We start from the raw sequence: 68,543 nt of genomic DNA on the forward strand, positions 1-68,543 counted from the left end.
AGGGCAAGCGCAGACCCCCATGGGGTTGGCATTAGTGCTCGCTCAGCTCCCTAAACCTACTGCCAAGTAGGCAGCTGGAAGCTGTGAAGTTTAGTCAGAAATTTTGATGGAAAATGCCAAAAAGATAACTAAAAGCTGCCGAGGCTTTTCTTACATCAAGGACTCAGAAGTTCCACTTACAGAAAGCTTAGAAGTGAGATCAGCAATTCAGGGAGCTGGAGAATTTGATTATATGATAGCTCAGTTATTGTGATTGTAATGGCAACTCCACCTGAGGCTACAACCACTTCCCAGGTCAACTCAGCTGTTCAGGATGTATCTGGTCTGGAGGATCTTGTTTAGAAATAGCTGTTAACTCTTTTGGGGAAGATTTCCACGGCAAGCCAGCAAAATCAGTGATACAACAATATTAACAAATCTCACTCACACAAAAATCCAGTTAAATGGAGAAATAAATGCACACTCATTTCCCAAAGTACAGCACACGTGAAGTCCTCCCCTAATGGATGAGCACCAAAGTGGGTGCCTGAATCATTCCAATGACTTTCTAGCAGAAAGTATCATTGTATGCAGGACTTGGTCACCATTTTCAGTTCAGCACTTGGAAAAAAGCAGTAACCTGCTTTGAAGGGGAGTCAATCCATTAATTAATAATGGGAGACAAATTAAAATACGGTAGCATTAAAACAGTATGAGAAGGAAGGTGTGACTGAGGTACTGTTCACCTAGACACAGGCAGCTCCCACACAAGCACAGAATTACAAACAGGCTAAGGTGACAGCCACACAAGTACACCCTTACCCCACTGCCCAGGGCACTGCACCTCTGGGGGTGTCCCCACAACACTGTGCCTCCAGTGGTGCTCACAAGCTATTTCAGATTCAGCAAACCCCATACACTCCTCCTGCAGCAATTCAGCATTTTTTTGGACCCCAAAACGACTTGACATTACTCTTGAAGCTATCCAGCTCTCCAGAAGCTCTTAAAAAACAGACACTCCACAAGCACAAAAACCCCTCCAGATTTCCTCAGTCAGCCACAACTTTTCCAGTTTGTGACACAGCCTTACTCATCGTCTAGCTACAGCACGTTTTTACAGCTACAATCCATTTAGCTACAAAATATGGGTCCAAGCCACTTCCAGATTTTTCCCCCCAGAGGAAAACCTTCTCATTTAACCCACTTCTCAGCTTATCCTTCCGACAACATAGCCACACTGCTTATCAGAAGGAGCAGAAAAGACAGGAATGAAGAAAACAGACAGAAATAACTCTTTTTCTTCCAGAAATTTCAAATGCTATCATTCTCTTATTGCTAGGCATCCTGCTCACCTCCTCCTCCATGCAAGTGTGAGCACCAGCAAGGGTACAGGTCTCAGAGGTATTGCACATAGTGCTGCTTTATAGCTGTCGTTTCTGATTAAAAGCTGCAGGTGTACTCCACTCGAGCGAGGCTGGATCTCTCTCCGGGACTGCCGTCAGTCCGCATAAGGCCCCTACATAAAACAAAAAGAAAAAAAAAAATGAAACGCTGCAGCTCTTTGTGTTCATCTGGCTCAGCAATGAACATCTAAATATAAAATGTTTATTGTCACTTAAGGTGAGCTCTGTGTCCCAAGCCAACGAGTTGGCATCCTGCAAAGCCAGGCATATATTTGCAATTGTTGCCATCCAATAGTTTGCATTGTTATGAACTAGATTTAATGGTTACACTCTGTATCTATTACCCATTTAAATTACTCTTCCAGCATGTGAATATTAAACACTGGAAAAGGCAGATGAATGCCTGTACAAAACTACAGTAAGAAAAGAAAGATTCTAACAAAATGTTTAATAGAAACAAGTGGCACCCTGACTCCAGTGATGTTTCACTCCTCTCTGCTGAGCCCAGAACTGGATGACATTGTTCCAAACTTGTTAGCGTAGAACCATAGAATAGTTTGGCTTAGAAGGGGCCTTCAAATGTCATCTAGTCCAACCCGCCCCCCCCCCCCCCCCCCCCGCAATGAGCACAGGCATCTTCAACTAGGTCAGGTTGCTCAGAGCCCTGTCCAACCTGACCTTGAAGTTTCCAGGGATGGGGCATCTACCACCTCTCTGGGCAACCTGTGCCAGTGTTTCACTACTCTCACTGTAAAAAATTTCTTCCTTATATCTAGTCTGAATCTACCCTTTTTTAGTGTAAAACCATTACCCCTTGTCCTATTGCAACACTCTCTACTATAAAGTCTGTCCCCAGTATGCCAGTAAAGAAAACATTTCCATCCTTACTATTGTCCTGTTTGAGTCTTGATTTATGAGATCTAAATTTTACACATGAAAGCATTCTTAAGAAAATCATACAAATTAGTCCCTCTGACCTAAATGGCAATAGGAAAAAAAAAAAAAAAATAAATAAAAAATCACATCACCAAGCTGCTTTTGATAACTTTTTTCCCCACAAAAACTTTCCTGCAGACCAGGTGTTCTTCCATGTTTATTTTCAAATTTTTCTTCCATCTTTCAAACTTAAGGGGAAGAGATTCAACATTTTTGAGCATGATTCCAAGTGCCATGAAGAATTATTGCACTGGGGAGAAAGGAGGACTTTCCGCTCAAATTTTATTTTCTTAATTTGGGTTTGTTTTTTTTTTTTTTTAAATCTCATGCCCAGGACATGGACATCTTTCCATAGACTATTTCTAAAGCTGAGTGCTTGGAAAAGTCCTGTCATCAGGACACTGCAGCGGTGTTCAGATCATTCTGCACTGGAGAGTCCAACATCACCAAAAACTTCCTGAGAAATTTTGAAGGAAAAAAAAAAAATCTCTATTTTGAAGGAAAAAAAAAAAACCTCTATTTTGAAGGGAAAAAAAAAAATCTCTATTTTGAAGGGAAAAAAAAAATATCTCTATTTTGAAGGAAAAAAAAAAATCTATATTTTGAAGGAAAAAAAAAAATCTCTATTTTGAAGGAAAAAAAAAAATCTCTATTTTGAAGGAAAAAAAAAATCTCTATTTTGAAGGAAAAAAAAAAATCTCTATTTTGAAGGAAAAAAAAAAATCTCTATTTTGAAGGAAAAAAAATATCTCTATTTTGAAGGAAAAAAAATATCTCTATTTTGAAGGGAAAAAAAATCTTTATTTTGAAGGGAAAAAAAATCTCTATTTTGAAGGGAAAAAAAAATCTCTATTTTGAAGGAAAAAAAATCTCTATTTTGAAGGGAAAAAAAATCTCTATTTTGAAGGAAAAAAAAAGTCTCTATTTTGAAGGAAAAAAAATATATCTCTATTTTGAAGGAAAAAAAAAATCTCTATTTTGAAGGAAAAAAAAAAATCTCTATTTTGAAGGAAAAAAAATATCTCTATTTTGAAGGGAAAAAAAATCTTTATTTTGAAGGGAAAAAAAATCTCTATTTTGAAGGGAAAAAAAAATCTCTATTTTGAAGGAAAAAAAATCTCTATTTTGAAGGGAAAAAAAATCTCTATTTTGAAGGAAAAAAAAAATCTCTATTTTGATTTTAAAATACACCATTGTCAGGAACAATTATCCCTCATTTTTCTCATTCTCTTCTTTTGCTATAGCTTCTGGGAGGGAGCTATCCAGCTGTCATTTCCTCCTTAGCATGACACTGCATTTCTTTGTTGCAGCCAGCTCTAGGAAGTCATTTGGACAGTTAGTGTCCAGCCTGTAGAGGACAAGTCCAAGTCTCCCCACCAAGTGACACTGTAAGGACATCATGCTGCCATGGTCCATCCTCACCATGCAAGGAAGAAAAACAAGCCAAAAACGTTTTACTAGTTCGGGTTCCCCTGAAGACAGGGAAGGGGGCCAAGATTGTGCAAAGTTAATCGTGCCAGGGTGCGTGTACGAGGGGTCCCCGTACACGAGGGTATGACAGTCCCTTGGTACAAGACCCGGGCACAAATGTCCTTCATAGCACTGGGGTGGGAGGGAACAGTCATCATTCAAGCACATCCCTGCGTGGCTCCTTTGGACTGTACCCCTGATCCCTCCTATGTACCTGAACTGCTCGTCTGGATTTCTACAGCAGCTGTTGACACCCTTCCTTGGCCTCCTCCCAGCAGAGCTTCCCTGCTCCTGCAGGGCTGGCTGGCAGAAAGGGCCACAGGACCTCCTGCCATCTTCCAAAGCAACAATCCCCGTAAAATGCAATGGATCCCAGAGGTGTTCAGTGGCAGCAGGAAGAAGCAAACAAAAAAACAAAACAAAAAACCCCAAGAACTTTCTAGCATGAACAACTGAAAAAAGATCCTTTGAATCACCAGATCTTCTCTGCTGCCCATAGTCAGTTCTCCTAAACTCCCCTAAAAAAAAACCACAAACCACAAACCAAATCAAAAGAAAGAGAAAAAAAAAAAAAAACACAAACCACAAAACCAAAACAAAAAACCCCCAGTGAACAAAGATCCTCACATTCAGCCTCCAGTGAATAAGGGCAGGGAATGAATTATGGGATAGCAGATCCTTCACAGACCAAGCCTGCCTGCTCTCTGCTCTCATTTTATTGCGCAGCATCTGCCTGCTGCTCCTGGCCCAGCAGTAGCCACTGCCACGACGCTACCTGTCATCGGAGAAGGGTGGCAGCTTCTCATAGGGCTTAGAGGCACAGTCTGACACATCATGAAAGTCATTCCCTTTCTTAGTCACTAATTGAAGTTGGTATTGCAATTTTCCTCTCTGACCTTTGGATTCTTGCAGCACGGGCATTACTGTAAAAATCTCCCAGCATTGTAGTCTGACCATTACAGGCTCTTATTTCCCATAACCTGCTCCCAGTGCAGCCCACTGACAATCCTCCCGATGCGGCAAACGCCAGAAACATCTGTGGTAGCAGATTCCCCCCAAGTTAAGGGAGAAGCTGGAGAGTGGATCAGCCTGGTTTGGTGAGAGCCCCTGCTAAATATTGCTAAATGCTTCTCTTCCCTGTCCCTCTGCTCCTGCCCTTGTGGGTGCTGTGGTCCCAAGAAATCTTCAGACAAGGGGTTTCACAAACCCTGGCCCTGGCTACAGCCCAGTCCCAGGGAGCTGCAGGAACACCCCAGATAAATGTGTGTGTGTGTGCACACACCATCCTCAGGCACTGGGACCACCGAGGTCCCCAAACACTGTGGTCCTCCCTCGCAGGTGCTGGGTAAAAGGGTGTTTTAAGGGGATTCCAACCAGTCTTGCACGAAGGAAACAGCCTGGAAAACAGCCTAAACATTTATGTAAACACCATGGAGAAGGGGTGCATGGGTATATACAGAGAGATTTTAATCTTCAGCTTTTCCAAAAGAAATAAGCACCGAAAACAAACAAAACCCACCCCAATTAGATGAGGGGTAAGCTTTCAACACCTCTGATTTGACCACACCACCTAAAAATAACCGACAACCATCACACCCTAGTGATCATCATAAAAAAAATTGTATTGAAGGCCTCCCCAGTACTAAGTTCCAATCAGATAGTTCAGAAACTCAGATTAAAAATAGACAGAACTCCACTTTTTGTTCTGAAACAAGTGCAATCATTTAAACTACTGTTAATAATATGTCATTGCCAGGTAGTTGCCCTCACAAGATATCTGACACCTAATCTATTACCATCTGCTTATATTCAACTAAAAATGAGATGCAACAGCATTTAAAGCTATACAGAGCTCTTTCAGCTGGATAAAAAAGCATGAACACATTTTCTTCACTCCTCTCAGTCTGGCTCATACCTCAAGGTCTGCATAGGTTGCAGAGGGTGATTTTTAAATTCCTACAGTCTTCTCAGAGTTTAAGCTTTAAGTTAACACGAAAAGATAGATTTGAGCTTCCAACACTGCAAGATACCGCTGTAATATGGCATCAACAGTCATGCCATTTTAATCAACAATGTTCCTATTCAGTGAAGCACATTTCTGATCTTCAGCCAAATCATGCAAGAGAAAATTGCATTCATACTCCCTGGTACTGCTGCTTCTCAGTAATCCATTACTGCATTGAAGCAGGTCAAAAAACCTGTCTCAAAGACACTTCTGCTATCAGATCTTCAGAGGAGGGGCAGAAGGGGCAAAAAGCAGCACATCTCCAGCCCACAGTCCCACCAGGGCTCCTTTACTCACAACTAGGGACACTCATGGACCTCAGCAAAAATGGGACAGTGGTGAAACACACTCCCAGAAGGCAAGCCTTCTTGCCTCCCCCGAAAAATGAAGCCAGACCTGCCTAAAGCTGAAAACAAGGCTGTAGAAAACATTATTCTCTGCAAACCGCAGAGAGCCGTGCTCTGCAGAGGGAAAGCTCCCATCTAGCTGCCTGCACAGGCACGTACCTGGGACAGAGAGCAGAAATCACAATTTGGCATCTCAGACAGGGACACAAGAACCCCCTTCCCTGCCTGCTACTGATATTCAGCACGATACCGAGATGATGAAGAGTCAGGCAATGTCCGAGATTCTGATTCATCTCTGATAATCAGAAAGTAGCTTTACCTGCACCCTGGGACCAGCAAGCAGCCAGCTCCTTCAGCACCTAGACATTTTGTTGGCAGTGAAAAGCTTCATAATCTTAAGCCTTTACTTCCAATTCAAATACTTCATTTACAAACAGCAAATAATATTTAAGTGCTGTTAGTACTGGGCAGATAAACATCTAGTATCTTTGGAAGAGAGGCAATCCACAATCTGAAGGAAATGCAGCATGGCTTCTTCTGCCTTTTTATTTATTTTATACTTAATGCATTATTATCATCCTACAATATGTGTACTATTTTGGTTCAGTAATTAGGTTTCTTCTCACAGTTGCATCCAGGAAGACAATCTCTTCTGGAAGTTGTCTTTTCTGTCGGTGAATAATTAAAGGAGTATTTTTGGCAGGACATTTTTCTCTCTTCCATCATCTTGGGTTTTGGTTTGGTTTGGTTCTTTTATGCCTAAGCTCTTGTTTCCAGCTTTTGTATCCACCTGTGTTTGCACTGTGCTTAGTCAACACCAAAGCCCAGACATCACATATTTGCAGTCTTGGCAAGTTTTATGAGTCCTGACAACTGTGTAGCTGAATTTCTCACTAATCTTTCAGCAGGACCATAACCCTCAGAACCTCTAAAAGAACTTTTACCCCTAAATTCTTGTGTGCCATGCGCCCATCGACTGAATAGCACTCCACAAAGCACTGTTAAATCTTTCAATTTCCAGGAAGTACATGCAAATTTTATGCCACATTTGAGAAAAGAAAATCAGCTCAGTAGTAGAGACAAAACAGAGAATTGGTCAGATGACAGGAGTGATTTAAGGTTACAGCAGATCACTAACTGCACTCAAGTCAAAATCTCAATGAAAGCAAAGATAAATCTCTTTTTGGACTTATTAGCAAGTGTGTCACCAAAACAAGAGTTCTCAAACCAAATCCCTAAACCTCAAAAGTGTTTTGGGAAAATGTATTTTTCCCCCCCCTCTCAATGTTGCTTCTTTACTTACAGTTGTGTCTCATTTTTTTAGCTTTCCCCTCTACCACAGGATCACAGCCCTAAGAGATGCCAATACCCTGACACAGATTTCCCCAAGAGCTTTGGCATTAGCACCAAATGCCACAATGCCGGTAAAGTCATGAGAGTCAGCAGAACCGATAAGCAGTGGAGATCCCTTAAATTACCTTTTCCTGGCACCCTGAACTGCCTCTCCACACAGAGAATGAACTGGGGCGACAGCTGGGGTCGACAGGTGGCGACTATTCCTGCAACTCCATCCCGACTCTTGCTTGATTTCTGCCTTTGGCTTCCCGAGGGCAGGCAGATGTTCGGCCACTGCCAGGGAAGCAGAGCTTCCTCACGCGTAATGGTGACCTGGGAAGAGAAGCACCACAACCCTCAATGCCCACCCTTCATCCTTGTCTCCCTGAGCGACGGACCTCCCCTCCCACGGCATTCCTGCGAGCAGTCCTGTCCCATTCCCTGCCCGCTGCAGACCACCCACCTGCAATTAGCAAGGGCGGGCACCAAATGAACTCCTCCTGGAGCCTTGCACAAGTGCTTCCACTTCAAGAAGCACAAGAAGAAGCGGGAGGGCAAGACGGGTTCCCGCCGAGCCCCCCTCGTCCAAATGCCTGCCGCTGGAGAACGCCCAGCTCAGCCGCTTGCCCTGCGCCTGGCACACTCAGCTCCCAGGACTGCCGGAGCCCTCGGCACTGCAGGTGCCTAGAGGAAACTCCTGGCCCCAGGAGAAGGCCCCACCTTCTTCTCCCATGGGTCAGCACAGCTGGGGAGGGCTGCCAGTCTCCTCCCTTCAGGCGGTGCTGCCTCGGAGGATCGCTCCCCTCGGCTGCCACTGTGCCCTGCTTTGGGGCCCGCCCTTCCCTGAGGCGATGTTTCCTCCGATTGGCTGCATGAGATCGCTCCTCCCATCCAGTGATGGGTCAGGCGGCTCATCAGTCATCTCTGCTTTGCTCTTGCCAGCTGTGATTGGTGGAGCGGGCATGCCCCGCCTCCAACCAACACCCCCCCCCCCACACACACCCGGCAGGGAGCCCGGCTTTTTCCCCTCTTGCCACCTCTCCTGCAGGCCTCGAAGCTTGACTGGTGGGTTACCTATCGATCACATGCCTTGCCCCCGCCTCCTCAAATGCGATTGGCTGTCCTGGGCCCACTGACTCCCCAGGGACTGCTGGGTGGAGGTTGCCAGGCAACGAACTCCACCTTTAGGGCTGAGAGCCTCAGCATGGAGCTGTGGGCCCTGAGGAAAGGCTGGGGGTCATCAAAGGCGGGTTTGGACCCGAAAACCGAGGATTTCGGCCCGAAACAGGAGGCTCTGGGCACTACAAAGGATAGGCGCGATGCTACAGCTGACGCTGGGGACCCTGCGAAGGAGGGGAACCTCTTGGTTCCTCTGCCCTTTGCCCCAGGGTGCCGTGTATGGGGCAGGACTCTGGACTCGGGGAGAGGGAAGCTTCCCCTGGGTCACGGGCAAGGCTGTGCCAGCCCAGAGCACGCAGGAGGTTGCCACCTCTGAAGACCGGGACGAAGGAAGACTGGCCAGCTTGGCCCTTGCCGGTGCCCCCGCCACAGCAGGAGCCCCCCTCAGCCTGCTGTTCAACCCAGAAAGGGGCTCCGTTCCCGCTTACATCCTCACCTTTACCAAGGAACACCTTTAGGAAGGACTGGGCAAGGCGGAAGCACGTGCTTCCTTTGAGCGAACTTTGCAGAGCGTTCCGTTTGGGTCACGCGCGTGTGGTGGGACCCGCGGGACAGGGGGCTGAGGCTCACGTGGGCTCGCAGCCGGGCCAGCGTGCACAGCAGCCCAAGGGACAAAACCACGTCTCTGCTGGTGGCCTCCCTGTGTGGAGCTGCCCCTGCCCCCTGCAGATGTGCGGAGGCTCGCTGGGGGTGAGGAACAGCACCAGTGGGGCCTGGGTTAACGGGCAGGGGTCCGATGGGCCAGCCAGATGCTACTCTCCGTCCCTCTGCTCGGCCCCTGTGCCGCTGCTGACCCTTTAAGGTCCCCCCGCCATTCCCCACTCGTCCCCCAGTGCCCCCCTTCCGCCCCCTGCCCACACACCTGTAACCTCCTGTGACCCCCTCGGTTCCCCCCAGTGCCCCCTACTCCCCCCAGTGTGTCACTGGGCAGTGCTGTGGGGGGTCCCAGCGTGATGGGACACCGGGAGGGCGAAGCCTGCTGTGGCGATACGGTCGGGGCTCTCACCCTTCCGATTCTCCCCCGCCATCCCCCTGGGGGGCAGGGAGCAAGCGGCTGTGTGGTGCTCAGCCACCGGCCAGGCTTAAACCACCACAACCTGTGAGCAAAAGAGTTACCTACCCACGGACGGACGGACGGGGAGAGTGCTCATCCTTCCTCCTCCCTCAGAGTGCAGGCATCCCCTGTATCACACCGGGGCGCACAAAAGCCTCAGCAGTCCGGCTGCTGTTGGAGCCCCTTCCAAAGCTTTTTGGGGCGAGCTGACGCATTCCTACCGCCCAGCACGGCGGTTGGGTTTATACCGTTGCCATGAGCGAGGGGATTCTGCAGAAACTGCCCGGCACTCGCTGTGCAAGGGTGATGGCCGCAGGGAGCAGCAAGCTGCAGGTGACGGTGGCTGCATACGGACCTTCAGCCCTTCCTGGCCACCGTGTCTGCCTACATCTTGCCCTCGCTCGGAGCTCATGGGGCTGCTCCTCCGAGGTAGCCCAAACGCACCAGGACGTGGTCCTGGGCAACCTGCTCTAAGGGAGCCTGCTTGAGCAGAGGGCTTGGACGACCTCCACAGCTCCCTTCCAACCTCCACCCTCCTGTGCAACTCTGTGCCTTGCTTTCACTCCTAAAGCACCTGAACCCAGCCCTCATGCGCGCCGGCAAGGATGCTGGGACAAGGCACAATCCCAAACTCCTCCCCGAGGGGTCATCCTCAAACAGCAGCTGCCCGCTCCAGAACAGCCGATGGCGGACACAGTCAGAAGAGAGAAAAACCGTTTTATTGAGAACATTAACTGCGGTGGGGGGCGGGCCCAGGGCTCACAGGGGTTCAGCCAGTAACAGGAAAACGGCACCTACAAGGACAGAGTCAGAGAGCGCTGCTGAATGCACAGCGCCAGGAAGAGGCAGGGTTTGGTTGCCCTCTCTCTGGGGAACACCGTTGACGAGGAATTGCTCATAGCCCAGAAGAGAGCGAGCTACGGCTGGCATTGCCGAGGGGAGGGCTCTGGCGCCTTATCCCCACGGGGAATGCCCTTAGAGAGCTGTGCGCGCGCAGAGATGCACAGGGCCCCTGTGCCACGCAGCAGGGCTCGATGGGGAGCCCCTGGGGAGCGGCCACGGGGTTCTTGCCAGACCCTGCGCAGCACCATCCTTCGCCGTGCCTTGCCAGCGGGTTGGCCTGACTTAGAGCAGTGCTGAGAGTTGGATGGGCAGCAGAGCCTGGTACACACCTGGGCTTCTTGACCTGCCGGACCTTCCTGCATCTTTTCCGTTTGCGATCCCCCAATCTGTTTTCTCTCTTCCTCCTCTTTTTTTCTGCACAGCTTTCATCTCCCCAGGCCTGTTTCCTCCTTCGGTTCCTTCTCTTTTCCTTGTCCCGAGGAGAGCCTGCAAACCTTTCCATCCCACAGTGTGCTTAGATAGGTAAGGCCACGATCCAGCGGAGACAGTTCTGATTTTAACCCAAAGTGACTCGTTTTACCTTCTTTCCTCTGAAAGGCTGCCCAGTTGTTGCGGGCGTAGCAGGGGCTCTGCCGTGCTCTCGAGGGTGGCTGGAGGCAAAGCTGGAGGTGCCTAAACCAGAATTGTTGGAGTTCAGGGGTGGCAAGGGACGGCCTGGAGTAGTAAGGGACTGCTTGCCAAATTACCACCTTAGCTCTCTGGGGAAGATGCTGCTTTGCATCATCCATCCACATTTTGCACAGTCCACCTGCCCCAAAACAGACTTGATGAAACTGTGATGAAGTAGGATCCGAGCAAAAGCCCTCTCAAGTTGACAGCTACTCCCCGCTGTCTTTTTGTAGGTATTTGGTTGGATTAAGCACATGCTTAATGCATTTGAGAAAGGACCTTTCCAGTTTTCCATACAACGTATGATTCCGTGGGGGAGGAGGAGGAACCCCAAACACACAAGCCATCGGCTGGCCGGAGGAGGCCCAGCAGCTACTTGGCCTCCTCAGAAACTACCCTCCTACCCGAGAGACACTGTCACGGTGCTTGTGGAGCAGAGCTGACATACCTCTGTCGTTTTGGACTCCGCCACCATGTCTCCCCCAGCTCCTTTGAGGACACCCAGAGAGGGGGATGCATGCAGAATGGCTTCTGCCTGGTGGCCCTGGTCTCCTCTGCCTGCAGGGCCACTTTGCTCTTCCAAAGGCAGGTCTAGAAAGCAAAACCATGTGCAGCAGTGACGCCTTGGAAGTAGCACACCCAAAGCAAAACCCACCCCAAGCCCTACACCGGTTTTCTTCTTGACGTTGAGGTTTCTGGTATCCCGAGCCCCAGCCTGGGACAGCCCTCAGTTCCTCCTCATACCTGTGGCTCCGTCCGTGGGGGCTGGCGACTCCCCAGCTGATGGACAGGAGCGGCCAGCCACCTCCTCCCCAACAATGTCGCCGCAATTTTCAATCATAAACAGCGCCAGCGTGTTCACCTGCACACATCAAACCCTTGCTCTCAACCCAGCTGCCTGAAGTTGTCCCAAGCAGCCTTTCCCACTCCCGACCCTTGCCTCTGCACAGATGGCTGTGGCTGCGGGGCTGCCTTTGCAGGCAGCCACCCCACCGGCATTTGCTCAAGGGAGGAGGCAGCCAGGGACCTCTGAGCAGCCAAGCTCGGATAGGCCGGCAAGGCTGCAGCCGGCTTGCCAACACAGCGCACCTTCTCGGTCACCTCCAGCATGGCCTGGAGCGGGAGCAGGTCCTCGTCGGGTGGGCTCAGCAGGTTTGGCCCAAGGCAGATGGCCAGGTTGCTGCAGCTCATCCTGCTGGTGGCTGCGTTGCGGCCGATGTGCTGGAGGAGGGACAGCAGCCGCTTGAGGAGGAAGAGGTTGGCTGCAGGCAACTTCTCGGCCACCCTGAGGAAACAGGGACACTAGGTTGACAAAGCAGATTTTGCCCAGGCCTGTTGTCCAAGGCAGGGGGGAGCCAGCGGCTGAGTTGCCCAGCTTTCCAGGTGCTCTCAGCCAGCGGCCAGGGCTCCTGCTCAACAGGCAGGCTGCTGCCCGCACTTACGCTTTCAGCTCGGAGACCTTCTCCTCCTTGCTGGTCCTCTCCATGGCTGCCATCCAGTCCTCGTAGAGGTGGGTCACCAGCAGCTTGTCGGGGATGCTTCGGAGGAAGTCCTGCAATGCCAAGGGCTCTGGGTGAGCCTTTGAAGTTTCCAGGCCGGCCAGGAGCTCCTCCAGCCGCAGGTCAGAAGCGCTCACCTTCAAGACGGCGGCCAGCAGGAGTGCAGGCTGGTTGCCCAGGTCGACATCGGCGTCGCGGTCCAGGGCCTCCCGCAGCTCCCGAAGTTCCGTCCCGCTGGCAGCTTTGCGGAATATCCCCTCCGTCGACGGTCCTTCCCGGCGCAGGACAGCCAGCAGCTCCTGCAGGAGAGGCAGGAGGACAGTTGCTTGGCCGAGGAGCTGCCTTCCGACAGCGGTGGCCAGAGCACTGCCCCAGAGCGGGCTCCTTGCTGGGGGTGAAGAGCCCAAGCCGCCATCCCCGGAGCTCCTGGGGACACCCGTGTCCCCTGTGGAGCAGCCGGAGGGAGGGCTCCTACCGCCTCTAGGGAGCATCTGGAGGGCTGGGGACCCCCCCGGCCAGGCTGGCTTACCTGGATGGGCCGGGGCAGGGAGCCGTCCTCCCCGCAGAGGGCTGCCAGGGGCTGGCCAAAGAGCGCCCTGCTGCAGCCAGAGCCCACCTGCCCTGGCACCTGGGCAGCGGCCGGGGTCCTCCGATGAGCAAAGGGCCAGGGCAGCCCCCTCCTCTTCCTCCTCCTGCTGCTGCTCCCTCCTGCTGCAAAGGAAAGCCGAGCAAGAGCCCGTCAACGGAGACCGCCGGGCCAGCGCTCCCGGGGCCTGCCCTGCCCGCAGCGTGGTGCTGAGCGGTGCAGCAGGATGGGCAGGGAGCCAGCAGCTGGACCTCCGAGCTCCGGCTCAGCAGCTCCAGTTGGGAGGCTCCTGAGAGCCGGCACACCACCAGGAGAGGAGAGCCTGGCCCAGCCCTCGCCCTGTCCTCCTCCAAGCTGTGGGCAGCAGCAGAGGCTCCGTGTCCCCGCAGAACCACGTCCAGCGGCCGCTGCCCAGCGGGTGTCCGTCCTTCCTTCCTCCTGGAGGTGACATCCTGCCTCGGGCTGCCCAACCTGCATGGCGACACTCGAGGGACAAGTGAGCACAGCTCCAGCGCTTGCAGGAGCTTACCGTTCTTCCCGAAACTCACCCGGTGCGTGGCAAAGTCCCCCTCCGCTGCTCGGCGGGACCGTCGGAGGCCCTTGCTTGGGACCAGCCTGCAAGAACCAGGCTGCGCTCAGAGAGCAGCCCCGCGGCGCAAAGGGCCGCCGGCGAGCTGCCAGCCGGCACCGGCAGCCTGAGCGTGGCAGAGCCGGGACCCTCTGCCCTCCCGGGCTCTCTGCCCCGCGGGGCAGGTTTCCCCCCAGCACCGCCGGCCAGGATGTGCCGGCATTCCCGGCGGCTCCCCAACCCTCTCCGCTCCCCGAGCGGCACCACCCTTCCCTCCATCCCTCACCCCACTGGCCGCACGTGCCGGCACAGCCAGAGGCGGGCGAAAGGCAGCCCTTCTCACCTCGGCCTGGCCCTCCATCAGCCTCTCCAGGCTCCCGGCGCTTAATGTCCTCCACTGGGCAAGAGAGAAGGAGCGGAGGCAGGTGAGCAGCGATGCCTCTGCCGCTCGCTCGGCGGGAGGACCAGGGCTCGGGGGCAGAGCCCAGACCGGGCAGGCACTCACGGCGTGGCGGCGGCCCAGCTCCTTCTCCAGGAGCCTGATGGATGGGACAGGCGTCACCCGGGCTCTCTTGGCTCCTTCTGGTGTCCTGTGCACCGGGAAGGGACAGGGAGAGAGCTGGCTGAGCCCCAAGCCGCCTCTTCTCCCTCCTGCGGCAGCTCTGCCCGAGCGAGAGCTGCCGGCAGCCACGGGGGCACCTCTCCCCAGCTGAGGAGCTGCGTTCCCCCGTCCGGCTGCACTTGCAGCATCCCCGCGGCTTACCCCAGCAGCGTGCCCACCCACAGCTCCTTCAGCGCCCGGGAGCTGCAGAAAGAGAGGAGAACCAGCGTCAGGCCCCGCTGCCCCCCAGCCCGTGGGCAGAGGCGGGCGCCTGCGCAGCCCTGCCCCGTGGGGAAGGACGCCGGAGCGGGACGAAGCCCCGTGGGGCAGGACAGAGGCGCTGCCCGAGCCCTGGCTCCCCGTGTCCTGCCAGAGCAGCTGCTTTCGCCCTCCCCTTCTGGGGACCCAAAGGGGATGCGGGACCTGCCCATGCCCCCATCCCTCCCTGCCGGCGTGCTGCTCGATCCCTGCCCAGGCTCTGCACGCAGGGCAGAGGCCGTTCTCACGATGGTGCGGGTGTGCTTGGGAACGTCTCCCGCCTGGCCGTGGCACTCACCCGAAAGTGGCGACGCAGGAGCCGCTGGGCCAGACGAGGAGGATGGAGGTCCTGTCCTCATCGCCGCCTTCCTCCTCTTCCTCGTCCCCCGCCGCCTCCTTTCCGCCGCTCAGCACCCACAGCTGGTCCAGGGCCAGGCGGAGCTGTGGGCGCAGGCTGGTGCCGCGTCTGCAGAGAGCAGAGAGGAGAGGCAGGCGGTGAGCTGGGGGTGTCCTCCTCGGGGTCCCCCCGGGCCGAGCCCTGTCCCCCACCTGCCCTTGGGACAGACATCGATGGGCGCATCCAGCACCAAGGGGCCGGGGCCTGGGGCTGGGGCCGGGGTGTCCCGGGGCTGGGGCCAGGGCCAGGGCTGGGGGAAAGGCAGCTGGGCTCTGAGGGTCTTACTGCAACTTGGCGATCACCAGTTCCTCCTGGAGGAGGAGAAGGCGTCTCTCGCTCCTCTTGCGGCCCCGGGTCAGCCGCACGTCCGCGCTCAGCACCGCCTCGGCGTCGGCGAGAGCCTCCCTGCAGAGCAGAGAGCGGCGGGCATGAGAAAGGCCGCTGCCACCGCGGGTCCCGGCCGTGCCCCCGAGGCACAGGGAGAGCTCACCTGGAGCCGCAGCAGCAGTTGGCCTGGCCCATCCTGCCCGGGAGAGGAGGACCCTCGCCGTGGACCGAGGACGCGGGCCAGTCGGCGACAGCGGGGATGGGAGGCGAGGTGCCGGTGCCGGTTCGGTGCCGCTCGGTCAGATCCTGCCTCCTCCCAGCGCTCCTGCGTGCCAGCACAGCTCCGTGCTGCTGTCTCTGGCGGCCGTGGGCTCCAACTGACCAACATTCCGAGCCCAGCGACCAACATTCTAAGCCCAACGACCAACATTCTAAGCCCAACGACCAACATTCTAAGCCCAACGGAAAGTGGGAGGGGCACTGGGGGGAGAGTTCTTTCCAATGTGGCCGTCTCTGCCTGGCACTGGGGAGCCCAGGGCTCGACAGAGCAGAGGGGAAGGGCTTGGGACTTCTGCAGTCTTTCTTGCTAGGACCTTCATGCCCCAGAACTGTGCATTTCCCTAAGCCACTGTGTCTTAGTCACAAGTGTGTGGCTATCCCTGGATTCCCCTTGCTTGTCTATGTAGCACCCTTCCCATTCCCGCCCTTCATGCACATCTCCCTGTGCCACTGCGATGAGGATTAGAATTGTGTGGGTTTTCTCTAGCCAAAGCAGTGGTCAAATTGGGGAGGCTCTCTCTTGGCATGGGACAGTGAGAAAGAAGATGACCATGCTGATAGGGTGCAGATACAGTTTCCAACTTGGTAACGGTAACTTGGTGTTTTGTGCTTTCTGCATTGCTCTGTGTGCCTCAACACTTCACACTGCAAGAGAAAGGGAATGTCATGGTCTGGACCCAGACACCAATATGGACCTCCCTCCCCACGAGAGGGAGAGTCTGTGCAGCATCACACTTTTGCTCTGCCCTCATTAAGACGAAAACCACTTTCACCCTAGACGATTCGTCCCTGAGAAAGACAGCTCTCAGACCATGCAACACTAGCTGGGACAAACATCCTCTCCTGGATAGTGGCATTAAGATAGGCTGTGTATTTTGAACCGTCTGAAGGTCATTGAAGAATGGCCTTGTGAGAAGGTAATCTTGGTGAAGCTGTCGACGGGGCTTCTACGGACATGGGCTCACACACTAACAGACATAGCCATGTGCCATTTATTCTCTTGATCAGCTAAAATATATGATCCATTCGTGAATTGATCTCTTCCTGAATAAACCTCAAACTTCTAAAACAATGACCTAACCAGCTTGAAAAGGCCCCAGGACAGAAACTGAAGCCATAGTCTTAATGGTCACTTTCCTGAAGAGAGATACTGACTTTACAACCTCACTCTGGTTATAATCACAGGATTTATCTTTGCTGCTGCTGCTGCTTTCTCCTCTGAGGCTGGGATTTTGTTAGAGCTATTTTAGACCAGGTCCATGTGATGCAATGCTGACTCTGGTCAGGACTATTCCATGCTCCTGTCTAGAGGCTGCTGCTCACTGTTTGGAGGGAGGAAGGGAGCCTAAAACTTCCTATTTTATCACAAAACTGTCTTTTTATTGGTAGCCCAAAATATTATTGTTTTATGATCTTCTCCAAATAGAAAAATCCCTTACATAAGTCATTTCACCTGCAGCTGGTACCACTTTCACAGCCCTCTCGATCCTCTTCTGTGAGTGCATTACAGGTACGAGCACGTGGCCATCCTGTGGGGTAGCATGTGAGCAGACAACAGAGGGCTGAAGTCTTTGAAGTGGTTTGTTGGCAGGCAAAACAAGCAGGAGAGGCTTTCCAAGCGCTCATGGTGCTGCAGTCAGAAAAGCGTGTCAAGAAAATGTGTGGAGATGAGCTGCACGGTGAGCGTGGGGCTGCCTGTTCCCGTCATACCCAGAAAAGTTACTGTAATTTGTGGTTCTCCTATTCTGGGCCAGTGGGATGAAGCTGGGGTATAACCTTGAGAACTTAACTGGTCGGGAACACAGAGGAAGCAGTCAAGCACAGAATCTGAGAGAAGTGTAGTCCTGAGCATGTCCTTTATCAAGGTGCCTTGAAGACATTCTCATAGTACAGCACACAAAAAAAGAATTGGGCAGCACGTGGAAGAAGACTCAGAAGAATGCCAATACTACTGCAACTTACCATAAGAAAAGTTGCAATTTCAGCATTTCTTTCTGTTCTCTGTTCATTCTAGCACTGTTCAAGACAATCTGGAATGTCCAAGAAGTGACTGTGTCTGGTCCCGCAGTTAGATGAAATCTCCCAGCTGTAAAAACAGCTGCTGCTGCCTATTTATCACACAAAAACATGATTTCTTGATGGTAAGTCTAGTTCCATGTTGCTCTTTGCCAATGTCAGCAGATGTTGATGTTAATATATACAGCATCAGGAGCAACAGAAGGAATCACTGTGGCAGCTGTATTTTTTCCTCTGCAATGAAGGGCATTCCTGCCTTTTATTTGGACTTTGTCTTCAGAAGTAGAAGCAATGCACTACAGTGTACAGGTTAACATCACTTCAGTAGGCTTTTGTGAGTAAATAACAGTCCCATAAGCTCTAACGACATGAGAAATGTGGGATGTGAACTAAATATGATAAACCACTGAGTACAATTTTTTTTGGTAAAGTACTTACACATGAAAACACAATGTTTTGGGATACAATTGACATTTTCCAGCAGGAAAAATTCACTGTGTGCAGCAGAGTTCCTGCTAGGATAGCAACAGTGCACACTGCGGTTACTCTTTGGACAGTTCATGCTAGCTCATCCTACAGAATGGCCGTCTTGCCAGGATGATTCTGACTAAGAAGTTTTACTGCCTGCATGCTCTGTTAAGTTAGCCCATATTTGGGGTTTTCTGTTTGTTTTGGTTTTTTTTCTTGATGTTTGCTTGCTGTTGTGTTGCATTACAAGTTACAGGAGCCTTACATTGAAGGGAAAGAAAAACAATGTTAATGTATGAAGCCCTTTTTGTTACTCTAGTGAGCACTTACTTATGCCACTAATCCCATGAAGTTGCTTGCATAATTATGCAGCCAAGTTAGAAGTTACCCACATGAGTCAATTTACTCATGAAGGTACATCATTGTTAAGGATGATGTTGTTGTTCCAAACAAGGCAATACATTTTGCTTTCTCTCTCAGCACCTGCTCCTCAATAAATAGAAGAGGGCTGATCTGGAGTGAGAATTGCAATACAAACACCCAACTACCTGGAGTTTTGTTCTGCAGAACTCATGTTAAAATCGGGACTCATTCTAATTGGGGTCTGTCAAACAAATAGAAAGATAAGCCTTGCTTTTGTAAGACAAACATGAAAGAGGTTGATTATCAGGCCCGATTTCCCTTAGATAGTTCACTGCATCCCAGGTTACATACATCTTTTCATTTAGAAGTCTGGAGGTGAAGTGAATGCTGCGTGTGCTTTTTTGTTTATTTATTTTTTGTTCTGTACAAAACAATCATCTCATGTGGAACCTTGCAGATGGCTTTGCAATAGATTGTAGTGGGTATATACCCCCTTACTCTAGTCTCACTTCTAGATTTCAAGTTAATTGTTCTTTTGTATTCAGAAGGAGAAAGCTTGTTCAAATACCAACTGCAATTGCCGGGAAACTGGCAGGCAGGCCTGTTGCTTTCTTTGGAGGAAAAAAAAGCAGCTAATTCTTGTATTCACAGGCAAAACATTCATAGCTTTTTAGTAGGTGATTTTTAAACTATAAAGACATTAGAATTAGGTGAACACATCTTTGTTTTAATGTGCCTCACTCAACACTTTGTATTGTTATGTGTGAGGGATACATTTTTCATGGTCAAATTTCAGCTATGTTGCATGTAAATATAGCAGCATTTGTAAAAGCTGAGAAACACAGCATGTTCAAAGTTTCGTACAGATATGTGATGGTAACCTACCTTAATTGTCATTTTAATCAGTAAGTACATCCTCACGTATCATTCCTGAAGCAAGTGAAGTGAGGTGACAGTTAAATAACTCAGGCAATTAGACATGAAACACTGTGAAGTTTTCAGGTGGCTGCTTTTGTTTCATAAACCAAAATATCAGAAATCCATATACCCAGTCAACAAGATTTGATATAGCAGTTATTTATAGTTTATAAAGGGAAAATGGGGTTTATATGGAATATACACTTTAAGTGAATTCAAGGCACAAAAAGTTTAAAAAAAATTAGCAGAAGAGCTATAGGTATGTTACCGATGGATAAACAGAAAGAACATACATAGGTTTTTTCCCTTCATTTCTGAAGGAAGAAAACAGCTACAGTGAAAAGAAGGATGCACCGAACTAACTTACAACCAAGGGAATGTGGAATAAAGCAGCAGGAAAAAAACGGCTTTGTGAGACAGGGGTAGCAATCATCTTAAACGCCTAAGCATTTGTATGTGTTCCCTACTTTTTGTGGGTAATCGCTCATAGTGTAATAGTGTGTGTTCAAAATTCTATTCATCTTGTACTTGCATTTCACATTTTAAAAATTCGTAAGCAAGAAGTTTTTTATTGTTCTCCTGCAGTAGAGGTGAAATCCAGAGGCTTACAAAAGTCAGGAATCTCAGCAGGAAAGAAGAAAAAGATCATTTGGTTGTAATCTTTAAAACTAGAGTTATTCACTAAAGCCTTTTTATAAGACAAGCATCTAGAACACTTTTGTTTCACGGGAAAATAATAAAATCGGTAGAGGAATGGAAGTCTTTCAAGAAGGAAAGAAAAAAGGTGGTGTTGATGTTACCCAGCAAAAATTGTGATTTCTATCTTGGATCTTGTGGTGTTTGGTAGGGTGTTTTAGTCCTGGTTTTTGTATTGCTCAAAGTCTGTGAAAAAGCTATCATCTTATCTTGAGATACAGGCTGAAAATATATTGGCTATTGTAAAATCTCTCTTACCTCATTACATGTGGGATTGGAGGTATGGGTCTGATTTGCATTTCATGAATGTTTGGGGTTCTTTGTGTCAGGACAATATCTCACAAGGCCTTTCATGCTGAGTGCAGAAGGGAACCTGACTCACAGGTTCCTGCCCCACGGGGCTTCATCGTCCTGCCCCTTTGTCCTTCCCCTCCTCCTTGTCCTCATCCTCGTCCTCGTCCTCGCCCTCGCCCTCGTCCTCCCCCAGGCAGGCGGCCATGAGGCCTGCGGGGGCCGGGGCCGGGCCGGGGCCGGTGTCCCTGCAGGGTCAGGCAGCAGGAAGGAGCGCCCCGGGGCATGCTGGGAGCTGTAGTCCTGGGGCACGGGGCTGCCGGGGGCCCTGGTGGTTCCCGGGGCATGCTGGGAGCTGTAGTCCTGGGGCACGGGGCTGCCGGGCGGCCATGTTGGTCTCTGCAGTCTCTGCTCCAGCTGCGGCCCGGCTGAGGTGAGGGCTGGGGCTGCCCGTGAGGCGAGCGAGGCCCTTGGGCGGGCGTGGGGGTGTGGGAGCCGGGCCCGGCTGAGGGAAGGAGAGAAGGGGCAGGGTGAGGGGGGTCGCAGTCCTGGGTTTGTGGGTTTCACACAGACTCCCTCTTCAGAAAACACAGCCTCTGTGTGGGTCAGCGGTCCCTGCAGAGCTTTAGTATTTGTAGCCGTTTTTATAAATACACAGCGGGCTCACACGGTGCTGTGCTTCTTGTAAACTGCATCGCTTTTATCCCGGCTACAGCCTGGAGGGAGCAAGTGCCAGCCGGCAGATTAAGATGGAGATGAATGCAAGCGATACACTTGTGATGGTGATCCTGCCACAAGGCACGCTGCGTCTTTGTTATAAGTTACGACGAAAATTTGTATGCCAGCCCGGGGATAAACCAATCCAGGTTTATTGTAGCAAGCAACAAGCAGGCAAAACAGCGCTGGGTGGCCGGGGAGTCTCCGCTCCACCAACGGCACACACCTGATGTGGTCACGTGTTTGACAGTTAAACAGTTAAGTGTTACATATGTATGGGAGTTGCAGGTACGCCTATACATATGCATGACCTATTCCCGCTTTGCATTAAAATTAATTCCAAGAGGTATTACAATTAGTTCCGAGAGGTATTACGATTAGTTCCAAGGGGACACTCCCTCAAGTTTATCTATCCAAGCCACGGAATCGGCCTTGGCCGGTTTCTGGGACCAGTTGCTTATTTTCTCAGAAAACTGCTCTTGAGGAGCTATATGATAAGGTAATCAAGACTGGCTCATCCTGCTTACTTAGCTCAATATCTAGTTTCTGCACTTGTTACTGTGGTTATTACAGTTAAAAGCAGCTTAGTTACTAAGTTGTAGAGATCAATATATTTTAACAATCAACAGGTTTGATGAACAAATTGGTTATGCAAAGTTTATTACAATTCCCCCTTTTTGTTTTTCTTATTTTGTTCCTCAAACTGGGCAAGAGCTTCTCGAGCTAGGGAGAGAAGGGGAGTTTCTTTAACAATTTCGTCTTCTTCTAGGTGCTTATAGTGTCTTCTTATCAACATTAGGTGTACAGCTTCTAATCGATTTTTTATCAATCCAGTAATTCTATTCAATATACAAGGTGCAAAGGTTAATATTAACATTATGAGAACTAGGACAAAACTAAAAGCCTAAGTTATGTAGACATGGGTCTCTGGGTACGAGTTGACATAACGATTGATTAAAACTTGGGGCCCCGGTAGCAATTACTTGCTGTAATATCATTTGATCCTCCCACCTATAGAGCGTCCATTTATAAGGTTGGTGGGGGTTCCCTTTACCTTGGGTTATCCCTATCAGCATTAGTAACAGTCTTATCATCCAAATGCTTAATCTTAAGTTCAAGAAAAGTGGTGTACCCTTACCCTTGCGACAGGTATTCCGAGGTTGTTGATAATCATTTTGGTTTTTGTCTTTACCCCTGGTGAGAGATGGGAGACTTCGGGGAAGCTCTGAGGACGTTTTGTTTGGGAGTAATAAGTCAAGAGGCTCCGTGAGCCTTCTCTGGAGGTGGTTCATCAACTTTAATCCGAACAGCAGTACGTCTCTGCCTTCTTCTCTGCCTACTCTGTTGCTTAGAGCAGTGAGGTGTACCATCTTCTCGGCAGCAGTCGTATTCTTCAGGGGAACCTCCTTTATATTTGATTCGCTTTGACTTATATGCGTCCCAGTTTTTATCCTTCACTTTCTAAGCTCCCCACCCCACTCTGACCACTGTTCGTCTGCAAGATATTGGCAGTATTTCAGCCTTCGTTGAACACGGCTCGTTGGCGTAAAGACAACACCTCTCAGGGTTTATGCCTTTAGCAAAAATATCCCACCACTCTTTGGAGTCCTTTGTAATTTTCCCGGTTGATACTCCCACACGTAATGCTTGCTCAGTTAATTCCCGTTTGTAATAATAACATTCGTGGCAAATACCACTAGAGGGGAATACCCATAGGAGCAATGTGTCCACCACTTTTCTCTACAGAGTTTACACCTGTAACATACAAAGGGATAACATATACAGTGAGGATCTTTACAAAAGATAGCCTCACTCATCCGCTTTTCTTCGGAACTTAATTTTCAAGCTGTCAGGGTCTCTGGTCGCCTCCCAGTGAGAATTCTGCATTGGTCTTTTGATTCTGCTTGCACGAGTCCATGCTCTTTTGGCAGTCCGGACTGCAGGATCTGTAGTAAGCAGAACAAGAAACGGTCCCTCCCAACAGGGAGTTAGAGATGATTCTTTCCAAGTTTTGATCAATACGTTATCTCCAGGCATAATTTTGTGTATTGCAATATCTAATGGTGGCCTCTGCACTATCAGTCCCTTCTTTATTAGTTCTTGCCGTCTCTTCATGAGTTTAATGATATACTCCTGTAAGAATTTTTCTTCTATCTTTGGGTGTTCAATCGGCATTTCTAGGTCATAGGGCATCCCCTATAACATTTCAAAAGGAGAGATCCCAGTGTTTGCTCTGGGTTGCGTCCTTACATTTAATAGTGCTAATGGTAAACATTTTATCCGGTTCATTTTAGTTTCAATGATTAATTTAGTCAAATGTTTCTTCTACTATAGCTTGTAGGCAAGTAGGCCATCCCCTACTAACTGGATCTAATAATTTGGAAAAATAACCTACAGGTTTCTTTCTTCCAGCCCATTCTTGGGTTAATACCCCAAAGGCTGTTCCTCCTTCTGCATTCACAAACAAATAAAACGGTCGTTTAGTATCGGGTAAACTTAATACCGGAGCATTTACAAGGTCAGCTTTGAGGCTTTCTAGACTCTGTTCATCCTTCTGAGTCCGTTTTATTAATCTTACTCCTACTAATTTCTGATACAAAAACTTCACTTTGTTGCTGTAATTTTCAATCCCTTGTCTACAGTACCCTAAAAGTCCTAACAACTGCCTTATCTGTCTCTTGCTTGTTGGTGCCTGGAGGGATAAGATACCATTCACTCGTTCAGGATCTAATTTCTTAGTTCCCTTACTCAGCCAGTGTCCTAAGTATTTTACTTCCTCTTCAGTAAACTGTAATTTAGACTTTGAAACCTTGAACCCCTTCAGGCTTAAAAAGTTCAATAATCTAATGCTCTCATTTCTAACAGTCTCTTGATCTTCCCTAGCTAACAACAGATCATCTACATACTGCACTAAAGTTACCTCTGAGGTTGATTCAAAAGTTTCTAGTACTTGTTCCAGAGCTTGCCCAAACAAATTTGGTGATTCTGTAAATCCTTGTGGAAGTACAGTCCACCTTAATTGTTGTTTCCGGTGGGTTTCTGGATCTTCCCATTCAAAGGCAAAATAATTTCTACATTCCTCCTTCAAGGGGCAAGCCCAGAAGGCATCTTTCAAGTCTATAACACTGTATCACTTCAATTCCGGGGAAAGTTGGCTCAACAACGTATACGGATTAGCTACGACTGGAAACCTGGTAACAGTTCTTTTGTTTACTTCCCTTAAATCTTGAACTAAGCGATAGGAGCCATCTGACTTCTCTATGGGCAGAATGGGGGTATTGTGTGGTGACATGCAAGGTTCTAATAATCCCTGCTGTAACAACCTTTCGATTACAGGCTGTAATCCATGTCTACCTTCTTGTGCCATGGGATATTGTTTGACTCTAATTGGAATTTCCGTGTTCTTAATAGTGACTTCAAATGGAGCAATGTTTAATCGTCCTACTGACTCTGGAGTGTACCACACTTCGGGGTTAATTTTAGCTTCATCCTCCGTTGTCAAGACACACAATTTTACTGCTATTTCTTTGGTTTTTATTTCCAAATTAATTTCCAATTCAATCATTAAATCTCTTCCCAGTAAATTAGATTCTGCTTCAGGTACCAACAAAAAGGATCCTATTCCAAGTCGAGATGGAGCTTCTATTTTTACTCCCTTTATTAGTGGTACCTGAAACGGTTCCCTTTTTGCTCCTATTACTTGTAATTTCTCCGAGGACAGTGTGCATCTTCGGGGCACTAACTGGACACTAGATCTCTCTGCCCCAGAGTCCACAAGGAACTCTACTTCTTGATGCTGGGGACGTAATTTTAATTTTATCAAGGGCTCTGTTTTCTTAGGGGTCCCCAGCAAATAGATCCCCTGACTCCCCTAATCTTCTTTAAGCATTTAGTGGGGGTCTCATCTTTCTTCTGGTGTTCACTAAATGCTTTATTAATATTCTGTCCTCGAGGAACAGATTCCTTAATGCCTTGAACAATTATAATGCGCAGATCTGCCATATGAGTTCTATGTTCTGCATTTTGGTTATCCCAGTTTGGCCGCTGTAGTGGCCATTTAATATCTGCGCCTGGACCGTGTTGGTGCTGCTGATCCCAAACTCTCATTCCTGCTCTTCGAATCATTTCCCTTTCCTCTGTTGTGAATAGTATACTTAAAATTGCCTGTAACTCTTCCCAGGTATATATATATTAGGACCCAAAAACTGGTCCAACCTTTCGGATACTCCCAAGGGGCCTTCTAAAAGGTTCCCCATCTCCTTCTTGAATTCCCTTACATCTCCGGAATTCAAAGGTACTGACACAAATCCCATGCCAGGCTGTGGACCCCCTATAGCTATTTCTCTCAAGGGGTATAATCTTTCTTCTAACTGCTTTTCTTTCTGGTCTGACTCCTCGTTATTCCCCTGTTCTCCTCAGGGGAACTCGGAGGGTCTAAGTCTGGGGCTGGGGCTGTCGGGGAAGAGGAGGAAGGGGGGGGTTGGGTCAGGTGCGAGTGTAGGGGGAACATAAGGGGGAGGAGGTGTGGGAAGTTCTTCGGGGTTTTTAGTTGGTTTTTTTTTTTTTTTTTATGGTTCTTTTCACTTAGAGCAAATACATGGATTTGGGTATCTAATTTTATCCATAAATGAGCATATTCACTCTCTTCTAAACTCAAGGGTTCCTTAGAATTTACATATATGTTTAAGGCTTGACATATCCAATCGTCAAACGTCCCCAAAACAGGCCGAAATACCTGATCTCCTCTAATTTGTTTACCACCCCACCCCTGTATGCATTAAGATATCATTTTCTCTCTGCTTTTGCCCTGTCTGGGCAGCCAGTCATCCCAATGGGCAATCATTACCCTAAAGGACTATCTGGCGGTATCATAGGGAGACTGACCTTAGGATTCCCTATGGAGTCATCCCTCTTCCCAGGCGACCTACACCCCGGGGAACCCACCATGGAGTCAGAAGGCTTGCTTTTCTTCTGCCCCATCTTCCGAAGTGCCTCTCTCTCACACACACACACGTGCCCCTCGTTCGTGGCTCATGCCCTCGTGGGAAATGAGAACCGCACTACAAGAGGGTCCGCACTCACTTTGCTCCTCTCGGGAGCGTCTCGTTTATGCACACTTTGGGAAACCCACCCCGACTGAACGGGAAACGCTTTCAATACTCACTTAACCTGGAGTCTTCGTCCGGATCCTCGTGCACGAAAATTATGGGGTACTGCAGTGTTCTTTTGCCTGCTTGCCAAATTTAGAGTTCGGAGGTAAGGGTCTTGGAAAGGATATCGTCCACTCCGGGGCCATCCAAGGATGGGGCGCCTCCCCAGAGTTTAGATTCCAAACGAAGTTAACCTTATCCGAGTCACGGCACCAAATTGTTATAAGTTATGATGAAAATTTGTACGCCAGCCCGGGGATAATCCAATCAAGGTTTATTGTAGCAAGTAACAAGCAGGCAAAACAGCGCTGGGTGGCCGGGGAGTCTCCGCTCCACCAACGGCACACACCTGATGTGGTAACGTGTTTCACAGTTAAACGGTTAAGTGGTTTTCAGTGCCTGCTTTGGGAAAGAATATCCTCAACTAGTCTAAGGTACAGATCTATTAGAGGAAAAGGAGTATGAGGTAAAGGAGCATCATGCTGCATTTATTGCTAAACGTCTGCTTTCATTTCATTCAAACTAGAAAGTAAACAAAGATTGGACCTGCCAAAGAATTTGTTTCCCAGAGTGAGCATTCAAGCACTGGGGAGCAGTTTGCAGGATCAGAACTTCAGCCTGCTCTGGGTGATAAACCCTCAGGAGAGGAAAGAGAACCCCCACTTTTTTAAATGCATCTCTACTTATCTTAATAGTTCTTCTTGTTAGATTGTGTTGGCGGTCAGACTCTAAGCACGTGACTAAACTGTCAAAAAATCAAGATATTTAAGGATTATTTGCTGTATTAAATGCTCTTACAAGCAGTGCACTCTATTGCCCTGTGGATAGTATAACGTCATGACTGGCAATTTTCCTTTTTTAGTACAAGGACGCATGTGTGAAGGCAAATCGAGGGTACAAGTGGTGCCCCACAGCAAACCAACCTGCCAAAACCCAGGCATCCACTGTTACAAACAGGAAGAAGCTATGGGCCTTTGCTTCAGACTCTGCAAAGGCTTTACCAAGCCCGAGGAAAGTGACAAGAAGTGACGAAATGCCACAGCGTAACTTCAGGATGGCAGGTGAGATTTCCATCCACGTTCCTCACACGTAGCTGCCTTGTTTTGTTTGCGGACGCGGTGTTGGAATCGAACTGCAAGACCAGTTTCCTTTACTGCACCTGGTACTGTAGTGCAAATACCTTTCATGTCCCAAATTGAGTTGCCAAGACTCTAGTTAAACCTCTGCATAACAGCCTCAAATTTCCTAAGTGCATGATTGCTTTCGATAGTCGAGTCCAGATGTGTGACATATCATAAGCCATACCCTGTTTGGGGTCCAGATTTGATTGATGTTTAGTTCAGGCTTATCTGCTGTTAGAGCTTTTCATAGTCATAAAGGGAAATGCTGATTGTGTGCATTCTTTTTGTCTTTCATAGAGTGTTGTACTATGTTTAGTAATTTGCTGTTGACAGAAATAATTTATGGTTGTCTATGAAGTTGGAAGTGCTAACGTTCCTGTGGATGAATGTACCAGTGGAGCTAACTTCTTGTATTTAAATCAAGAGAAGCGTAATGATAGCTTGGAGGGCTGGATTCTCACCATTTTAAACATTAAAAGGTAAAATAAAATCATATCCATCAAGAAGTGGATTGCCTGAGCTGGTGAAAGGCAGATAATCTCACACTGATATCCACAAATGGCAGAACTGTAGCAATCATGAGCCTGAAGTAGAAACATTAATGTTAAATACTGGCAGCTTAAGAGCCTAACAGTCAAGGTAGAAACTGATTTTTACCCCACCACCCTTTTTTTCCTTTTTATTTTTCTTTTCTGCAGTTTGACATTTCTAATTTTATAAATACTGATGTATTTGAAACTTTGTCATATCCTACCTAGGTTATGACAAGTGTGTGGCAGATAGGACTTTCCTGCTTAGAGAGATCGTGAGCTGGAGAGTGGGAAATGGTTTTATGGAACAAGTATAAAAGGAGAAGAAGGAATAAAAAGGCTTGTATGCCTTTTTGCCAGTTTAGTGGTTTGAAAATTCCTGTAATGAAATTTCTTCTGGCTATGAAGGAACTGTGAATTGGGATCAAAAGAAAGTGTTTCCTGCTACATCGTTCTGATATATGGGAGACCAGTTCTAAAAATCTCAGGCCCCTTCATCCCATTCTGGTTTTGCTCTCAGAGGAGTCACTTTTATGCTCCTTCAGGTTTATCGACTTAACGGAGAGAACAAGGAGTAGGTGTTGGTCTGCCTGGCTGCTGTCCCCCACTGCTCCTGCCGGGGTATCCAACTGTAGAGCTTCTGAGTACAGAGAGATCTTGAATCAACACCTATCAGAGCAGAGGACAGAGAACTTAAAGAGTTCCTGAGAAACTGATCTAATCCATTGTTTTATCTATGGAGCCATTAATTTCTGAAGAAGGCCCTCTTTTGTGCTACATGTGACTTTGAAAAGATGACAGAGATCGGCAGCTTCAGCAGTTCCCTGGATAATATTCTAGCTAGGATGTTCCCTGTCAACCTCAGCTTCATCAGTTCTTGTGTCTTTACATTTATAGTTTCTTGCCAGATCTGCATAAGGCTGTATGACTTAAATCTTCATATGAAAAGTAGCACTTGTCTTGACATGTGAAAATTGGGACCCCAGCTAGTGCTTATACAAAAAGAGGTGAAATTTGTGCCAAGAAATACTTTTCTAAAGACTCCTCAGTCTGACTTCGATACTGCAACTGAGTCCTGCTGAGTCTTGTATAAGCACATGCATCATAGCAGGCATACAGAAATCATGCTGTATGTTAGAAAAGCAGTGACAGTTTTGGTGCTGCTGTTTTCAGTAAGACAACTTCAGTGCATTAGTCTTGGTCACCTAGCTTGTGTATTTACAAGTGAGTGAAACAGTGAATGGCAAGGGCTCGAGCACTGCTGAGAAGTCATCCATGCGTTTTTATTGCTAGCATACTCTGGCATAGTTTTGATCTGCTCCAACCTAGTAATCTCCCAGACAGTTCTCAGGAGTGGCTTGAGTCAACAGCATATGCTAGGATCTGTTCCCAATAGGCACTTTAGATGTTACTGTACTATTTTGAGGACAAAAAAAATTCTGGCAAGTGAGTAGAAACTGCTGTGTTGCCAACCTGCGAACCAGAGATTAGTCCCTAGCCCATTTTATTTACTCTTTTCCTTCTCTAGACCAGTGTCAATCTCAAAAGCATCAGGGATTTATCTGGAAGTGATACAGTCTATCTGTGGGGCTTTTTGAGTGTGGTAGCTGTGTGATACATACAGGACATTACTCTTGTCCGTTTAGTTAGTTGAGACTATCTAGTGGCCTAGTATCTCTCACAGGTTGCTCTTTAGTCCAGATGGTGTTCTTTATCTCAACAGTACATTCACTGACTGGAGATCCTTCCCTGAGAGCATTCTCGTATTAACATTTTCATATAGTAGAAGTTGTTTTGAAATTTAGGTCCATTTAGGTCATATGGAGATCTCGAGAGTGAACATACAATGTTAGAATCCTTACTATCCTTACAGTATCCCTTTGGGTCCTATTGGAGTTCCCAAACTATTGCAGATGAACCTTCCACATCTCCTTGGAGAGTCCATCCATTCCTGCTCCCTGAGATCCGGCTCCTGTTCAAGAGCCTGAAAGATATTACAAGATCTCATGTTTTTTTAAAACTCGAGAGTCTCAAACCATGACTGCAAACAAGCTCAAGGAAATGTGAAAATACCAGGAAATTCAAACAAAAAACATAGAGATATTTAGAAGAGAGTGGAAAGATACACACAAGTATTATGATGCACTAAAAAATGTCATCATAGTAGGAAAATGTTCTCCATCTGATAAGCTGAGTATCATTAATGCTATAAAAAGAAACAATGTACATTGCATATACCAGTACGCAGATCATCAGTATATCTGCAGATACTATATGATTGTAAAGAACCTAAGGATGGACATGTGTAATTGAGGTAATGCAAGGAATAAAGTTTCTCGTCTCCTGCAATGTGTCCTCATGAAGAATGCTACTGGGACGTATAAGCGTAGTTGAACAGGGGATTTGGCAGCAAACATAACAAATCAGGCAGCACACAAACTGTGGCAGTCAGGCAGCCTGAAATTAGTCTAAAATCTGTAAAGATGTGGAATTTTTGAGAGTTGAAAAGCAAATTTGTGTCCCTGTATGGACACAAAGCAAAAAATGTCGTCCTTACTGTGAATTTTATAAGAAATGGCTTGCTGAAGAGCTCACAAAACAATATTGCTGAAGATAGGCAGTATGAGTTTTGTTTCAAAGACTTGGTTTCAGAGCAAAAGCTGGAATGGGAACTTTTTATAATTGCCATTTCTAAATCTTGCAAGGCAAGGAAGTAGTCATTTTCCCCATTAAATTGCACATTGCTAATCAACCCCTAGGGGGAATTCAAAGTTAAAGGAAGTGGTAAACAAGACAACAAAAACCAGAAACAATAATACCAAAGCAAAATGAATAGCTAACTCTGAAGTTAAACAGAAGAAAATTAAGATTAGACAAAATGCAATGGGGTAATCCCTTCCATTAGTGTTAAAGTGTCAGACTTAATTCAGCTTCTGATATCAATGGGTAATAGAAAGTGGGAATGCAAAACCATGCACGTGCTCATAATTTAGAGAGTGTTTCTGAAGTGATGACAAGGGAAATTCACAAAAATTGTGCTTCAAGAGTTAACAGGCTGCTTGAGTTGCTTCTAATCCAAATCTTGTTCTTCTTGTAACTGTGAAGCCCTTTTCTGCTCCTGTCTTCTGCCCTCAATGTCATGCAAAAGAACTTCATCCCTAGTATTATGTTAACATACATTTATGAATTTTAAATGCACTGTGGTTGTTCAAGTGGTCAGTCATCAAGTATGGGAAAATGAAATGATAGAACAGAAACATGCAACTGCTGTAGCTGTGATGCTTCATTAAGGTTCCTGAAATAAAAACGTTCCTGAGAACTTGACTTTGAAGTCCTTATCCATAAAGCTATTTTTCAGAAGTACTACCAGAAGTACTACGAGGATGAGCTGATCAAGTCAGACGAGGTCTTTTAAGGCATAATGAACTATATAGTATCTTCCTTGCAGCTGCGTCAGCTTCCATAGGAGTTAACAGGGGGTTATTTAAACAGGATGTAGACACAGGCTGGCAGAAATTTGGATTCCTTATCAGCTCTGTCACGTGCACTACTACTTACAGTCATCAAAAAAAACAAACAACAGTTTAGTAGAAGAAAAACATAGAAGGACAATTGGTTTGATATCAGGATATTGGCTGCAAATCAAAGTAGATGTGCTTAAGTACACAAGACCACTGTAGCTAAGAGGCACTTTTATTGTAAGCATCTCTTTACAGACACACATGACTTTCTGAAAAACTCTTTTAGCTGAAGTCTATCATTTTTTTTTCAGCAAAGAGATGATTTTTATTTTTTTTTTCAGATTTATGAAAACTGATTTGATACATGAGTTGTGAGCTTAAAATGAATACCTCATCAGATGAGATCTTTTTCAAATTTTTAAATCCAAACTGTGGGATAAATTACTATTCTGAGAATTTATAATTTTTTTAAAAATTGCTGTTGGCTTGTCAAAAATATGTTTTTCATACAGTGAAATATTTTCATTCAGATGCACCAGCAGCATATAGTAAGAGTTAGGGCGGAGCAAGTAAGGATCTTGGTTTTTTTGTTTGTGAGACTGCATATTAGGAATCTAGAAGAAGAAAACCAACCAGCTGGATAGAGAGGATAACTGGTAACATTTGTTTGCAATAAAGTTAAGTCTAAAATCCATTGGAAAAACCCCCGCAGTGGTTTGTTTTAATCCCTTAGTAGAGAGAAAAAAATGGAAATCATGTAGAAAGGTAGGAAATCCTGCTTGAAAATTTGAAATCCAGCAGATGAATTCCTCCCCAAAGTAATAAATATGTTAAAAGTAAGTTAACTGAACAAGAAATTCTTTGAAGCTTTAAACTGAGCTTCTCCTGTCTCTCTGTTCTTCTTCAAAATTGTATTTGAAATTTTTCAGTTTACAGAGAGATTGTAATCATTGTCTCTGAAGACACAGCCTGAGGCTGGAGCTTTAGGCTAAGATTTTATTTTCTATATATTAGCATTCAGAATGTTGGGGAGAAGAAAAATACCATTTTCAAAGTGTACATTCAACGCCATGTATGCAATTCCTTTACTGTCCACTGGTTTGTATAGTGTTAATTTACTGGCAAGTGATCAATCAAAATCATAGTGCACAAAGAAGGATGGAATCTTTTTTACTCTCTTCTACCGGTGCTGGAATTAAGCACTTCAAAAACTTTGAAAACCTAGAAAAGCACTTTTACAGCTTTATTCAGTAGGGTGAACAAGTAAGTGTTACAGATATAAGCATATGTCATATCTACTGAGTAAAAACATTTTTTTTGTTTTTCCTGGTCCTGAGAGGAAAGATATTCTAAATATACTGCTCACTAGTGTTGCCTATTCCGTAAAGCTCACATACTTTGTTTTCCACTAATATTTTTAAATGACACAGAAGTTACTGCTCTTCAGTCATATCCCTGCATTCAATTACACAAGAACCTCATTCATTAGGTGGTTGAGAAAAGCTTTGTATTTTAGACTGTGAAATGATGGTAATTAAATGACAAGGATACAGGAGAAAGTTTATGTTTGTATCTCTACTCTCTACCTTCTTTGTAGAGCAAATAATTAAAATTTAGAGCCTAATTACATACAAATGAAAAAATCCGAAGCTTTCTGCACTCCAAATAGGAATGCACTGAAATATCAATAGCTCATTTTATATAGCTGAAGTATTAGCCACTACTTATAGAGCATTAAAATAAAACACTTCGAGCAGTTTGTGCTCTATTTGGCAGTCAAAAGATAGCTTTCTACATTGTTGATTAATAGGCTGGGATTCAACTATACAACTTGAAATATATTTCATTAGCAAAATATACAATGGTTTGTCTGTAACAAGAAAAGAAAATCAACAACAAATGCTGAACGGAAAAGCAAAATAAATATATTCTCTTTAATAAGATGTGGCAGGAAGAGGTAGGTCTACCACAAGTGTATAAAGCCCAAGAAGCTGGTTCTCTGCAACTTACTTGGTTCCAGACCCCTTTGCTTGTGTACTTTTCTCCTTCTCTTATCCTGTTTTATTCGCAAATAGTACTTTTTTTCTGTGAGCACTACTCCATCTGCGTGCTCTACAAACATTTCTCCTTCTTCTTGATGGTCCTAAGACTCATTTCTTTACTCTTAGTAAACTTAATTGCTTTAATGTTCTGCCTTTCACCTGACTTGATCCCCATCCACTGCTGCTTGTTCTTCTCCAGACTCCTGCCTTCAGGCACAAGGGCCTGGGACACCCCACCCGTATCAGTCCCCTGCCGAAGGAAAAGTCTTCTCTTCTGAGAGAGAAAAGAAGTCCCAGTCTTCCCAGGGACAGAGCTGGGAAGGGCTGTCTGGAGCAAGTCTTTGCTAAAACTGTTTGAGGACCATGAGCAAATTCAAGGGATGGAAAATCCTGCATTTCTGGGCCTGGGGGGTCCCCAGGGTGCTGCTGCGTCCCCAGCACATGTCCCCATGTCACCGGAGCCCTCTGTGAGGTCACAGTGGTTGGGCTCTACATCTTCCTCCTGGGGCTGGTGCTGCCCCAGTTGCTCATGGCTTTTGCCTGGAGGAGCAGCGTGTCGATCCGTGGGATCCTGCTGCCCATGCGGAGGATGAGAGCGCTCAGAGGTGAGGGGCTGGTGGGAGGCTGGGGTCTGATACGTGCTGGAGGCAGTGTCTGTCCCAGCCGGGTGCTGGGGGCTGCGTCCCATCACCTCTCATCCTGCTGCCAGGCACGTCCCAGAGGGTCCTGGATCCATCCTCTCCCTGCCCTCCGTGAGGCAGCTGGGGACCGCTCAGAGGTGACTTGGGCTGGCCGGCTCTTGTCAGGGCTGCCCAGCCCCAGCCCTGCCGGCCTCTCCTTGCGGAGCCCGTGTCCGTCCCCTGGCCAGCTCAGGGCCCCTGTGCTGGACTCACTCCAGCGCATCGCTGCCGTTCTGTCACTGAGGAGCCCAGGATGGGCCCAGTCCCCCAGGGTGGTCTTCCCACTGCCGCGGTGAGGGGAAGACTCCCTCCCCTCATCCCACTGACTTCCCTCTTGCCAGTACAGCCCAGCACAGGCTGGTAGTGCTGGGGCAGTCTGGGAAGATCCTCACCCCTCCCTGGCGCGAAGCCCTGCAGCCAGCAAAGCCATTTCTTTCTTTTCTTGCAGCTCTCTGCTCATGCGTGCGTTCCCAGTCCAGACCTGCGCGTTCTGAGGACAGAGGCGGTGTGACGGGGACTGTCCCTGCGGCCGTCACTACCTTTGTGGCCGTCGGGACTTCTCTGCTAAAGCGACTGCAAGACCATGAGGTGAGGTGGGGGTTGAGGGCTCCCCTCCATGCCCCTGGCTTCCCCGGGTGCCGTGGCAGAGGGGCGTCTCACCTGACAGCACCTCTGCCCTCCTGCAGGCGCTTTGTCCCCAGGCGCCGATCCTGCTGCTCAAGCTGGACTAATGCCATTGCTCCCCACTCCTTTCCCCGGGAGCTCCCAGTGCTGGGGCTCCTGCCCGTGCGAGGAGCAACACTGGGCCCCAAGGCGCAGGGTGCTCACGGCTTCCCCTCCTCGGGGCATGGTCTCGTTCCCATGCCTTCCCCTTTGCCACGGTCCATTTGGATCTCTCAAATGTACAGGACAACATACGCTGTGATTTCAACTTTATTTCATGAGCTCAGTAAGAAATACAATGAAAAAACATGACAGGGGCTCAATTCCCTTCTCCCAGACTCGTCTATCATGTGAATTCACTCCTTCACCAGTCAAGTCATAAGGTTTCATAACTTATAATCTGTAACTCTTAATATCGTGCACCTATGAGCAAAAAAAAGAATTTTTTTGCTATGAACCTATGAGCCAACCGAGAGAGCGCTCACCCTTCCTCCTCCATCACGGTGTGGGCGTCCCCTGTGTCGCACCGGGAAGCATGAAAGCCTCAGCAGTTCAGCTGCTGTTGGATCTGCTTCAAAAGCTTTTTGAGTAAGCTGATGTTTTATACCCTCCAGCTTGGAGGCTGGGTCTATACCATTTCCTTACGTTAGTGGATTCTGAGGAAACTGCCAGACAAAAGGTAATGGCTGCCGGAGACAGCCATCCGCAGCTGGTAATGGCTGCATCATGGCCCTTTAGCTCTCTCTAGCCACGCGTCCTGCCTACGCGGTGCTCTCGCTTTGACCTAATGGTGCTGCTCCCAGCATACACCAGGCCTTAGCAGGAGCTGGGTTAGCCAAAATCTAGGCAGGAGTTGAGTGAACAGTCACACCCTTCCTTGTCCGGCACTTTCCCCCTGACCTCCGCCATCCCCCGTTTTCAGGAGTGACCGCCCAGGCTCCCATGTGGCCTTTTGCCCCGGTGGAGTCGATCTCCCTGTCTGACTCTCTGCTCGTGTCAGAGGCACCGCGGAAGATCCTGCTGTTCCCCGTGGCTGTCCTGACCGATGCCTGCAACTCGTCCCTCGTGCCCGTGTCACGCAGATGATTTGGGGGGCAGCAGGTCTCTGTCGTGGCTCCCTGGGAACAAGGGCAAAGCAAGTCCCATCACTCCCCTTTGTGGTCCATCCCCAGGGTGACCGAGTGGAGACGTACCGGGAGCTGGAGAGCGTCTTGTGGGGAGACGACGGCTGTTTGACGAGTGGCGTTGTGAACCGCCTGATAGCAGAGGCGTTGAGTGACATGCGAGCAGCCCAGGTGAGCTTGTTCTCTTTCAAGGCCACCCAAGCAGCCTGCCTCTGCCCCTGGTTTTGGGGGAAATACAGAGTGGCGCAGAGATGTTCCTCGGTTGTTCAGACCCAGCAGAGGTCCTAAGGGAGAGGCTCTGGGGACTCGTCGTGACAGGGAATTTGGAGAGGGGAGTGTTGTGTTAAAGGGTAAAGACTTTGGGCAGAAAATAACCCCCCTTGCGTTCCAGCTTGTCTTTAGATGTCCGAGGGGCTGGGGGCGGCTAGGCTTAGATTCTGGGTGATGCCCAATTCAGCACTGTAAGTCCGGTCGCGTTCAATATGTTGAACTAACACGATTACGGACGCACAAATAGCGCACTGTACTTTCAGTTTAGTGGCGTTCAATGAACTATCACAGCCAGACTTAAGGAGCTTGGTTGCGTTCAATGAACTATCACGGCTAGATTTTAATGAATAGTACAGTTTATTAAAGCAACAGGAGTACAGGTTCTTTTGGATTGCCGATGATAAATACACTGTCTGCAAGGCACGTGCAAATAATAATACAGTCGACTACAAGCGCATTAAATTATGGAAGGAAAAGAGCTCTAAAGAATTCTAAGTTTCCCGGGAAAGCACTCGGTACAGCCGAGTGTTCGAATCTCACCCAAGAGGTGTCCCTCTGGGGGGAAGAGAGGTTCAGCCTGTCGACTGACCCCAGAAGGCAGTGATGTCCTCCCAACTTGTCCACGACGGTATCTTCCCTAATAGTCACCCTTTCTTTGGGCCTTTTTACACTATTTTCCTATTTAGGTGGAGCTCGAGTGACTCCAGTCATGCATGCCTTTACTTTGATTGGTATTAAGTTCTCTCACTTTGCTTTTAAAAGGACATGCTAGAAAAAAATTCAGAGCGCAGGCTCAGTGAGGGGTGGTTGCACTTTGGAGGCGGGTAGCTTTTGGGATGGAGGTGTGTTTTGGTATTCTAATGAGCAAAGTTCACCCAGAGGACGTGATGTTGCGTGTCAGTACCCCAGGACAGGGCACTTAGGAGATAAATCAGAAGTAGGGCAGTAGATCGACAGAACCCCCATGATTTTACCTCCTTGCTTCCGTGGATTCAATGCAGGGACCTACCCTTCCTATCGTTCCAGTTCCCTATCCCTGCGATAACATCACAGAGACTGGCCGTGGCGTCTCCGCTCCACTCCACCCTCCGTGTTACTTCTCTTAGGGTCAGCACACCAAACTGCCTTGGTGTTGCTAACATCTAAGGTTGCAGGTTACATTGCACAGAGAATTATTAGGGAACCAATTCCTTGCGTGTCCACTGCATTCCACCCTGGAGGTTTTGCCTTCCCTCAAGGGGGTGCGGGGAACATACTGATAAGTCACTTCTAGCAGTCACTCCACAGGGAGGCAGGGAACTGTGCAGAGAAGCGGACTCGGGGCTGTTTCTAACTGAGCGACAGCTGGGTTCAAGCTCAACACTGTTTGTCCTGCTTTGAGGAAGGGCCGTGGCAACCCACCAGCCCCACGGAGAGGTCCCAGGGGGGTCTTGAGTCTGTGGCAGTTTGATCCTGGCATCTGCATGGAGAGGGAGAGGGGGCAGCAGCACAAGGCTGTTCTGGGGCAAAGCCTCCCTCATTTCGCCAGGGAACTGCTCGCCTATCCCAGGGTACAAGAGGCAGCAGCCGCTCGGCCCCGAGCACAGCTGTCCCGAGGGGTCTTGCAGAGGAGATGGGGTCATTCAGCCTGCCCTAGTGCCTCAGCCTTTTTCTCCGGAGTGTTTAACCTGTGACGCTTTTGCAGGGTGTGACAGGTGACGTGAAGATGGCCGCTAGTGACGTCCTGGTAGCTCTGGCCCGCTCCCACTTCCACTTTGTCATGTCCGAGCTCCAGAGCCACCTGAAGGCCATGAGGAAGGTCCCTGATGAGATTGTGCTCCTCACCTTGGGCAAAATGGCCCGCAGCTATGGTATGGCACCCTGGGCCTTGGGTAGAGATCTGTGATAACAAGGAGAAGGGATCCTCCCCCTCCCTAAACGCCCTGTGTTGAACTGGGGGGCTACGGAGTTGCCGTGCCTCCTTGCTCCGCGCCAGGGCCAGTTGGCAGCTCTGCCTTATCAGCCCGATCCCAGTTCCCAAAGGGTGGGAACCTGTTGGAGACAAACCCGCGGGGTCTTGGCCCCCCACCGTCCTCCCCGTTTCCCCAAAGGGCTTCCCCCCGGGGAAGGCAGCCCGTCCCACACCCTCCGGCACGTCCTGCGTGGCCCAGCAGCCCCAGCCCTGGCAGGGATGGACCCCAGTCTCCCGTGTCTCTCACCGACCCTCTCGGTCCCTCTGTCCCTGCCTCCTCTGCAGCCCTGCGGTGCATCCCCTTTGTGGGAATGACGCTGCTCGCCCTGCGCACCGTGCTGACCCAGGTGGGGAGCGGCGAGGTCCTGCATGCCATCTGCAGTGGTGAGTGTCGGCTCCTTGGCTGGGGTCTTAGGGGCAGGGGCGGCCTTCGATGCCTCCATGTGATCTCAGAGGGAACGTGGTGGGTGTGAGCCCGGGGCAATCCCAAACTGCAGCGAGTGTGTAGGAGGAGCGGGGGAAGGCCAGGAGGTTTCTGTGGGTGGGACGCGGCAGCGCTGCACGGAGAAACTCCTGGGTCCCTTCCCACGGTTTCTGTTCCCCCGCTTCCCTCTGGGATTAAACTCCCTACTCTGAAAGGGCGAGTATGAGGGAAGGGAAGGGAAAAGGGAAGGGAAAAGGGAAGGGAAGGGAAAAGGGAAGGGAAGGGTGTGCAGTTGGAAATGCTGGAGGGGAAGGGGCCGTTGAGGAGGAGAAGGTGCGATGGGTGTGAGGAGGAGAGAAACGGTGGGGTGTTTGAACCCAGGCACCTCAAGAGCACAGATTGCCCTTGGATCCAGATCCAGATCCAGGGAAGCCCTGCTGAGCCTGGGACCGTCCTTAAAGCAGGCTTGGGCGTGAACGCAAGGTACCGTCCCTGCTGCAGACTCTCACATGCTCCCTTTTCCTTTGTCCTGGTGCAGTCCTGGAGCAATGGTCGAAAGGAGTCAGTACATACCTCTGCAGCTGGGAGCAATGCCCCTTCCCTCGCAAGGGGGTAGCACAGTTCTGTGAAGCCATTTACCCGGTCTTCCGCTATGTGGTGGCAAATTGGCTGGACTGCAAGGAGGAAGAGGTGAGAAGTACTGCTTTGACGCCCGGGGCTGCAGCAGGGATGTCCATGGCGCTGGGTCCGTCTGTGCCCAGTGGGGTGCGAGCAGAGGGCCGAGGGGAAGGGGGCTTCCCGACGGGAAGCAGCCGAGCCTTGGGGCCTTTCTGCAGGGAGGGCTGGGGTAGCAGGGTGGGGAAGTGCTCTCTCTCCTCTGGAGCGAGCCCTTCTTCTGCAGGGCAGAAGGGAAAGGGAAACCCCTCCCAGTGGGAAGGGCAGACCGGTGTTCAGGGGATGCTGAGCACTAGGCAGACCTTCAGCCCTCCAAGCGGAGCCTCTCCCTTCCCTCTTCAGGACAAGCAGGCTGTCCTCGGGGCAGTGGCTGCCATGCTGGGGGTCCTTCTGCATGAGGAGCAGCACCGAGAGCAGACCTGGGAGCAGCTCCTCTGGCTCCTGCAGCAATACCAGGAGGTCCGAGACAACTCCCGGCTCACCGAGGTGAGATGTTGCGCAGGGCCTGGCGTGGCTGCTGGGGTGGGTCTGCGCGAGTGCTAAGAGGCACTGGGGAGCTGTGGGGTGCCAGGAGGAGCTGGGAAGCCCTTAGAGAAGGAACAGGAAGAGCAGAGGAGGCCTGAGGTTTCCTGGGCTCTTTGGGCAGAAAAGGAGAAACCCGGGGCAGGGCGGGAGGGAGGCAAGAGTCCCTGGGGCTCATCTGCTCAGGAAGGGAGGCACTGCCAGCTCCCTGGGGCTCTGTGTGCAGGAAGAGCTTTGCCCGAATGCCCAGGGCCACGTCCAGTCCCATGCGGCGACTGGCGAGGTCTGATGAGTGGGAAACTGAGTTGTCAAGCCCGGGCTCCGTTCCGAGGAAGGAGACCCTTTTGATGCTGCTCTGCTCGTCAGGCTTTTCCCTGGGAGCTGATGTTAGGGGCTCCCCTTATCCCAGACGTGCTGGGTTTCTCCATTCCCAAGTGCCTTTAGGTGGCTTGAGCCTCCTCTTCCCCCCCGTTCTCTTGTAGAGCCTCAGCTATGTCCTGGAGATCCTGGAGGGAGTTCAGACCCCAATGCCGCAGGGCACGGCTCTTGCCATCAGCACCGCTGTGCGCCGCCAGGTAAGGGGAGCCCTGCGCCCTGCCGCAAGCCTGGGGCCTGCACCCATGATTGCCACGGAAGGGAAGGACCTGCCGGCTGGCAGGGCAGAGCAGGGCGTTCCTCCACTGGGACCTTCCTGCAGGCCTGGAGCATGCCAGGACTTCGATCCAGGTGCCATCTTAAGGCTGCAGGAGGCCTGATCCTGGCTGTTTGGAACGGGCCTGAGCGGCAGCCCGGTTCCCACAGCCATTTCCCTCTCGGCCAAGTCGCAGGAGGACTCTGGAGCGCCAGCACCCTGAGGGCAGCCTTTCAGCGCTGCTCAGCCTCAGCTCCTGGGCAGCCTGGGCTGCCGCAAACCTCTGTGTGTGCCCGGGGCCACCGTGGGGTGGGCTGGGTTTCGGCTGTGGGTCCCATGCCCAGAGTGCCCAGGGAGAGGAGAACGGAGAGCGCCATTACTTTTCGGTCCCTCTCAGCACTGATGCCGCTTTCTCTAAAATGGATCTTGCTCCCACAGCTCCCTGATGTGACCGAGGAGGCTGGCCCTGCCCAGAAGGCAGTGCTGTCCCGCTGCATCATGCTGCAGGGTAAGGAGAGGAGACTGGGCGATGGCCCGCCGTGCCGTGGCAGCTCTCTCCCTGTCCTTGGCTGTTGGGGACAGCTGCCTGCTGATGCAGAATGCGATTTCTTCCCCGCAGCACGAATGCGCCCCGAGGAGACAGGCATGTTTCTGCACTCCCAGCTGAGCGGTGGGAGTGAGGCCGGTCGCGTGGCAGCCCTGGGCCTGCTGGGAGCGCTGGCCCGCGCTGACGGTCAGTGCCACAGACCAGGGACGCAAGGCAGGGGTTGGGGCTGCTGGGCTGACAGCAGGAACGGGCCGAAAGTGGTGCACCTGCACCCAAAGGGAGCTGCGAAGAGCGGGTCCCCCAGCCGAGCTGACGCCCCGCAGCAGGGCTCTCCCCCGGCAGTTAGAAATGCCGGCACACCAGGGACGGCGCTCCACGGGCGTGTAACACAGGCAGGCTGGTGGGCGGGCAGGTGGGCTGCTTTGCACAGGAGCTGCTCGTACCCGTGCTGTTTCTCTTGTTCTCTCTGTTGCCATAGCCTTCGGTCCCTGTAAAATAGCCTCTGGAAGTGGGGTTGCTCCGACTACGCCGCTGCTTCCCGTGAAGCCAGTCAGGCCCCGCTCTTCTGTCCCATTGGAAGCTTCAGGGGATCCCTTCTGCCACTGGGGCTCTGCCTCAATGCACACCTCTCCGTATCTCTTCCAGCACCTGCGGTGAGAGAGAAGCTGCCCCAGCTGGTGGAGGCCATGCGCTCCTTGTGCAGTGACCCCAGTGCCCAGGTGAACTGGTTTGGGAAGAGAGGGTGCCACCAGGGGAGGCAGAGAAACCCTTTCCCTTGGGACAGAGCCAGAGGGCCTGGGGAAGTGCTGGCGCGTTGCCCAGGTGGTGGCTGATGGCTCCTCCCTGGGGAGAGCTGGCAGGGCAGAGCGGGGAGGTCTCTGGGCTCTGCGGGGCAAATGCCCGTCCAGCCTGGTGCTGAAGCCCAGCCCTGATGCCAGGAGCGAAAGCTTCTGCCGTGGCCTTGCCACCTCTCTGTGAGCCACAAAGGCGCAAACTCTTTGGGTTTTGAACAGGAGGGTCATAACCACACTCTCCCCTGGCAGGTGCGGAGGGCAGTTCTGGAGTTCAGCAGGGAGCTGCTCAGCTCCGGATCCCAGAGCTGCTGGCCATGGGATGTGGTGGGGCACATCTTCAGCGAGTTCAGCCGGACCTCGGGCACACTGGTAAGGGCAGAGCAGGACACCCAGGGCTGGTTGTTTTGACCAGTGCCTGGACCGTGCTGAGGGCTCCTGCCGGCGGCCTTGGCCTTGGAGAGCTCCATGCTGCAGAGCCATCGGCGCTGGCACTGCCGTCAGAGCCGCTTCCGAATGGCCGTTCCTCGTGGGTGTCTGTGCCGATGTTGGTGGAGATGTCAGTGGATGATGTGGGTTTACACCTCGGCATGCCACCCAGCACTGTGGTGCCGAGCTGTGCCCACGGGCGCCTTCGGCAAAGCCGCCTTGCAAAGGGAGCGTCTTGTAGGGGCAGGACATCTTCCGTCCTTAAATGCTGATGGACGGTGAGCAAAACACAGCCAGTGCGGACAGGTGGGCCTGGCTAGAGGAGCTTTCTGTGGTGTTCTCGTGCTCTGGCCCTCCAAAGCACACCCTGCCCACCCAGTAACAGTCTGGGGGCCCACATCCCTTCTGGCAAGGGGACGGGCCGTTTGGCAGTCCCTGTGGTGAGCGTTTCCCAGCATTCAGCTGGGTGCCCAGGAGGTGAAAGCTGGGGATGGCCGAGCCTCCCGCTGACTCGCCGAGGACATTCCCTCTGGCCGCACCTTCCCTCTAGCTGGGAGATCCATGTGCGTCACTCTGAGGCTCGGGGAGGCTCTGCTTTGGGAGCAGGGCAAAGGAAAGGGCTTCTGGGTGCTCCTCCACATCTGTCGGGCTGGGTGTGCTGCCTCCAGGGCTGGCACTGAGCACAGCCTTGCTGAAGGGCACGTTCCTCACCTCTGCTTTGGTGGCACGACAGCAGCATTTGGGCCCCAGGGGACCGAGTCGGCAAGCAGCGGCACTGTCTGCTCCCAGGCTTCCCAGTCCTTCCCAGGGTCTGGGACCCGGTCCTCGAGCTGGGTCCGTCTGGCCATCGGGAGGGGGGCAGGCACAGGAGCAAGAAGAGCACTGGTGAGGGGTGCCTGAGCCTCATCAGTTGGGAGCTGAAGGTAATTGGGGGTTTGCCAACTCTGTCTTACAGGTGGCAGGAGGCCTTTTTGCCTGGGAAAACCCAGAGGATGGAGCAATTCGAGCCCTGTGCCTGGACATCGTGGGCTCACTGGACGTCACTCTGAGAGGGATGACCAAAGTAAGTTGCCCTCTGTCCTGCTGCTGTGGCCGCTTCTTGCCTTCAGGACATTTTTCCGTGTGCTCCCCCATGCCCTGAACCTGTCCCCTCCTGCGCTGAAGCGCACCAGGCTCAGTGAAATGCAGACCGTCCTTTTCGTCTTCGCGCTGAGCGGAAATGCCAGTGTGGCGAATTGCCCGGTTCTTCTCTGCAGCTCCTGTGGCCGAGGCTGCTGCAGTACGTGGTGCCAGCCCAGTACAGCGGCATGCTGATCCCGCTCTCCCGCTGCCTCCGAGCCCTGGTTGAGAGACGGGAGAGAGCGGGGTGCGAGGAGGAGGAGCCGGATGCCATGGACTCCCAGGAGCAAGGTAGGAGCCCCAGCGAGTGCTGCTGCTGGGTTTGGCCAGGGGTCAGGCCAGCCCGCGTCTCCCTGCGCCCCACCAGCCCTGAGCAGGAGCCCAGGAAAAGCAAAGGGCAGAGACAGGCTCTGCTGCTGGGCACGAGGGGCTCTGCCCTGCGTGGCCCCTTGCCCGGCGCAGAGGCCTGGCTCTCCTGCTCGCAGCGCTCTCCTGGTGAGCCGGGGCTCGCTCCTGGCCGTGCTGGAGCTGCCTTCATCTCCTGCTGGGCAGCCCTGGGGAGCCCCCCAGCCAGCGCTATTGCAGCGCAGCTGCTCTCAGCCCTCAGCCCTGTGTGGGGCTATCGGAGGCGTGAGGCTCGTCGGCTCACCCAGCCTTTCTGCCTCCCCACAGCCCGGCTGCCGGCTCCCCAGGCCCTGCTGGCTCGACTGCTGGTGAGTAGCGGGGCCCTGGGGAAAGAGCTTTTCTGGCCAGGGGTGGTGGGAGATCCCGGGGTAGAGATGCTGTTGAGGCCAGCGCCGGGAGCCCCCAAGGAGGAGGCAGCATGCCCGAGCCCATCAGGGATCCCACTCCGTTCTCAGGGCTGGCAGCACCCTGGGTGAAGCCGTCGGCTGCCTGCTGCCAGCCAAGCGGCACCGAGCTCCCTCCCGAGCTCCCTCCTGGGAGAAGCTGTGGCTCTGGCGGCAGGAGCGACCCTTCTCTCCTGCCCTCCTCTAGGTGGTGGCGGCAGCTCCTTACCCGAGCCGCGAACGCGCAGTCGCTGCCTTGCAGCTGCTGCAGGCCCTCCACGGCAGGATCCACAGAGGCTTGGGGGCGGCGTGGGCGACCGAGATCCCCCTCCTGCTGCAGTACCTGGAAGGTAAAGTGCAGGTGGGGAGGGAGAGGCTGGAGGGGAGGGAGGGGGGCAGGAAAACGCAGCTGCCTGGCGCGACGGAGGGCAATTGTCCCCAGTTCCCCAGCACTTGCTCTGCTGCCTTTCCCCTTCCAGGGAGCCGGTGCTGAGGCTGGGGGCAGCTGTCCCCTGGCATCAGTTCGGCCCAGGGGATGGAGGGGGCCGTTGATGTCCCCTCAGAGGGCAGGTGTTGGCATCACCCAAGGATGGTGTCTGGGAGAGGGACGTGACTGGTGCTCCTGGAGGGGGTGCAGCCCTCGGCTTTGGAGGACCAAGTCCCCAGGCCAGGCGAGGTTTGCAGCAGCTGTCCTCGGCAGTAGCCTGGGAGAAGGGCTGGAAATGGGCAAAAGGCAATGGGTGGCTCGGGAGAAAATGTGTGTTGGGACTGGGTGGTTGGAGTTGTTGTGGGAGCTGCAGTCGCTCAGTGGGAATCTGCTGCGGCCAGTGCGTCCTTCCCCAGATTGAGTCAATGCCTCTGACGACCGCCCCTGGGATCCCTCCTGTGTCTTTGGCCTCGCAAGGGCTTTCGCGTAGGCCCTCTCTAGCCTGATGGCCTGGGACTTTTGGGAGGTCGGACTGCAGAGGAGAGCGCCAGACTCGTCTTTGGTGTGAGCTTAAATAGCTGCGAGAGCTTTTGCTTCCTCTTGCTTCCTAGGCAGAACTGAGAGCTCCCTGGCCTCTGCAGAGTGGGAGCGCCGTGTGCTTAAGGTATAGCATCCTTGCGGGGGGTGTCACAAATCGAGGGGGGAGAAGAGGCAGCAAAGTTGTGGGAGGAAGCTCGGGGCTGCTTGTGTAGGCACCAGGAGGTGGGGGCACCTCCTGAGCACCCTGCGCCTCCCCCGGCAGTAGGTGCCTGCCCACTCAAGAGGAGCTGCTGCCTGCACACGTGCCACGGCTGATGGCTAATGCCCTCTAACGCTGTGGCACGCGCCTTAGCGCTGCCTCCTCCTCTAAGTCCGGCCTGCCGGGGGGTCTCACATGAGGCGTTAGGAGAAGAGGGAAGCTGGTGAAAAGAGGCTTGGGTGGGGTGAGGGAGGAGACTGCCGTTCCCGGCAGCTCTCCCCCGCAGCATCCCGGGACACGTGAGCGTGGAAAGGGCCCTGGCCAAGGTCTGGGGAACACTCGCTTCCTTTCCCGTTCACACCAGTTTCTGCGAGCGTCGCTGGAGCCCGTGGAGGACAAGGCCTGGACCGTAGGCCTGAGCCAGGAGCTGAGCCAGCGGCTGGGCAGCTCTGCTGCCGGCTCCTGGGAGGAGGTGTGTGTCCTGCCCGGCACTGGGGCTGGAGCTGGCGCTGGTGCTCTGCCCACGCAGGCAGATTTCACTGCTTTCCTTTCCCTCGTCCCCAAAAGGCGTTTCCCCTGGGCTGCCCCAGCGGCTGGCCACAGCCTGGCATCGTGGCCGGCTCTGCCTGCTCCCGGAGGTGGTGGGGTCCATCTGGGGCCAGCCCTCTCCTGACGGGTCGGGCCATGACTGCATCTCGGGCTCGGCTTCTTCTCTTTCAGCTTTTCCTGTACAAGGCTCTTGGGACGGTGCTGGCAGCTTGTCAGGACCTCAGACACGTCCAAGGGCAGGTGCTGAGGTTCCTCCAGGAGACAAACCCTGTGGAGCTGTCTGAGGCCAAGGTGAGGTGATGCTCCTGTCCTGAGCAGCCCCTGGATTTTCCTGGGGGAGAGGGAGGGCTGCTCCTGGCCCAGCTCCAGACCTCCTTCCTTTCCCCGTTGCTGCTGTTTCCGGCTTGCTGCAACGTCCTGCCCGGCCACGGTCGCTGGCCACGGCTGAATGCCTGGACTGGAACCGACTCCCCGTTTCTCCGTGGTTGCAGGGAATGATTTCTGTTGTGTCCCACGCTGCCGAGAGCCACTTCCACCTGGTCTTGGGCACGGTGACTATGTTCTCTGCCGCTTTCACCAGAGACTGGTCCCGCCAGGCTTCCACGGGCTGGGAGGTAAAGGAACGAGGGGCTTGCTGGTTGGCTTTCCTTTTTTGGCCTTCTTTCCACTTCTACACCTGCAGCAGCCACCCTGTGGCAGCTGCCTTGAGATTAACCTTCTTGGAAGAGCTACCCGAGACCTGTGTTTCAGAGGGGACATCCTGGCCTTGGGGCCCCTGAGGGGTCTCTGGAGAGGATGGGGTTTGGCACCTGGTGGATCAGAGCCACCCAGCTGGGGCAGCTGCAGCAGTTGCTTGCTTGCTTGCTTGCTCGCAGCCACATTGCCCTGACTTAACTTCAGCAGGAGCTGGTGACAAGGGGGTGGGCACAGTGTGACACTCTGCCCCTTCCTCAAAGCTGAGGGCTGGGAGCAGGAGCCTGGTGAGGTCTCGTTGGCTCTGCTCCCCACCTGGGGGCTGTGGGGAAGCCTTTCTGGGCAGGGCAGGGCCCTGCAGAGAGAGCAGTGCAGCCTGGCCTGGGGAGGTGAGCAGACCGGGCTCATCTGCGCCACTGACCCGCACAGGCTGCACGGCTCTGAGCAGGACCGTGACAGGCTATGTCGGGTACCTGTCCGCAGAAAGGTTCCAGACAGCTCCCCGGCCTCTCGAGTCAGTGGTATAACAGCCAGCAGCGTGTGTGATGCTGGCTGCACCTCCTCCCTCTCCGAGAGAGAGAACTCAAGCTGCGGGGTGGGAACAACTCCCAGCCCCAGCACTCGCAGCTCGGGGAGCTGCTGGGAGGTGCTGGGGGAAACAAAGAGCTGGCGAGGGTGCGGGGCAGGGCCTGCCGCAGGAGCCCGCCGCAGGAGTCCCGGGGCTGATGTCTCAGGGCATCTCTGTCGACACAGGTACAGCGGCGGCAGAAGATGGAGCGAACCCGGACCATTCGTGCTGCTCTCATGCGCACCTACAGCGGCATTGCGCTGCATGCCCCCAAGGAGCAGCTGCTCACCTGTGTGGATAAAGAAATCATGGGCAACATCCTGAGGCTCTCCAGAGATAAAGAGAGGGTAGGAGCACAGGGCGCGTAGGGTGGGGATGCCCGGGTGCCCCAGCTCCGGCCCCTCGGGGCTGGGGTGTACCGAGATGGGCGGTCTCTTCCTAAAGACCTCCCAAGGAGGGGTTTGTCCTCAGTGTCCAGATGCAAGCCCTCTGTGGCTTCTCCCTGCCCATGCTCCTCTTCCACCTCTCAGCCCTTCAAAGAGTTCAAGGGGTGCTTTGCTCTCTTTGGCCTCAGGACTTGCAGCTCAAGCTCGCCCTGGTGCAGAGCATCACCGAGGTCAGTTGTGCCATCCAGGCTGTGGGCGACTGCGGCAGCTTTGAGCTCTCCTTAAAGCAGGAGGCGATGCGGACCCTGCTGGTGAGTGTCCGTAGCTGGAGCCGTCACACGGGGGAGTTTTGGGCTGTGCCGTCAGCCTGGTTTCCCCAGAGGCATGATGGCCTCTCGGCTTCACGCGAGCTCCTGGAGCTGTGTCCGCAGCTGGTGGGGCCCTCGGGTGCTGGTACTGGGTGGCTGTGGCTGAGGAGCAGGGTCCCTCCTGCAGTGCCTTTGTGCCTTTGGGGTTCCGTGGGGGAGATGGGGCAGCGTCTGCCCAAGCCTGGCAGCAGAGCCTGTCCCCGGGGCGGCGGGAGGGCTGTCCCGTGTCCCTGCCCGCTGCCAACTCTGCACTTGTCTCTGGGACTTGCAGGACTGGATAAAGAGGGAGCCCTGGGACTCCCTGGTGTATGGAGTGTTTCAGGCCCTGGAGGAGTTGAGGTGAGGTCTGTTCCCCAGGCTCTGGGCACTCCCAGTGTGCCCCAGCCCAGCTTGAGCATGGGGCCAGGAGCTGCTGGGGCTGTGGAGTGGGAGGGTGTTCCCCATTCCAGGTGTCTCCCAGAAGAAGGGAGCCCCAGGGGTTCCTTAACCTGGGGGGGGTGGGGGGGTTGCCTGCTGCCTGGGAGGAGGTAGGAATTGCTGGAGCTGAAGGCAGTGCTCGCTGGCATGGGCTGGGGGGGTTGGATTTGGGGCCCTCGATTAGGAGGGACTCAGTTGTGGTTTAAACCACCCTGGAGAGGGCTAGTAAATCCCCTTTCTGTTTTGTCTCCCTTCTTCCTCTGGCCAGCAAGCTGAGGCCGCCTCTGAGCAGGAAGGAAAATGGCAACCTGCTGGCAGTGTGCTGCCAGAGTGTTTTGTCCCATCCTTCCGAGGAGCAGATGAAAAAGGGAAGGAAGAGTGTGAGGGCAGCTGTGAACATGGAGGTACCCACCGGCCAGTGCCTGCCCACCTCTGGGTCAGGATCCCACCTCAGCACACCCTGGCAGCCCCCATGATGCATAGCCTCAGCTCTCCTTTGCTGCTTTTAGCTTCTGCACAGGAGAGGCATGGAAGATCTAGGCCACCTCATAGAAACCCTTCTGGAGGCTGAGGCGACCTCTGCCTGCTTTTGCAAAGTGTTCCACGTGAGTAGCCACGGGGCAACAGGGAAAGCGTTGCCAGGGCAGAGAATCGAGACCTTAGTGGGTGATAGGAGGTGGATACCTTTCCTCCAGACAAATGGGGCTTTGGCTCCTTGCTCTGGGGCTGTGCATCTGGCCGGGGCTGGGGGTCAGGAGTGCCTGGCCACTGCAGCCTCAGGACAGGCAGCGAAGTGGGCCCTGGTGGAGGGAAAGCCAAGAGCCAGCCCTGAGCTGGGCGAGAGCAGCCCTGGGGGGAAGGCCGGAGCAGGGAGACGCCAGCAGGGAAGCAAGACCTGACACAGGGCAGAGGCGGCTGCATAGCGCGAGGCGGTGAAGGCTGCAGGGCCGGTGCTTGGTGGGGCGGGGGATGCGCCAGGAAGGGGCCAGAGAAGAAGGGAGAGGGAGAGGGATCTCGGGGAGAGAAAGATTCCTGTTGCGAGAGAGATGCCCCCTGCCCCAGGTCCTGAAGGGCTGGCTCACCTCAGCCAAAGAATGGGAGCGGGAGAGAGCCCTGCGGGTTTGCACCCACGTGCTGGGCGCTTGCAAGGAGCGATGTGAGCTCACGGTGAGTAGGGACCCTCCGCGTGCCCTGGTGCCCCATTCCCACCATTCGTGGCCCTGGAAAGGAGCCCTGCCCAGCTGGGTGCTGGCTTTCGGGGCCCCTGGGATTATGGGGCAGCCCTTCTGCCTGGTCGCTGCCCAGGGAGCAGGCTGGGCAGTAGAGGCGAGCGGGCGCTGGGACTGCCTGCAACGTTTTTCCTGCTGCTGTCCCCTGCAGAGAGGATGTCCCTACAAGCAGTTCGGCTCCCTGGTGGGACTGCTGGGGTCTCTGACCAGCGACTGCCTGGACACGTGCCACCAGAGGGCATGGGTCTGCCTTGGCTACCTTCTCCAAATGCAAGGTGAGGAGAGCAGGCGCTTCCCAGCCTTGCTCAGCCCGATCCTCCCTCCCTCCCTTCCTGGCCTGGCGCCACCGGGGTCCCGTGGAGGGAAGGGGGAGGCAACGTGCTGGGCTGGTTTTGTGCCCCCACCCTGTTAGCCCTCTGCCCCCCTGCCCATCTCAGGAAGGATCCCTGAGAGAGTGTTGCCGAGTCCCACCTCCCCGGGGCGTGCGTGAGGTTGGGTGGTCAGGGCCATCCCTCACTGCTGTCTGAGAGCAGGACGTCGTCACCAATGCTGGGGACTGTCCCCCTCCACGTCTGTCCCTCTCCACGGTCCAGGCAGGAGAGACAGAGGGTGGTCAGACAACTCGCTCGGATGAGGTCCCCGACGTTTCAGAGGGTGCCTTCCCCCTCGCTCCCTGCCTTCAGCCTGGAGAGACAGGCAGCTACCCAGGCAGTCTCCAAAGTCATCCCTGGCAGGGAAGAAATCTCCTGGGGAGCACAAGAGAGGAAGCCAATTTGCTGCCCAGAGCAAACTGGGCAGGGAGGAGGGATCTGAGCTGCAGGCCCAGAGCGTGCTGCAAAGGGTTGAGTTTGCAGCCTTTCCTCTTCAGGCAGCAGGGTCTGCCTGTGCTGAGGAAGTCACAGGGAGGTTTCCTGCCTCCCAGAGACGATGGCGGCCTGTGTGGGAATAGGGGACGCAGCTGCTAGGAGCAGAGGCTGCTGAAACCCTGAAGCCCCAGCAAAAGGTTTAAGGAGGAAGAGGGCTCTTTCCAGCCCGGGGTTTGTCAGCCATTTATCAGGCTCAGGAAATCCCGCTGCCCCAAGTTCAGGAGGGCCCTGGCTTTCCCTGTGGCCTTCCCTGCCACCACGGGGGTTCTCCTTTATTGGTATCTGGGGGCAGAGGTTGGCTTTCTGTAGACGTGACTCCTCTTCTCTCCTGCTGTTTGTTCCAGCCAAGAGCATGAAGGTGCCGCAGGCAGATGAGATCCGGTGCCTTTGTGAGGAGCTGAACAGCCCGGACACCGAGACTTTTGCGGAGACCTGTACCCAAATAACAAAGGTAACTGGCCCCGAAACAGTGGGGTGGGGGCCCAGCTCCTGGGCTCCTGCACGTCTCCCTGCTCCCCTCCAGAGTCTCTGTCTCCAGAGCGGGCTGTCCAGGACAGCTGTTGTTAGCAAGTAGCAGGAGGCTCTGAGGCAAGACCGTCCTTTAAGGCACGCTGGAGCAGACACCGTGATGTGTGCGTTTGCACACACGTGTGCGTGCGTGAGTGCTCTTGTCAGAATACCAATTTGGTATATAAGCAAACAACAAGGGGGTAGACACTTCCAAATCGGTTAGCTGCACCAGATGTAAACAGCACTGTAGGCACAGCAGGAGGGCCAAGAGACTGGCCCCTCCATGACTGCTGAACTAACAGTCCCGTCAAGTTGCCTTTCCTTTCCGAATCGCTGGGGCAGAGCTGTGATGCGGGCTCTCCTGTTCCTGACTTCTCTCCAGGCTGTTTGCAGGTGCATCCCTGCAGCACAGGCTGTGGACTTTCTGACTGCCATCCTGGACAGCTTGCTGCATGTCATGCCCCCACGTGCAAGAGCAGTGAGAAAGTGGGTGTTCATCTTCCTGGTGGAATGCAGAGAGGAGATAGTCCAGGAGGTAAAGGAGAGCTTTTTTTCCATTAGACTTCGTCTTTTCTCCTGTTGGCTGTTGCACTGCACCCTGTGCAGTTGGCATGGGCTCAAGAAATGCCGCCTGTGTGCCGAGCCAAGGGGCTACTGATGGTCCGAGTCGTGCATTAGCACCCGCTGCTGGCGCCTGCTCCGGCTGGTGACAAGGCTATGGGCACTTCTTGTCCAAAGGCTGCCATTGGTCCGGGTCCTTCCCATGAGTGAGGCACTGGGAGGCACCAGCCTTGCCATTCCTCCCCTTCCTCTGGGGTCACTGTCAGTCCTCCCTGCCCTGGGACCCACCTCACCCTTCTCTTTCTTCACTGGTCCCCAATTCCATCTACTCTGAGCTTTGCTGGGCACGCTAGGTTTTCCACAGGTTGCATAGTTGTTCATTGCTCTCACTGCTTTCCCCGACTGTGGTGTTACCCAGCCTGTGAGGTGCCCTTCCTTTAGCCACTAGTTGCTGCCCATCTGTAGCCTGGGAGCCTCTGGCCTCGTGCTGTGCCTGCCCTTTCAAGGCTCCTGTTCTCCTCCGCTCACGCTCTGCTGCGCTCCGCTTGGGCTCTAGGGCCACCAGTGGCTCAAGCAGTGCAGACTAACTCAGTCTCAGGAGGGTAGAGGCAAGGAAAAGCGTCCCTGGAGAACGGGGTTCCTCTGGAAGGAGACACGTGCGCTTGCAGAGGCCCTGCAAGGCATCTGCGGGGTCTCAAAGAGCGTGTTTGGTCGTGGTCTTGCATCGCTACGGACACATGGGGAGAGTTAGCCAAGCGCTGAGCGTGAAATGGGTCCGTGTCCTCTGTGTGCACACAGGGCACGCAGCCGCTCATGGGGTTGGGCCTGGGCACATGCAGCGACCGAGGCTGTGCATGTGAGCGTGTGCATGCGTGTGCGTGTGTGCATGCAGGTGCACGATTGCCAAGAGCACACTGGGCTCCAGATGTGAGCCAGGGTCAGGCAGGGTGGAAGGCGTGAGGTTTCGAGCTGGATCTGGACTCTGTGTCGAGGCAGCAGGCATCGCTCATGTGCCGAATGACTCTGCCTGGGCCCCACAGGAGGGGGTAAAGGAGCCCTTCTTTCTCCTCTTCTTCCATTCAGGTGCCAAAAATCCTGAACACCCTTTACAGCTACATGCAGCAGAGCACCCACAGGCCCTTCCTGCTCCGTGCAGTGTTTCTCCTCACCCGCTTTCACCAGGAGCCTGTAATCAGCAGTCTCCTCCAGAAGAGTCTGCTCATGGACAGGTACGGGCACTACCCACCTCCCCACTGTAGTCAAACAGGGACCCTGCAGCTTCCTTGCCCTGGGGGGGTCCGGTTGAGAAGCAGGTCTTTTTTTTCTGCCCAAGCAGTCTGGAGTGTTGCAAGACTGCGTGCTTGTGTCTCTGCTGTGAGTGGGGCATTGTAAGCCGCACTGCAGGTGAGGAGGTTTGAGGGCACCGCAGGACCGCAAGGATACGGGCTCAGGGGTGAACGTCTCTTCCCTTGCAGTGACACGGTGGAGCTGTGGAGGAGCCTGGGGAGAAGCATCCTTGGGATTCAGATCCTGAGGTGCTTAGTGGAGAAATTAAACAGAGCAGGAAACGACCGCCTGGGGACGGACTCCTCCCCTTGTGAGCAGCACAGCTGTCAGACTGCTCTGGAGACTCTGACGGTACGTTCAACGGCAGACACCTTTCTGCAGCTCGGCATCTGCTTGCTAACTCACGCTTGGGCGCAAGGGAGTCAGGTGCCCTTTGCGGGTGCCCGTGGAGATTCGCAGGGCGCTGTGCTGGGCCGGCCTCAAGGAGTGCGGGGAGCCAGGGCAGTTTGGTACTCCTGAGCCACAAGGCTGTCGCAGAAGTGACAAGTGCGGACAGTGACCCCCCACCCTGGGCAGGCGGGGGAACCAGGCTGGTGGGAAAAGGCCTTCCCCGAACAGGTGGTTCTTGGTCATGTTTCTCTGCAGATCACCCGTGCCATCTCCGAGGTGGTGTTTGCCCTGAGGAGCACGGAGGAGCTCAGGCGACTGCTTCCCCACCTCCTTCCCAGCCTGCTCAGGTGGGCCAGTGAAATGCTGGGTGGGGAGAGGCAGCTTTTGCTCATGACCAGCTGGAAACAACTGCATGTGGAGAAGCCGTGCAGGTAAAGAGCCGAAGGGGCAGATGGAGGGGCTGGCTTCAGTTCCCCGTGCCAAGGCATGTGCCTTTGTGGGGCTGAGGGAGGGCTTCGCCTGCCCCACTTCCTAGATGTGGAAAGCGGTCGTCGCGGTTGGTTTTACTTCTGTTCCTTCGTGGAGCAACTCCAGCTCCCAGGCAGGAAGGTCTTACGCAGCTCATACTGCGGATGGCCGTCCTCTTGCCTCCTGCATACCCTTGTGTGCACAATAGCATTGCACTCCCTCAACGGACCCCCGCTGGAGCAGTGACTCTTGCGGGCACTGGTGTCATTCTTGGCCAAAGGCTGGTGGGAAGAGGTATGAGGTGTTGGCCTTGGTTGACACCTAGCGTGGAGTCAGTCTAGAGGCGTGGGTTTTCTTCTGCTTCGGTGGGTCTGGGGCATGAAGAAAATGCCAGTGTCGTTAGCTGCAGTCTGGAAGGCTGTGAAGCATCATTCCAGGGGTATTTAGCTCTGCTGCAGATCAGTCTTCCCCGAACCTGCTGCGATTTGAGAGTTCTTGGGGTTTCTGGCGGTGGTGCTCTTTGGACTTGTTTTGTTTGATTGGGTTTGTTTATTTTGCACTTTGTTTCTTTTGCCAGGATTTTCCTTTCAGCTATAAAGTTGGTGCTGGGCAAATGCATGGCGCAGAAATGGACGCAGCTGCTCGAGATTTGGGGAGTGTGGGCTCGCCTGGAAGTCCCCGTGGCTCACCCTGAGGGGGTGCGTCTCCTGACCAGGTAAGAGCCCCAGGGATGCATCTGGCCAACTCCTGCAGGGCTGTGCCCAGGGAAATGGCCGCTGGGACCCTCCCGGCGTGCCCGGGAAGCCGTCGGGAGCTGAAGAGTAGTGTCTGCATCAGCGCAAGTGAATTTTGGAGGCCCGGCCTGTGGCCTTCCTGGGTAACTGTGTCCCTCGCTTGTGACCCCTGCGCAGTGTCCTGCTCAACGCTGGAGTCGTCTCCCCCTGTCTGGTGAAGAACCTCTTGCCGTGGCTGAATTCCTGCTCAGTTCAACTGCGGATGACAGCTACAGCTTTCTTTGCTGAGGTAAGGCAGGAGATGGGGAAGGAAGGGGTCAGAGGACTTTTACCGAGATACTGCTGCTTGGGATGTCTTTTTTTGTGGGAAGATCCCTGGCGAACGGGTCCCTGGAGCGGGGTGGCCAGGGGAGCACCTGGCCGGGACCAGGTCCCCACGGCGCTGCCTGTGGTGTTGTTCCAGATCTCTCGGGACCGCAGGACGACAGGGACCTCCGAGCGAGGCAGGCACTAGAGCAATCCCTCCGCAATACCTGGCCCCAGCCAGCACCACGGAGTTAATTAAAGCTCATCAAAAGACACCGAAAGGGGAGTGTATCTGTTCTTTCCCTAATAGCACCCTGGCAGCTGGTGAGACAACGTGTGGGTGACACCGAGGCTGGGGGCTGCCAGCTGTGGGGCCCCTCTCAGATCTTCCCGGGCTGGGGACAATGGAGTCATGCCAGGACAGAGCCCAGAGCAGGGGTCTCCCCGTGGGGTCCTGGGGCCTTGGCGTGCCCTCCCACTGCCCATGGGGATCCCCTCGCCACCCCTCCCACCGCGGCACGACCACCTCCAGCACCAGCCCGCGCTGGTGCAGGGAACAGCCCGCGAGAGCCCCGACCGTATCGCCACAGCAGGCTTCGCCCTCCCGGTGTCCCATCACGCTGGGACCCCCCACAGCACTGCCCAGTGACACACTGGGGGGAGTAGGGGGCACTGGGGGGAACCGAGGGGGTCACAGGAGGTTACAGGTGTGTGGGCAGAGGGCGGAAGGGGGGCACTGGGGGACGAGTGGGGAATGGCGGGGGGACCTTAAAGGGTCAGCAGCGGCACAGGGGCCGAGCAGAGGGACGGAGAGTAGCATCTGGCTGGCCCATTGGACCCCTGCCCGTTAACCCAGGCCCCACTGGTGCTGTTCCTCACCCCCAGCGAGCCTCCGCACATCTGCAGGGGGCAGGGGCAGCTCCACACAGGGAGGCCACCAGCAGAGACGTGGTTTTGTCCCTTGGGCTGCTGTGCACGCTGGCCCGGCTGCGAGCCCACGTGAGCCTCAGCCCCCTGTCCCGCGGGTCCCACCACACGCGCGTGACCCAAACGGAACGCTCTGCAAAGTTCGCTCAAAGGAAGCACGTGCTTCCGCCTTGCCCAGTCCTTCCTAAAGGTGTTCCTTGGTAAAGGTGAGGATGTAAGCGGGAACGGAGCCCCTTTCTGGGTTGAACAGCAGGCTGAGGGGGGCTCCTGCTGTGGCGGGGGCACCGGCAAGGGCCAAGCTGGCCAGTCTTCCTTCGTCCCGGTCTTCAGAGGTGGCAACCTCCTGCGTGCTCTGGGCTGGCACAGCCTTGCCCGTGACCCAGGGGAAGCTTCCCTCTCCCCGAGTCCAGAGTCCTGCCCCATACACGGCACCCTGGGGCAAAGGGCAGAGGAACCAAGAGGTTCCCCTCCTTCGCAGGGTCCCCAGCGTCAGCTGTAGCATCGCGCCTATCCTTTGTAGTGCCCAGAGCCTCCTGTTTCGGGCCGAAATCCTCGGTTTTCGGGTCCAAACCCGCCTTTGATGACCCCCAGCCTTTCCTCAGGGCCCACAGCTCCATGCTGAGGCTCTCAGCCCTAAAGGTGGAGTTCGTTGCCTGGCAACCTCCACCCAGCAGTCCCTGGGGAGTCAGTGGGCCCAGGACAGCCAATCGCATTTGAGGAGGCGGGGGCAAGGCATGTGATCGATAGGTAACCCACCAGTCAAGCTTCGAGGCCTGCAGGAGAGGTGGCAAGAGGGGAAAAAGCCGGGCTCCCTGCCGGGTGTGTGTGGGGGGGGGGGTGTTGGTTGGAGGCGGGGCATGCCCGCTCCACCAATCACAGCTGGCAAGAGCAAAGCAGAGATGACTGATGAGCCGCCTGACCCATCACTGGATGGGAGGAGCGATCTCATGCAGCCAATCGGAGGAAACATCGCCTCAGGGAAGGGCGGGCCCCAAAGCAGGGCACAGTGGCAGCCGAGGGGAGCGATCCTCCGAGGCAGCACCGCCTGAAGGGAGGAGACTGGCAGCCCTCCCCAGCTGTGCTGACCCATGGGAGAAGAAGGTGGGGCCTTCTCCTGGGGCCAGGAGTTTCCTCTAGGCACCTGCAGTGCCGAGGGCTCCGGCAGTCCTGGGAGCTGAGTGTGCCAGGCGCAGGGCAAGCGGCTGAGCTGGGCGTTCTCCAGCGGCAGGCATTTGGACGAGGGGGGCTCGGCGGGAACCCGTCTTGCCCTCCCGCTTCTTCTTGTGCTTCTTGAAGTGGAAGCACTTGTGCAAGGCTCCAGGAGGAGTTCATTTGGTGCCCGCCCTTGCTAATTGCAGGTGGGTGGTCTGCAGCGGGCAGGGAATGGGACAGGACTGCTCGCAGGAATGCCGTGGGAGGGGAGGTCCGTCGCTCAGGGAGACAAGGATGAAGGGTGGGCATTGAGGGTTGTGGTGCTTCTCTTCCCAGGTCACCATTACGCGTGAGGAAGCTCTGCTTCCCTGGCAGTGGCCGAACATCTGCCTGCCCTCGGGAAGCCAAAGGCAGAAATCAAGCAAGAGTCGGGATGGAGTTGCAGGAATAGTCGCCACCTGTCGACCCCAGCTGTCGCCCCAGTTCATTCTCTGTGTGGAGAGGCAGTTCAGGGTGCCAGGAAAAGGTAATTTAAGGGATCTCCACTGCTTATCGGTTCTGCTGACTCTCATGACTTTACCGGCATTGTGGCATTTGGTGCTAATGCCAAAGCTCTTGGGGAAATCTGTGTCAGGGTATTGGCATCTCTTAGGGCTGTGATCCTGTGGTAGAGGGGAAAGCTAAAAAAATGAGACACAACTGTAAGTAAAGAAGCAACATTGAGAGGGGGGGGAAAAATACATTTTCCCAAAACACTTTTGAGGTTTAGGGATTTGGTTTGAGAACTCTTGTTTTGGTGACACACTTGCTAATAAGTCCAAAAAGAGATTTATCTTTGCTTTCATTGAGATTTTGACTTGAGTGCAGTTAGTGATCTGCTGTAACCTTAAATCACTCCTGTCATCTGACCAATTCTCTGTTTTGTCTCTACTACTGAGCTGATTTTCTTTTCTCAAATGTGGCATAAAATTTGCATGTACTTCCTGGAAATTGAAAGATTTAACAGTGCTTTGTGGAGTGCTATTCAGTCGATGGGCGCATGGCACACAAGAATTTAGGGGTAAAAGTTCTTTTAGAGGTTCTGAGGGTTATGGTCCTGCTGAAAGATTAGTGAGAAATTCAGCTACACAGTTGTCAGGACTCATAAAACTTGCCAAGACTGCAAATATGTGATGTCTGGGCTTTGGTGTTGACTAAGCACAGTGCAAACACAGGTGGATACAAAAGCTGGAAACAAGAGCTTAGGCATAAAAGAACCAAACCAAACCAAAACCCAAGATGATGGAAGAGAGAAAAATGTCCTGCCAAAAATACTCCTTTAATTATTCACCGACAGAAAAGACAACTTCCAGAAGAGATTGTCTTCCTGGATGCAACTGTGAGAAGAAACCTAATTACTGAACCAAAATAGTACACATATTGTAGGATGATAATAATGCATTAAGTATAAAATAAATAAAAAGGCAGAAGAAGCCATGCTGCATTTCCTTCAGATTGTGGATTGCCTCTCTTCCAAAGATACTAGATGTTTATCTGCCCAGTACTAACAGCACTTAAATATTATTTGCTGTTTGTAAATGAAGTATTTGAATTGGAAGTAAAGGCTTAAGATTATGAAGCTTTTCACTGCCAACAAAATGTCTAGGTGCTGAAGGAGCTGGCTGCTTGCTGGTCCCAGGGTGCAGGTAAAGCTACTTTCTGATTATCAGAGATGAATCAGAATCTCGGACATTGCCTGACTCTTCATCATCTCGGTATCGTGCTGAATATCAGTAGCAGGCAGGGAAGGGGGTTCTTGTGTCCCTGTCTGAGATGCCAAATTGTGATTTCTGCTCTCTGTCCCAGGTACGTGCCTGTGCAGGCAGCTAGATGGGAGCTTTCCCTCTGCAGAGCACGGCTCTCTGCGGTTTGCAGAGAATAATGTTTTCTACAGCCTTGTTTTCAGCTTTAGGCAGGTCTGGCTTCATTTTTCGGGGGAGGCAAGAAGGCTTGCCTTCTGGGAGTGTGTTTCACCACTGTCCCATTTTTGCTGAGGTCCATGAGTGTCCCTAGTTGTGAGTAAAGGAGCCCTGGTGGGACTGTGGGCTGGAGATGTGCTGCTTTTTGCCCCTTCTGCCCCTCCTCTGAAGATCTGATAGCAGAAGTGTCTTTGAGACAGGTTTTTTGACCTGCTTCAATGCAGTAATGGATTACTGAGAAGCAGCAGTACCAGGGAGTATGAATGCAATTTTCTCTTGCATGATTTGGCTGAAGATCAGAAATGTGCTTCACTGAATAGGAACATTGTTGATTAAAATGGCATGACTGTTGATGCCATATTACAGCGGTATCTTGCAGTGTTGGAAGCTCAAATCTATCTTTTCGTGTTAACTTAAAGCTTAAACTCTGAGAAGACTGTAGGAATTTAAAAATCACCCTCTGCAACCTATGCAGACCTTGAGGTATGAGCCAGACTGAGAGGAGTGAAGAAAATGTGTTCATGCTTTTTTATCCAGCTGAAAGAGCTCTGTATAGCTTTAAATGCTGTTGCATCTCATTTTTAGTTGAATATAAGCAGATGGTAATAGATTAGGTGTCAGATATCTTGTGAGGGCAACTACCTGGCAATGACATATTATTAACAGTAGTTTAAATGATTGCACTTGTTTCAGAACAAAAAGTGGAGTTCTGTCTATTTTTAATCTGAGTTTCTGAACTATCTGATTGGAACTTAGTACTGGGGAGGCCTTCAATACAATTTTTTTTATGATGATCACTAGGGTGTGATGGTTGTCGGTTATTTTTAGGTGGTGTGGTCAAATCAGAGGTGTTGAAAGCTTACCCCTCATCTAATTGGGGTGGGTTTTGTTTGTTTTCGGTGCTTATTTCTTTTGGAAAAGCTGAAGATTAAAATCTCTCTGTATATACCCATGCACCCCTTCTCCATGGTGTTTACATAAATGTTTAGGCTGTTTTCCAGGCTGTTTCCTTCGTGCAAGACTGGTTGGAATCCCCTTAAAACACCCTTTTACCCAGCACCTGCGAGGGAGGACCACAGTGTTTGGGGACCTCGGTGGTCCCAGTGCCTGAGGATGGTGTGTGCACACACACACACATTTATCTGGGGTGTTCCTGCAGCTCCCTGGGACTGGGCTGTAGCCAGGGCCAGGGTTTGTGAAACCCCTTGTCTGAAGATTTCTTGGGACCACAGCACCCACAAGGGCAGGAGCAGAGGGACAGGGAAGAGAAGCATTTAGCAATATTTAGCAGGGGCTCTCACCAAACCAGGCTGATCCACTCTCCAGCTTCTCCCTTAACTTGGGGGGAATCTGCTACCACAGATGTTTCTGGCGTTTGCCGCATCGGGAGGATTGTCAGTGGGCTGCACTGGGAGCAGGTTATGGGAAATAAGAGCCTGTAATGGTCAGACTACAATGCTGGGAGATTTTTACAGTAATGCCCGTGCTGCAAGAATCCAAAGGTCAGAGAGGAAAATTGCAATACCAACTTCAATTAGTGACTAAGAAAGGGAATGACTTTCATGATGTGTCAGACTGTGCCTCTAAGCCCTATGAGAAGCTGCCACCCTTCTCCGATGACAGGTAGCGTCGTGGCAGTGGCTACTGCTGGGCCAGGAACAGCAGGCAGATGCTGCGCAATAAAATGAGAGCAGAGACCAGGCAGGCTTGGTCTGTGAAGGATCTGCTATCCCATAATTCATTCCCTGCCCTTATTCACTGGAGGCTGAATGTGAGGATCTTTGTTCACTGGGGTTTTTTTGTTTTGGTTTTGTGGTTTGTGTTTTTTTTTTTTTTTCTCTTTCTTTTGGTTTGGTTTGTGGTTTGTGTTTTTTTTTTAGGGGAGTTTAGGAGAACTGACTATGGGCAGCAGAGAAGATCTGGTGATTCAAAGGATCTTTTTTCAGTTGTTCATGCTAGAAAGTTCTTGGGGTTTTTTGTTTTGTTTTTTTGTTTGCTTCTTCCTGCTGCCACTGAACACCTCTGGGATCCATTACATTTTACGGGGATTGTTGCTTTGGAAGATGGCAGGAGGTCCTGTGGCCCTTTCTGCCAGCCAGCCCTGCAGGAGCAGGGAAGCTCTGCTGGGAGGAGGCCAAGGAAGGGTGTCAACAGCTGCTGTAGAAATCCAGACGAGCAGTTCAGGTACATAGGAGGGATCAGGGGTACAGTCCAAAGGATCCACGCAGGGATGTGCTTGAATGATGACTGTTCCCTCCCACCCCAGTGCTATGAAGGACATTTGTGCCCAGGTCTTGTACCAAGGGACTGTCATACCCTCGTGTACGGGGACCCCTCGTACACGCACCCTGGCACGATTAACTTTGCACAATCTTGGCCCCCTTCCCTGTCTTCAGGGGAACCCGAACTAGTAAAACGTTTTTGGCTTGTTTTTCTTCCTTGCATGGTGAGGATGGACCATGGCAGCATGATGTCCTTACAGTGTCACTTGGTGGGGAGACTTGGACTTGTCCTCTACAGGCTGGACACTAACTGTCCAAATGACTTCCTAGAGCTGGCTGCAACAAAGAAATGCAGTGTCATGCTAAGGAGGAAATGACAGCTGGATAGCTCCCTCCCAGAAGCTATAGCAAAAGAAGAGAATGAGAAAAATGAGGGATAATTGTTCCTGACAATGGTGTCTTTTAAAATCAAAATAGAGATTTTTTTTTTCCTTCAAAATAGAGATTTTTTTTCCCTTCAAAATAGAGATTTTTTTTCCTTCAAAATAGAGATTTTTTTCCTTCAAAATAGAGATTTTTTTTCCTTCAAAATAGAGATTTTTTTTCCCTTCAAAATAGAGATTTTTTTCCTTCAAAATAGAGATTTTTTTCCTTCAAAATAGAGATTTTTTTTCTCCTTCAAAATAGAGATTTTTTCTCTCCTTCAAAATAGAGATTTTTTTCTCTCCTTCAAAATAGAGATTTTTTCTCTCCTTCAAAATAGAGATTTTTTTTTTCCTTCAAAATAGAGATTTTTTTTTTTTCCTTCAAAATTTCTCAGGAAGTTTTTGGTGATGTTGGACTCTCCAGTGCAGAATGATCTGAACACCGCTGCAGTGTCCTGATGACAGGACTTTTCCAAGCACTCAGCTTTAGAAATAGTCTATGGAAAGATGTCCATGTCCTGGGCATGAGATTTAAAAAAAAAACCAACAAAAAACCAAATTAAGAAAATAAAATTTGAGTGGAAAGTCCTCCTTTCTCCCCAGTGCAATAATTCTTCGTGGCACTTGGAATCATGCTCAAAAATGTTGAATCTCTTCCCCTTAAGTTTGAAAGACGGAAGAAAGATTTGAAAATAAACATGGAAGAACACCTGGTCTGCAGGAAAGTTTTTGTGGGGAAAAAAGTTATCAAAAGCAGCTTGGTGATGTGATTTTTATTTATTTATTTATTTATTTTCCTATTGCCATTTAGGTCAGAGGGACTAATTTGTATGATTTTCTTAAGAATGCTTTCATGTGTAAAATTTAGATCTCATAAATCAAGACTCAAACAGGACAATAGTAAGGATGGAAATGTTTTCTTTACTGGCATACTGGGGACAGACTTTATAGTAGAGAGTGTTGCAATAGGACAAGGGGTAATGGTTTTACACTAAAAAAGGGTAGATTCAGACTAGATATAAGGAAGAAATTTTTTACAGTGAGAGTAGTGAAACACTGGCACAGGTTGCCCAGAGAGGTGGTAGATGCCCCATCCCTGGAAACTTCAAGGTCAGGTTGGACAGGGCTCTGAGCAACCTGACCTAGTTGAAGATGCCTGTGCTCATTGCGGGGGGGGGGCGGGTTGGACTAGATGACATTTGAAGGCCCCTTCTAAGCCAAACTATTCTATGATTCTACGCTAACAAGTTTGGAACAATGTCATCCAGTTCTGGGCTCAGCAGAGAGGAGTGAAACATCACTGGAGTCAGGGTGCCACTTGTTTCTATTAAACATTTTGTTAGAATCTTTCTTTTCTTACTGTAGTTTTGTACAGGCATTCATCTGCCTTTTCCAGTGTTTAATATTCACATGCTGGAAGAGTAATTTAAATGGGTAATAGATACAGAGTGTAACCATTAAATCTAGTTCATAACAATGCAAACTATTGGATGGCAACAATTGCAAATATATGCCTGGCTTTGCAGGATGCCAACTCGTTGGCTTGGGACACAGAGCTCACCTTAAGTGACAATAAACATTTTATATTTAGATGTTCATTGCTGAGCCAGATGAACACAAAGAGCTGCAGCGTTTCATTTTTTTTTTTCTTTTTGTTTTATGTAGGGGCCTTATGCGGACTGACGGCAGTCCCGGAGAGAGATCCAGCCTCGCTCGAGTGGAGTACACCTGCAGCTTTTAATCAGAAATGACAGCTATAAAGCAGCACTATGTGCAATACCTCTGAGACCTGTACCCTTGCTGGTGCTCACACTTGCATGGAGGAGGAGGTGAGCAGGATGCCTAGCAATAAGAGAATGATAGCATTTGAAATTTCTGGAAGAAAAAGAGTTATTTCTGTCTGTTTTCTTCATTCCTGTCTTTTCTGCTCCTTCTGATAAGCAGTGTGGCTATGTTGTCGGAAGGATAAGCTGAGAAGTGGGTTAAATGAGAAGGTTTTCCTCTGGGGGGAAAAATCTGGAAGTGGCTTGGACCCATATTTTGTAGCTAAATGGATTGTAGCTGTAAAAACGTGCTGTAGCTAGACGATGAGTAAGGCTGTGTCACAAACTGGAAAAGTTGTGGCTGACTGAGGAAATCTGGAGGGGTTTTTGTGCTTGTGGAGTGTCTGTTTTTTAAGAGCTTCTGGAGAGCTGGATAGCTTCAAGAGTAATGTCAAGTCGTTTTGGGGTCCAAAAAAATGCTGAATTGCTGCAGGAGGAGTGTATGGGGTTTGCTGAATCTGAAATAGCTTGTGAGCACCACTGGAGGCACAGTGTTGTGGGGACACCCCCAGAGGTGCAGTGCCCTGGGCAGTGGGGTAAGGGTGTACTTGTGTGGCTGTCACCTTAGCCTGTTTGTAATTCTGTGCTTGTGTGGGAGCTGCCTGTGTCTAGGTGAACAGTACCTCAGTCACACCTTCCTTCTCATACTGTTTTAATGCTACCGTATTTTAATTTGTCTCCCATTATTAATTAATGGATTGACTCCCCTTCAAAGCAGGTTACTGCTTTTTTCCAAGTGCTGAACTGAAAATGGTGACCAAGTCCTGCATACAATGATACTTTCTGCTAGAAAGTCATTGGAATGATTCAGGCACCCACTTTGGTGCTCATCCATTAGGGGAGGACTTCACGTGTGCTGTACTTTGGGAAATGAGTGTGCATTTATTTCTCCATTTAACTGGATTTTTGTGTGAGTGAGATTTGTTAATATTGTTGTATCACTGATTTTGCTGGCTTGCCGTGGAAATCTTCCCCAAAAGAGTTAACAGCTATTTCTAAACAAGATCCTCCAGACCAGATACATCCTGAACAGCTGAGTTGACCTGGGAAGTGGTTGTAGCCTCAGGTGGAGTTGCCATTACAATCACAATAACTGAGCTATCATATAATCAAATTCTCCAGCTCCCTGAATTGCTGATCTCACTTCTAAGCTTTCTGTAAGTGGAACTTCTGAGTCCTTGATGTAAGAAAAGCCTCGGCAGCTTTTAGTTATCTTTTTGGCATTTTCCATCAAAATTTCTGACTAAACTTCACAGCTTCCAGCTGCCTACTTGGCAGTAGGTTTAGGGAGCTGAGCGAGCACTAATGCCAACCCCATGGGGGTCTGCGCTTGCCCTCAGGCTGTGATGGCTGGTGTGATGCTGGTGGTGCATCTGGTGCAGAAAAGGAGCCTTCCCACAGACACAGGAATAAGGCACGAGTCAGCTGGCACGCTCAGCTCATGCTGCTGTAAATAAGCTGAAGTTTTTTGAAGGCTGGCCTCAAAGTGACAGCCTTTCCATTGTCACAGGAACTTGAAAGTCAATAGTAAAGATTGTAAAGTAACAAAAGTCCATGATAAAGATTTCATCTTTGAAGACCGCAAACAGCAACCCGCGTGAGGAGTACCTGCTCTAGCCTGAAGTTATTGAAGAGAAAAGAGAAAATGTGTTAGTTAGCATTCAGAGGGTAACAATTTTCTGATTTATATTGATTGCATGAGCTAAAACCAAGAAGTACTGAATGCTTATCTGGGAAGTACAGCAGAAAATTGAACTTAAAGGGGATTTGGAGAATGTCTGTTGGAAGAAAAAAATTCTCTTTTATCTATGCAATTTCCTGAAAATAAAAGCACCCACACTCCATATTCCTTAATCTTTTATTCCTCTTTTCATTTCTACTAGTTGTGAAAACTAGAAGACAAACTAATTTGTTATCCTTGTTTAGCCAAAATGATTTCCTAGAGGAAAGAAATATTAAGAAATGTCTAATGTGCAAAACCAGCAGGATTTCTTGCAAACTAGGACAGGGTTTATCAGGCATAGCATACACATGGCCATTTCACCCTCCCAGGGTTTAACAGAGGGCTGAGATTTACCTGAACTCAAAGTTGAATCAGGAGAAATGGATTTGCCCCAAACCAGGAAACAAGGTTTGTAGTTGTCTCAATAGATACAGTGTGATATAGCCCAGGGGAGGTGGAAAACACTGCAATGGTTTCTGCTGATGTTATATGGAAGGAAAAAGAAAAGCAAGCTGAGAGAAAACCTATCAGATAAGGGAAATATCCAGTCATGATCCTACTGTTTGCAGTAGGGTAAACTGCAGCTACTCAGAACAAACATAAATGTCAGAAACCTATGGAAGAGATGAGATCATCCAAAGGTTAGGTACAAAACCAAAGCAGCTTCAGTGTATTGACATAAGCAGTCCTCATATTGAATGTTAAAACATTTCTCTTCTATCAGCTCAGTGCTAAACAGAAGCTGTAAAATGAAATGATAAAGTGAATCAGATAGAGCAATGTATGTTTGGCTGCTTATTGCTGACAACTGGCCCTGGCAAAAGCTGAAATGGTTTTGTGGGTATCAGCAGGCTGCTGCATTCCTACAGTATTTGCAGTTAATGAGATTATTGGGTTGTTGTGTGATGTATAAAAAAAGCTAATATTCTGTCTACAATGCCAAGATGTCTGGGCAAGTCAGAGACATGGAAAGATAAGAGTGAAGTTATGGGACTCATATATTGGGATGTATATTTCAGATATTTTATCCATTTTCTCTACTGCTTGCAGAGAATAGAGATGATTTATTATGAGGTCCAAAAATGCCATTAGTATGCTACATTTGAAATGCATGCCCTAATCTTATTTACCATTGTCCTGTGTGAGGAATTTTAATTATTCTCTAAGGTTTAAAGGAAAAATACCTCCTGGAAGAAAAAAGGAATAATGCTGCAGTAAACTGGCTTTCTCCAGTGTAAGCTTTCAGCCGTAACAGAAGAGAAAATGTGGAAGTGTGTTAGCAACATTCATTTTTCACTACATTACCTTGTGGAAGCAGTATACAAGAGCTATTAATATTTTATTACAGATATCTGTAACTGTGTTTGCAGTTGACTGATCTGACTGTATGATAAGAATTAAGTTAGCAAACAGGTATTTCTCAAGTACAGTCCTGTCTTTTTGTTTGTTTGTTTTCATGGCCAATTGTTAAGCTGTATCAACCAAGCCACTATGTTGTTATGCAGGGTTTTCCATTTCACACCACGCCTTTTCATGCACACGTTGCATGTGGTGAGGTGCTCAGAACAGAGAGAAACCTGCAGCCCAACACGGATGATGATCTCCTCTGCCTGCACTCCTCTCAGAAGCGATGGCATATAGATGTAGTACTCTTACTGAATACATAGTGGCTGGGTTGGTGTGGTGTTTGGGGTTTTTTTGTTGGTTTTTTTTTTTGTTGGGTTGTCATGTGTCCCCCCCCGCCCCCCCCCCTCCGGTTGCTTGGCTTTTTTGCAGTACTACGTTATAGGCCTGATCCAGCTGAAAATTCCCCCCAACAAAAAGTCTGCTTTTTGTCATCATTTTATAGATGAGCTGAAACCAAAAGATACTGAATACTCAGGTCCTGTTCAATACTTGCTCAAGGCTGGCATGCTGCCATAGAGCACAGAAGGGCTGGGAAGCGGAGCTGGCTCTGGGGCAGCCAGGGGGAGCATGGGGGCAGAGATGCTCTCTTGTGTGGGGCACCCTTTCGCTCTCTGATCTGACCTTGCAGATGGAGGGTGGGTTTCTGTGTGTGTGTGTGTTGGGTTCCCTTTTTTTTTTTCCAAAATTATACAAACTTAGGATAGATAACTAGATAAATTCATGTGTGTAGCTATGTTCGAGTCAGTGGGAGAAGGAAGAGCTCTTTTGTTGAGTCTAGAGCTGGTATTTGCTAAGAGTAACTATGGTGGTGCAATTATGAAATTTTATTGTTAACTGACTGTACCATATGCACGTTTTTGGTTTTATTATGCTAATAATTTTCACTGTTTTGAGCTATCTTCTACGCAATTTTCTGGTTCAAAAAATTTCCCCAAACAAGCATTTAATAATTTTTTTTCCACTACCTTCTTGAATCTCTATATAGGAAGAACCACGTAATTTTTTATTTTTTATTTTTTTTTAGCGTTCAATCTCAAGCCCCTGGGATACAGTTAATTTCTCTGGCTCTGTATCACTGCTTTTCCAAGGATGTGAGTACTAGATGGCTTGTTTGAAAAACAGCAGCTGACAACTGCACTTAGTTTCAGACAGCCTTAAACTTTTGTTCCTCATTTACTTGAGTCTGTCGAAGATGCATTTGATACGGAATACCTAATTCTGGTACAATCCTGTTCTTGTAAGGTTTAGAATGTACTGACACAGAGACTTTGTCACGTACGTAATGAGTTATTCTGATAATAATAGAAGAAAATTACTTGGAAAGAAATGCCACATGTACGTGCTTAGAAATTCTTGTATTAAATTGAGTCCAATTTGTTATAAGTTTCAAATGTCAAAGAAAATAAAATCAGCAAAACCAGATATATGCGTATTTTCCACAGGGCTGAACAAAACCATCATAGAAACTTTGGAACAGAGTTTTGTGTTTGGACACCTTTCTATTGTACTGTCTCTTCTCTGTCAATGTTGGGCCATTCTTCTCTCATAGCTGAAGTTCACTGAGATGAGAAGGTTGAGAGCACTCCGCTCTTGTATAGCCACTTTTTTTCTCAGTATGTGTAATGGTCCCCAGAATGAATCCTAATAGCGTGATAATCTTGCTCTGAGCTCAGAGGTGAATTTTGGTCTTAAGTCGGATTTACCTAGCTTTCTTTGAATACTCAGGATGTGGAGAAAAATGCTGTCCTGGTGTCAGCTGGGATAGAGTTAATTGTCTTCCTAGTAGCTGGTACAGTGCTATGTTTTGAGTTCAGTATGCAAAGAATGTTGATAACACACTGATGTTTTCAGTTGTTGCCAAGGAGTGTTTAGACTAAAGTCAAGGATTTTTCAGCTTCTCATGCCCAGCCAGCAAGAAAGCTGGAGGGACACAAGAAGTTGGGAGGGGACACAGGCAGGGCAGCTGACCCAAACTGGCCAAAGGAATATTCCATAGCATGGGACGTCACATCTAGTATAGGAACTGGGGGGAGTGGGGGTGGGGGGATCGCCGCTTGGGGACTAACTGGGCATCGGTCGGCGGGTGGTGAGCAATTGCACTGTGCATCATTTGTATATTCCAATCCTTTTACTACTGTTGTCATTTTATTAGTGTTATCATTATCATTATTAGTTTCTTCTTTTCTGTTCTGTTAAACCGTTCTTATCTCAACCCATGAGTTTTACTTCTTTTCCCAATTTTCTCCCCCATCCCACTGGGTGGGGGGGGAGTGAGTGAGCAGCCAC

General features: G+C 51.1%; 3 protein-coding genes across 4 annotated transcripts; 2 read left to right on the top strand and 1 right to left on the bottom strand.

Moving 5' to 3' along the window:
- Positions 1-10,477: 10,477 nt before the first annotated feature.
- Positions 10,478-15,091, bottom strand: LOC142027994 (T-cell activation Rho GTPase-activating protein-like). Its single transcript, XM_075022141.1, has 9 exons — positions 15,031-15,091; positions 12,857-13,107; positions 12,663-12,772; positions 12,310-12,505; positions 11,965-12,082; positions 11,669-11,811; positions 11,132-11,223; positions 10,881-11,045; positions 10,478-10,502 (listed from the first exon to the last, which is right to left on the bottom strand). Exons 1-9 carry the CDS (start codon positions 15,089-15,091, stop codon positions 10,478-10,480), a joined length of 1,161 nt encoding a protein of 386 aa, XP_074878242.1.
- Positions 15,092-20,868: 5,777 nt separating this feature from the next.
- On the top strand, positions 20,869-49,168 carry LOC142027996 (maestro heat-like repeat-containing protein family member 2B). The gene is made up of 25 exons (XM_075022142.1): positions 20,869-20,920; positions 27,217-27,415; positions 33,708-34,113; positions 34,637-34,776; positions 36,024-36,146; positions 37,930-38,095; positions 38,482-38,580; positions 39,159-39,310; positions 39,638-39,781; positions 40,300-40,392; positions 40,887-41,181; positions 41,641-41,714; positions 42,039-42,158; positions 43,171-43,278; positions 43,472-44,152; positions 44,331-44,472; positions 45,161-45,213; positions 45,653-45,760; positions 46,009-46,128; positions 46,329-46,451; positions 47,284-47,445; positions 47,673-47,795; positions 48,124-48,191; positions 48,538-48,673; positions 48,779-49,168. Exons 3-25 carry the CDS (start codon positions 34,038-34,040, stop codon positions 49,166-49,168), a joined length of 3,696 nt encoding a protein of 1,231 aa, XP_074878243.1. The 5' UTR covers positions 20,869-20,920; positions 27,217-27,415; positions 33,708-34,037.
- On the top strand, positions 49,026-55,301 carry LOC142027999 (maestro heat-like repeat-containing protein family member 2B). Of its 2 annotated transcripts, XM_075022147.1 has the most exons (9): positions 49,026-49,773; positions 50,709-50,815; positions 51,257-51,409; positions 52,519-52,664; positions 52,911-53,073; positions 53,368-53,543; positions 54,158-54,295; positions 54,492-54,603; positions 54,778-55,301. In XM_075022147.1, the coding sequence occupies exons 1-9, from the start codon at positions 49,239-49,241 to the stop codon at positions 54,826-54,828; spliced, it is 1,581 nt and encodes a 526-aa protein (XP_074878248.1). In that variant the 5' UTR covers positions 49,026-49,238; the 3' UTR covers positions 54,829-55,301. The 2 variants fall into 2 exon arrangements, with proteins under 2 accessions (XP_074878248.1, XP_074878247.1); XM_075022146.1 differs by having other exon boundaries at positions 54,492-55,301.
- The last annotated feature ends 13,242 nt before the right edge of the window (positions 55,302-68,543 follow it).

This window comes from Buteo buteo, unplaced genomic scaffold (genome assembly GCF_964188355.1).
Source record: "Buteo buteo unplaced genomic scaffold, bButBut1.hap1.1 HAP1_SCAFFOLD_103, whole genome shotgun sequence".
NCBI classification, from domain to species: Eukaryota; Metazoa; Chordata; class Aves; order Accipitriformes; family Accipitridae; genus Buteo; species Buteo buteo.

Coding starts and splice junctions, on each gene's coding strand:
- LOC142027996 (XM_075022142.1), top strand. CDS start 34,038: ATGGCTTTTGCCTGGAGGAGCAGCGTGTCGATCCGTGGGATCCTGCTG. Junction 39,311..39,637: donor TGGACTGCAAGGAGGAAGAG/GTGAGAAGTACT, acceptor TTCCCTCTTCAG/GACAAGCAGGCTGTCCTCGG. Junction 39,782..40,299: donor ACAACTCCCGGCTCACCGAG/GTGAGATGTTGC, acceptor GTTCTCTTGTAG/AGCCTCAGCTATGTCCTGGA.
- LOC142027999 (XM_075022146.1), top strand. CDS start 49,239: ATGCGCCAGGAAGGGGCCAGAGAAGAAGGGAGAGGGAGAGGGATCTCG. Junction 53,074..53,367: donor CTGCTCTGGAGACTCTGACG/GTACGTTCAACG, acceptor GTTTCTCTGCAG/ATCACCCGTGCCATCTCCGA. Junction 54,296..54,491: donor GGGGTGCGTCTCCTGACCAG/GTAAGAGCCCCA, acceptor ACCCCTGCGCAG/TGTCCTGCTCAACGCTGGAG.
- LOC142027994 (XM_075022141.1), bottom strand. CDS start 15,091: ATGAGGACAGGACCTCCATCCTCCTCGTCTGGCCCAGCGGCTCCTGCG. Junction 12,773..12,856: donor TGCTGGCCGCCGTCTTGAAG/GTGAGCGCTTCT, acceptor TTGGCATTGCAG/GACTTCCTCCGAAGCATCCC. Junction 11,224..11,668: donor CGGAGTCCAAAACGACAGAG/GTATGTCAGCTC, acceptor ATTCTGGTTTAG/GCACCTCCAGCTTTGCCTCC.